Raw genomic sequence first — 68440 nt, 5'->3', positions numbered from 1 at the left:
AAGTGCATGGGGAATAGTCCCACATCGGAGAATTTTGATGGGCTTCCCTTCCTTATTAATGTTGCTGTGTTAATGGAGTTAACACAAAAAGTCCATGTGCTCTCTTCTCAGAGGCGAGCAGGTGCTCACACCTGCGAGCCCGCGGCCTGCCACCCGCCATGCGTGCACACGCACAATGGGCTCTTTGTTGGCAGTGCCTATGTGGCACTCGAGGGATGTGTCAGGCTCGTGGCAGTGCCTATGTGGCATCCACGTGGGCAGGGAGAGATCACTAGATTGCTGACTGGGTGAACAGATGGCAACCGTTGATCAAAGAGGTGTGATGGATCGCATGTGATGTGATATGGAGCGTTAGATCGCGAAGAGTCACAATCTGACCGTTGGTGATGGTGTTTGATCTGAAGCGTCAGATCAAATGGATCTTTGGATCTAGATCTGATGATTGATGACAAAAGGGAAATCTGAAGGTCACAACCCTCCAGATCTGATGAATGAGATTAAGAGGGCTATGTGAAGGGTTACAACCCTCCAGATCGAATGACCCAAATCGATCCTGCCTAAAGGTCACAACCACTTACCAAATGGTATTCTACCTCTTTTCCTTGTATAAATAGATCCCTCCAGATGCTAGAAAGATCATCGAATTCATCGATTCTACTCATCCTTTGAGCATTCATTTCATCTTGTGCAGAATAAGAAATTTTTACTTGTGCGGAAGCGTAAATAAAATTTAAGTCCGGAATAAGAAATACGAAACAGTAATTGCAGAAAGTAATAACACGTTTATTTTTACTTGATTCACAGCCCAACGCTGCTACTCCAAGGCCCACAGTCCTTGACTGTTTCCTCTGGGCAAATCCACTATGGCACTTGCCCCTTTTCGGCAGCAAGTGTATCGAGAATACAAATTCAAAAACGCTTACAAAAATTCGGTACAATTGAAATAATGGAAATGAACTTTTTACCGAATTTTTGATCGCGCAGTTACTCCCTGGAAGAAGATCTTGGCGTCTCGGTGTGAATCTGAGTAGCTTGGATCGAGTGCACCACCGACGTCGAAGAACGAGAGCTCAGGAGTCGCGAGAATGGAGTTTGGTTGCGAAAAAAGTTATTCTCAGCTGCTGCTCGTGAGGCTCTTTTATACTCCTCCTGAGTCGACTCAGATGCCAATCTGGGTCGACTCCAGCTTGCGTGGCAGATAGAACTTTATCGCTTTCGCCCGTTATCCTCTCTGAGTCGACTCCAGTTGCCTCCTGAGTCGACTCCAGTCGCTGTGGCGTCAACGGCGATAAGTTTTGACTCTGAGTTATCCTGAGTTGACTCAAAATCTTACCTGAGTCGATTTCAGGCCGAGTTGGCGGAAAATCAACGCGCTAACTTTCGGATTCCGGCTGACTCTGCTGGAGTCGACTCCAGACTCCATCTAAGTCGACTCCAGACTCAAAAATTCAACTTTTCGTCCGGAGTTTGCTTTCGTCTGATTTTTCCTTCCTACAAAAGATGTTAGCAAAATAACATGCAAAGGATAATTTTATTAAGTCGGTTCTCAGAACCAACTACAAGTCTTAACTTCGGATCTCCAATGAGATCCTAGGTTAGACCGACGTCTAATGTTCCACTCGGGAACGCGTCCTCACCCACTCCCTTCTAGAGAATTTACATGATTGTCAACCGAGTCCTCCTGACTCGTTGGACTTGTGCTCGGCTCTGTCCTCACCTCCCAGGATTTGTGCTGCGACTGATCCTCTTGATCAACCCAGTCTTCAGCTGCAACTTGGTCCTCCTGATCAAGCCCAGACTTCTGCTGCAACTTGGTCCTCCTGACCAAGCCCAGACTTCTACTGCAACGTGGTCCTCCTGACCAGCCCAGACTTCACCTGGTGTACTTGACTCTGCCAAGACTTCATGCCTAGCTTCCACTAGGACTTAACCTGTGTCTCTTGTAAACTCAATTCAACAACGTTAGCACAATCATATACTTAACTTGATCCTAGTTCCATAATCAAAATCTTAGTTCGATCTGCTAGTGCTTCCTGCACCAACAGTCACTATGGTTCCCTACATAAGGAGTTATATACTTTGGTATTGTCAAACATCACCTGTAACAGGGTGGACTATAAAGGTGATCACTGGATATGTAACAAATTATGCGGAGGGATGCGAGTGATGTAGATGGGATCTATCCCTCCCATATAACGAGAGTGATATCTTTCGACATCTTGATAGAGTAGGACCATGAAATGCATGGTCATGTTCAAATGAGTCAATATGAGATATTGAGCCCATTTACTTGAGTGAGTCTACTTGGGGATCAAGAAACATAAAGATTGATAAGAGGATGACACGATCTATGCCTCATTGATCAATCTAGATATCAAGGATAGAAGGACATGGTCATACATTATCATAGTCACGGAGATTATGTCGGATCTTGACATACTTGTCACTTGGGTAGCAATGATGCATTGCTAGATGCCGCTCATTGCTTATATTTCTAAAAAGAATTTTAGAAACATTGCCAACATTACAAGAACCTATTGGGTCACACACAAATAACACTCTATTTGGAGATGAGTTCATTTTAGTTTGACTAAAAGAACAATTAAGCTTATTGAATGACCTAGACTTGAGTTAGACTCAAGTTGGTTGAATTTGGGTTAAACTCAAATTAAACTAAGATGAATTTTGATTTATCATGCATGATTAATGTGGATTAATCATGAAATAAAGAAGAGGAAGTTACATGCATGAAAGTCATCATGCATCAGTTTGAATTTGAGTTAGACTCAAATTAAACCAAGATGAATTTTGATTCATCATGCATGATTAATGTGGATTAATCATGCATTGAAGAAGAGGAGGTTACATGCATGGAAGTTATCATGTTTGATTAATAGGATTAATCATGCATTGATAAAGAATACCAAAAGCCTAAAAACATTTAGTATTAATGGCATGCTTATAAAAGAGCTCCTCTTGCAAGAACTCTTGGATGGTTCATTCTCTCCTCTCCTCTTCTTCTTGGTCAAGTTCTTCAAGGTTGCTAGCACAATTAAGTTTTTCCAAAGTGTGAGTGTTAGTGTGGATACGCATAGAGATATGGACACTTGAACGTGCTTGAGATCCGACCACCTTTGGATGAGCAGAATAAGCGAAGGGCACGCATCAAAGGTAAATCCTATTAGATAGGATTTGGATTTTGTAGTTTAAACTTGTATGGATTTTTCGCATGGATCACTTGAGGGATCCTAATTTTTGCTGTGATTTTTGACTTTATCGCATAGGATTCCCAACAAAAAGCCCATGTGCTCTCTTCTCATAGGCGAGCAGGTGCTCACACCTGCGAGCCCGTGGCCCGCCACCTGCCACGCGTGCATGCGCATAATGGACACTTTGTTACCATCCACGTGGGCAGGGAGAGATGGCTGGACTACTGACTGGGCGAACGGATGACAATCGTTGATCAAAGAGGTGTAATGGATCGCATGTGATGTGATCTAGAGTGTTGGATCGCAAAGAATCATGATTTGACCGCTGGTGATGGTGCTTGATCTGAAGAGTCAGATCGAATGGATCTTTGGATCTAGATATGATGGCTGATAACAAAAGGGAGATCTGAGGGTTACAACCCTCTAGATCTGATGGATGAGATTAAGAGGGCTATGTGAAGGGTTACAACTCTTCAGATCAAATGACCCAGATCGATCCTACCCAAAGGTCACACCCACTCACCAAAGGGTATTCTACCTCTTCCCTTTGTATAAATACATCCCTCCAGATGCTGAAAAGATCATCGAATTCATCGATTCTATTCATTCTTTAAGCATTCATCTCATCTTGTGCATTCAGAGTCCAAAAAGCCTATGAGAAGGTTCGTTGGTCTCAGAATTTGAAGTGCTACTATTCCGAAACGTTGTCGTTGTATCTTGGGAATAAATTACTGCTATCCGTAAGTACTTGTAGCTGAGTAATATTGTTTACAGAGATAGTGTTGAACACTAGCCTCGACGATCCATATCAGTTTGTATCATCTTCCGGGCATCTACCGGAACCAACAAATATAACCTAATATTATATGGTTCAATATAGGTAATGTTATTCCCTAATTTAATATTTATTGTATTACCCTTGGTTTAATTTGATATTTGATTATTATTTTTTAGAATGAATTAAATTAATAATATTATTATTATTATTATTAATGATAATAATAAATTGATAATATATATAATAAATAAATATAATTGATTTATAATTTTTAAATTTTAAAATACTCTTATATATATTTTAAAATATAATTAAAAACTTAAGTTTTTAATCTGATGGATGAGATTAAGAGGGTTATGTGAAGGATTACAACCCTTCAGATCGAACGACTCGGATCGATCCTGCCCAAAGGTCACAGTCACTCACCAAAGGGTATTCTACCTCTTCCTTTTGTATAAATAGATCCCTCCAGATTCTGGAAAGATCATCGAATTCATCGATTCTACTCATTCTTTGAGCATTCATCTCATCTTATGCATTCAGAGTCCAAAAAGCCTACGAGAAGGTTCGCTGGTCTCATAATTTAAAGTGCTACTATTCCAAGACGTTTGGGAACAAATTGCTGCTATCCGTAAGCACCTGTAGCGGAGCAATATCGTTTACGGAGATAGTGTTGAACACTAACCTCGATGATCCATATCAGTTTGTATCATCTTTCGAGCATCTACCAGAACCAACAATATTACCAACAAATATAACCTAATATTGTATGGTTCAATATAGGTAATGTTATTCCATAATTTAATATTTACTTTATTACCCTGGGTTAAATTTGATATTTGATTATTATTTTTTAGAATAAAGTAAATTAATAATAATATTATTATTATTATTAATGATAACAATAAATTGATAATATATATAATAAATAAATATAATTGATTTATAATTTTTAAAATTTAAAATACTCTTATATATATTTTAAAATATAATTAAAAACTTAAGTTTTTAATTTTCTTCCTTGGTTGTGCTGATTCTCCATTTTCACTATGCTGATTCTAGCTCCCTCACCCGTATAATCATCAATGCCGCCTCCCATAAGCCGTCAGTGCCACCTCCTTCACAAGCCACCGATGCTGCCTCCTCTGCAAACAGTCGATGCCGCCTCATCGCAAACGACCGGTGTGTCCCCTCCGTGTCGAACTCTATCATTGCACCCCCTCCACATGGACTCTGTCGTTCTCTATCACGACACGATAGTAGTTGAAGAAGTCGATGGTGACAGTGGTAGTGACTCAACGAGCTCTTGGCGTGAAGATCTCCTAGATGGAGGGGTCCAGTGGGCACTTATCCCACTCCACCAATGCGACAGTGAAGGGGTCCTCGTCTTCGGTGGAGGCAAGGGGAGCGGACTGCTTCTTATGAGAGGCGACATGGGCGGGAGGCAAGGAGAGGAGGTGACCGATGCCAAGGTCACGGGGGAGATGCATGGAGGGTAATTTTAAAAAAAAATTATTAATCTCAGAATCATGGAAAACCCTTTCGAGGGTTTTCAATTCCAGATTTTATCCCCCAATTGTTGACGTGGCAAGGATATTGCATTACCGGGAATCACTGATTACCTAAATCAAATATCATTTTCATTGATAACCTACCAAACTAATCAATAATAACCTCCAAATAAACACCCCTATAAGTATTATTCAAACCCTTTTAGTCGTCTGACCATCATGTCTTATGGTACACATTCTTAATAATTAGTATATTTTTTAAATTTAATTATATATTTTTATGAAATTATAATTTTTATATTAAAAATAAATAATTTAATTACAAAGTAATACTTTAATTTAATTTTATATTTTTATTAATTTATAATTTAATATTAAATTTAAATATTTTAATTACAAAGTATATATATATAGGAGGATTGACGGGTAAAACTATTAGTTTTCGAATACAAGATATTCATCCTAGCCACTATGTCTAATTGATACATCCAAAGGAATCAATATTTGGACTTATTAAATCCTTAGCCATTAATGTGAGGATTGGCCATCCGGATCCATAAAAAGTCCATTTTATGAAATATCTGAAAGATCAAAAAAGAAGGCACAGATAGTTTATTTACCATCAAATAGAGATGAATATTATAGGGTAGTAGTCGAAAATTTTTTTGCCTTGTATCAGAGTGTTCCGGCTAGATACCAAAGACAGTCAAGTCATCAATCAAAGGTTATGCCACTCAAACCACGATGACCCTCACCAATCGTGTTGGGATGTATACTATAAGCCTAACTTTTGTATAAACATCTACTTTGAAATAATATGAAATGAGAATCACATTGGTCAAATGTCTGCATTTCTTATGTAATGCAGTTGTCCACTTAATTTATATTGTAGATAACATGGTGTATAGTGTCACACAGAAGATCATGTTATCGGTTCCTTATAAATTATAAATAGTAGCTCACAACCAAGATGGATGGGGACAAACCATTGGAATGGTTGTAGTGTAATTTGATATTAGTCTATCTTGACTATAAAATTACACTAGTACACTTTGTGTGTATTGAGCAGGACCGTTTGAGGTCGTTCAATTTATACTGACTATATAATCGAACTAGACCTCAGTTATTATGGATGTGCATGCTCTTAATCCCTGATATAATAACAAGCACATATACTTAGTATGTATTTCTTTAATTCATCAAAGGGTGAGATTTATTCGTTAAATCAAAAGGCCCGATGAGTTGGGAGATAGTGCTATGTATATGGTGTGTTGTTGATTATAGAAGGAAACTGTGTCCTAATATTTAGGCTGATGATGTCCCCTTGAGGAGCTCATAAGGATTATCATGTAAACCCTGCAGGTGGACTTAGTTCCGCATGATAATAAAGTTGAGTGGTACTACTCTTGGATTTAGAAGTTAATTAATTGAGTTGTCAGTAATTCAATTAATTGACGGACATACGATATCTTAAACACAGGGAGATTAATGCACTCATAATAAGAAGGAGCTCATATTATAATATGGGATTGGTGCGGTAGTTCAATAATAACCCTTTAGTGGTATGAGTTATTATTGATGGACTTGAGTTGGGTGTTCAGGGAGAACACAGGAAGCCCAAGCCCATCAGGAGGCCAAAACCAATTCCTCCTCTAGGTCCCTGTTGTAGCCTCTGGATAAAGCCTCGTATCCACCTGAGAGAATTTTGTAAGAATTTCTGTTAGAAAATTTTGTTAAGAAAATTCTATTAAGAATTTTTCTTTGAAAAATTCTGTTAAGAATTTCTGTTAAGAAATTCTGTTAAGAATTTCCGTTATGAAATTCTATTAAGAATTCTATTTCTTCCGTAAACAAAATTTTGTTATGATTTTTTCATAAAAATTTTGTTAAGAAATTTTGTTAAGAAAATAACAAAACTTAATTAAGAAATTTTGTTAAGAAATTAACAAAATTTAATTAAGAGATTTTGTTAAGATAATAACAAAATTTAGTTAAGAAAATTTATTAAGAAACTAACAAAATCTTATCAAGAGATTTTATTAGATTTTTTCTAACTAAATCTGAATAAGAAAAATTTGTTAGATTCTTTCTAAATTTTCTAAGATGGCAAAGCTATAAAAGGGAGGAGAGGGAGAGGCAAACATCATGCTCATGGTTCTTAATTAGGGCCGGCCACAAAAGCATCCTCCTCCCCTCCTTGGTTTTGAGCATTCTCCTCTCCTCCTTTAACTTCTTCCCTCTCTAATTCCTAGGGCCGGCGCCCATGGTTCTCTCTAAGATTAGGGCCGGCCTCCTCCTCCACCTATCTAGCCTCTCCTTCCCTTGGTTCTTCCTAGGGCCGGCGCCCAAAGAAGGAAGAATTAGAAGGAGAGGGTGGGCGGCCATGAAAGGAAGAAAAGGAAAAACTTTCCTTGGTTCTTCCTAGGGTCGGCGCCCAACCTAGTAGTTTTCTCCTTGATTCTTCCTAGGGTCGGCGCCCAAAGAAGGAAGAAGAGGATAGGAGAAGGTGGCGGCTTGGAAAGAAGAAGGAGAGAGGAAGAAAAGAAGAAAGGAAGAGGAGAAGGTGGTGGCTCAACCATAGCTTCTCCCTTCTCTTGTTGCCATCGGATTGGAAGAGAGGAAAAGAAGGAATTGGGTGGAGTTCATCTTGGAAGATCGTTGCCCACACAACGTCCAAGAAGAGGAGAGGAATACAACAGAAGATCAAGAGGTCTTCGGGTATGTACAATCATCTACACAACCTACAAAGAAGAAAGGTACAACTACTTCATTCCGCTGCATAGTTGTTATTATTTTCTTTGTATGGATCCTGAATACCAACACAAGAGCCCAATGATCTTATGCATCGATCAAGCACATGGTTGATCGAATATGAGGGTTGCTTGAAAAGAATCCGTCTCCGAAAAAATTTTTGTCTGGCAAGAATTGAACGGAACGAAATTCCAAGGCTACCATCAAGCAGGATTCCTAGTTCCAACTATTATGGCCTAATATGTGTTATGTATGATTGTGATGTGCATGAATGTGTTGTATGATTGGATTGCTCCGGCATGTCAAGTAATAATTTTAATTTACTGTTCGATCTAGATTACATGTAAACTCCTTCGTGGAGTGTAGGATCGATGGATGTAAATTAATTTTATTATTGTTGCGACTTGTATCCTTGCTACGCGTGATGTTGTTTTGATGACCAGAGGCGCAGCAGAGAAGGAAGCATGATTGACGCAACTACATCATCAGTGGACGGCATATTGAAGAACGACGGATAATTGAAGTGGCCATAATAGTTGAAAATTTAGTTTTTATATTTATTACCTATTTCTTTTATGTTATTTGATATGCTATGCTACATTATATGCTATTATGTTAATGCATAAGTTAAAATGTTAACGCATAGGTTAAAAATCCTCAATTCAAATAACTAAGTGGCCGCAAAACCGCTTTTGCGTGCGGAAACCCCGAAACCCTCTGAACGGATCCGTGCGAAAATAAAAAAAATAACTCATACGTGTTAATAATACCTAGATCTACACTAGATCTAAAAGATGAAAACATTACCCTCGGTGCGTGCCCTTCGCGTATCCCGCTCGTCCAAAAGTTTGCCGGATCTCGAGAGCTACACGCGTAGTCTCCTCTATGGTATCCACTCGGACAATTTTGTGGAATCGAAAGCCTAGAGTGTGCTAGCACTCTTGGAACTTTTGGCTAGCAAGAGGAGAGGGAGAGGGAGAAGGAAAAACAAGATGTAGGAGAGGGAGAGAGCACTCAACGTTGAATGAGAAAAGAATGAGAAACTTCACTTTTTCTGTAACGCCCGCCCTTACGTGGCCTAGACGGACGCTACATTTTTTTTTCATTCATTCATTCATTCATGCATATGAATTAAGAGCATTGCAGCGGAACTTAAAACTTTTGTACATACATTGTTGTATTCATATGCAATAGAAAACTTTACTAATAAACCTTTCCAATTCCAACCTAAATCATGCATGTCAGGGTATTCCAATTCCATTCAATAGGGAACTTAACATAACCTTCTTTAACATCATTTACATACACATGCAAGTATAGATTCAGAATATAGAAAGTTATGAGATCGTCCTGCTAAGTCACTACCACACACACCATCATCAGCCCTTCCTGCTGCTTCCTGTTCCCTTAGTAACTTTTAATTGAATCTGCAACATAAGAAAGTAAGTCTATAAGCACGAATGCTTAGTAAGCTCCTTTCCTACTCACAAAATCCAATCGTCATATAAGCATGATTATTCATAGCATAACTTAAGTACATAAAACATGCATTTACAATAACATCACATAGCATATACTTGATTAAACCTTAACATTAAATCAAGTATGATAATCATGAACTCATTCTTAACATTTCTTAAACATACTTCCATAAATTTCATCTTTATGAAATCATATGCATAAACATTTATGATGCATTTTGAAAACATAACATATACTTAAACATAAACATTTCATTATCATTTTGGGCGTCCCCTGGCTTGTACCCTTTCATTCATCATTTGCGCGCATTCCTTCAAGTAAGTACGAGATAGCTAGTCTCGACCTACCTGCATACTAGGTCTTCTCTAATGTCCTTCAACCTAGGGGCGTTCTTAAGGTGCCCATCCCTTGGATCCCTTTTACGTCCTTCAGGGTCCGGTACAAGCCATGCATTAAAGTAATATACATGCATATAGTGTATGTTCTTTAAACATTTCATTAATCACATGCATGTTCTTTAAACATTTCATTAATCATTAATCATGTATACATGCATTCATTTCTTTTCATAGTGAATGTTCCTTAAACATTCCATTAATCATTAATCATGTATACATGCATTCATTTCTTTTAGTGATAGTATACATGATTCATGTTGTTCCTTAAACATTCCATTAATCATTAATATGTATACATATACTCATATAGTCTACATGATTCCTTTTCTTTTCATAGGGAATGTTCTTGAACATTCCATTATTAATCATGTATACATACATTCATGAGTTTATAATATCATTGTTCTTAAACATTTAACATTTATCATACATAACATATCTTGGTCGAAACCTAACCATGCATCAACGTTTAAACATTAATTAGGTCTCCGACAACCATTAACCCTATCTTCATAGTTCATAAGCCATGGATACATATCTTTACACAATGACTATTCTTTACCATGTTATCACTTAGGACATAACTTAACATGGCATGAAGTCATTGATCATATCATCATAAACATTAATCATGGCATTGGGTAAACCTTGTCATTACAGTACATTACATATACTCATTTTCTAGGATTAGCCGAATCCTCATAGGCCTCTTCTCTAGGTTCTTAGCCTAATTCATAATGTCTTCTATTATATCATCATAGCTCATTACTAACTAGGGTTTGCAATTATAGTTGAGTTTAAAGACTCAACTCTTTTCCCTTTATCATGTTTAGGTCGATACCTAACCTAGGTTACGTTTAACCACATAACCCTAATCCATCATGATAACAATCAATTCATTAAACCTTAAATCCTTTTTCCAGCAACCCTCGTGATCGATCAAAGGAATCGATCATGCTTTCCAATTGTCGTAGTCTTAGTCATGATCAAGATTATCGATTACTCTTTTACTTTAATCGATCAAGGGATCGATTACTTATCATGATTCTTCTTCCTTCATTTCCTAATCAATCTATAGTCGATTACACAACCTACTGTTTCATCAGTAAGCAATTCCTTAATCATGATACATCCTTATCTAAGGTTGATATCAACCGATCATATCTATTCAAGTCTACTATCCTTCCGAACCAACTAGACCTACTATCCTTCGGTCTAGCATGTTACATGCTTTCTTTTAGCATTTCATATCATGAATGTTACATGCCTTTTCATCATTTCATCATTTTCATCATTCGTAAATCATGCATCGCATGATGAACATTCAAGCATTACTTTCATTACATTTTCTTTAGCATGATACATTATAACATAATCTCATTATATAGCCTTGCATGAGATAAAACATGACATCATGGTATCATCATCGAAACCCTTATTCAACCAAAACCCTAGTTCTCTTAAGGTTGGTCAAAACTGATAGGTTTCCTTTACCATGTCACATAAACTCATTCCATTTAACATCTACCCATGTTTAGCCACAACTAACCATGGTTCATCTTAATTGAAACCCTAACCCAGCTAAACCCTAATTCCCTAAGGTTAGCCGAATTCCTTTAAGGTTTCTTAGACTCTTAGTCTAAACCATAAGCCTTCTTACATTATATCATCATAATTCATCATTAACTAGGGTTTGTAACTATGGTTGAGTTTAAAACCCCACTCTTCCCTAGTTGTCATCATATGGTCGAAACCTAGCAATGGCAACCCTAGGTTAAGGTTTAACCACATAGACTTTAATCATCATAATTCATATCTTGCAACCCTAGTTAGGGTCTTAGCATGAATTAAACCCTAAACTCTATGGTTGGCCGAAACTTCCAAGACATGGAACATGGGTTAAAGCTATTCCATTTAACCCTAAGCATGGTAAACCATCACTTGTCCTATGTCACCATTGCTAGAGCACCACTTGCCCTAACCTTTTACTTGGCCGAGCCTCATCTTCATGAAATAACCTAGGTTTGGTTTAAACACATGAAGGCTATGACATCTTCATATATCATTTATAAACATGGTATGTTTCAAACATAACTTTAAAACCATTATATCATCATATAGCCGAACCCTATAGCATCATGAAAAACTCTAGGTTCTAGCCACATGAAAAAGCTAATTCCTTCCACAACATATTCATATATCATTTGGAGCATAGCTTGTTCAACAACATGATTTAAGAACCCTAGATCATAACATGGCCGAACCTTCTAGGCAAACAAATCATGTGTTAAGTTTAACCATATAACCTCTAAATGATCTTAGAAGTTTATCATCACATATATGGCCATGACTAGGTTTTAGAAACATCACCTAAGTCCTTTATTCATTCATGGCCGAAACATACCATTAGGTTTTCCTTTGGTTGGCCTTAAATCTAACCATAAGAATCCTAGATCATGATAGCAAAACAATTTAGAACATATAAGTTCATGGATTAGGTTTAAAAGCCATCATCTAAACCTAATCATGCATTTGGCCGAAACATCAAAAGGGGTTTCATCATGATTTTTGCAACAACAAGGTATAACATTAGGAAAACCATGAAACAACCATACATCAAGCAATATGTTGCAGGTGAGGGGAAACTTACCTTAGAGAAGTTCTTATACCCATAATAAGAGAAGATAACCCTTTACTTAGAACCTTCTTGAATCTTCTCCTTGCTCTCCCTAAAGCCTTCAAGCCCTAGCCCTAGACTCCCTTGCCTTGAAAGCTTGGTGGAGGAAAGAAAGGTCTTCAAGACCTCTCGGCCAAGAAGCAAGGAGAAGAGAGCTTGCTTCAAGGCTTTCGGCCAAGGGAGAGAAATGAGAGGGAGGGGAGTGTTTTCGGTGAGGAGAGAAAGAAAAGAGGATTTGGGTGTAGAGGAGGGGATTATAAAGGGAGTGGAGAGGAGTTACATGATGACATGGCAAAAAGTCAAGTCAACATTTATGATGACATGGCACAAAGTCAAGTCAAACTTGACTCCCAAAATTTCTCCTTCTCAAGTCAAGTCAAACTTGACTTCTAATCTCCCAAAGTTGATCAAATCAACTCCACTAGTCTAGTTTGGATTACACCTAACCCAACTTGATTCATCACATGAATCTAATCCTCTTGGTTCATCACATGAACCTAATTTCCACCTAATTGCCCTTTGAGTGTGACCCTATAGGTTCTTGTAACGTTGGCAATGCCCTAAACTCATTTAGGTGCATAAGTAGTGAGCGGTATCTAGCAACACATCACTACTACCCAAGTTACAAGAATGTTGAGATCCAACATCACCTTGTGACTACTAATTGTGACTCTCACAATATGTGACCATGTCCTTCTATCCTTGATATCAAGATTGATTAAACCGAGGCATAGACCGTGTCATCCTCTAATCAATCTATGTCTTGAACTCCAAGTAGACTCACTCTAATCAAACGAGCTCAACATCTCATGTTGACTCATTTGGGCATGGCCATGCACTTTAGTGGTCTCACTCTATCAAGAACTAAGATATCACTCCCGTCATATAGGAGGGATAGATCCCATCTACATCACTCACATCCCACTACATAATTTGTTACATACCCAGTAATCGCCTTTATAGTCCACCCAGTTACGGGTGACGTTTGACGAAGCCAAAGTATATAACTCCTTATGTTGGGAACCATGGTGACTTCAGGTCTAAGGACTAATAGTCATACTAATAGCCACATGAGAAAGTATATGACACTCATATAACGATCCATGATACTTTCTCATGGCGGGTCATTCAGTATACATTCTCCAATGCATACCCATGTGTCAACTTGATATCTCATATCCATGACTTGTGAGATCAAGTCATCATGTTGACCTACATGCTAGTCTCTATGCATTAACATTGTCCTTGAATGTTAATACTTGACTAGGAATAGTTTAGTGTAGTGTTCTCTATATCATCTCACTATCGATTCAACCAATCGATTGATATAGATATGAACCTACTACTCAAGGACGCTATTATACTTAGTTTATTTGGCACCAATACAAGTAAGTATAATAACCACAAAAGAAATGCCTTTATAAATATATAGAATATGATACATGAGTCCATACAACAATCATCAAATGATTGGCTCTAGGGCTCTCACTAACAATCTCCCACTAGCACTAGTGCCAATCACTATAGGCTCTAAGCCCTAATGACCTAGTGTGACCATCATGCTTTCTCTGTGCCAAAGCCTTGGTCAAGGGATCTGCAATGTTAGCGTCTGTAGGTACTCTGCAAATCTTCACATCTCCTCTATCGATGATCTCTCGAATGAGATGGAAGCGCCGTAGTATGTGTTTGGTCCGCTGGTGTGAGCGAGGTTCCTTAGCCTGCGCAATCGCTCCATTGTTGTCACAATAGAGCTCTACTGGGTCTGCTATGCTAGGAACCACCCCAAGCTCAGTAATGAACTTGCGGATCCAAACTGCCTCCTTTGCTGCCTCTGATGCAGCAATGTACTCGGCTTCTGTTGTAGAATCAGCTACTGTGTCTTGCTTCGAACTCTTCCAGCTCACAGCACCACCATTCAGGCAAAACACGAACCCTGACTGCGATCTGTAGTCATCATGGTCGGTTTGGAAACTAGCATCACTGTAACCCTTTACAGCTAGCTCCTCCTCACCTCCATATATCAAGAAATATTCTTTAGTCCTTCTCAAGTACTTAAGAATATTCTTGACTGCTATCCAGTGACACTCACCTGGATCTGACTGGTACCTGCTCGTCATGCTCAAAGCATACGAGACATCAGGACGAGTACACAACATGGCGTACATGATAGATCCTATAGCAGAAGCATAAGGGATCTGATCCATGCGGTCTCTCTCCTCTCTAGAAGAGGGACTTTGAGTCTTCGAAAGACTCACACCATGTGACATAGGCAGAAATCCCTTCTTGGAATTCTGCATGGCAAACCGAAGTAATACCTTGTCAATATATGTACTCTGACTTAGGCCAAGCAATCTCTTAGATCTATCTCTATAGATCTTGATGCCTAAAATACAGGCTGCTTCACCTAAGTCCTTCATTGAGAAACAACTCCCAAGCCAAGTCTTCACAGACTGTAGCGAAGGGATATCATTCCCAATGAGTAGTATGTCATCCACATACAATATGAGGAAGACAACTGTGCTCCCACTAACCTTCTTGTAGACACAAGGTTCATCTTCATTCTTGATGAAACCAAACTGTTTGATCGCATCATCGAATCGAAGATTCCAGCTCCGAGAAGCTTGCTTTAGTCCATAAATGGACCTATGCAGCTTGCATACTCTACCAGTATGCTGTGGATCTACAAAACCCTCAGGTTGTGTCATGTACACATCCTCGAGTAAGTTCCCATTCAGGAACGCGGTTTTGACATCCATCTGCCAGATCTCATAATCGTGGTATGCTGCAATAGCAAGCATGATCCGAATGGACTTAAACATCGCTACTGGAGAAAAGGTTTCATCATAGTCAATACCATGAATCTGCTTGAAACCTTTAGCTACCAACCTACCCTTGTAGGTATGCGTATGTCCTTCCATGTCAGTCTTTCTCTTAAAGACCCACTTACACCCAATGGGTTTGACCCCTTCAGGTGGATCAACCAAAGTCCATACTTGGTTGGTGTACATGGAATCCATTTCGGATCTCATGGCCTCAAGCCATTTCTCAGAATCTGGGCTCATCACAGCTTCCTGATAGGATGTAGGCTCATCCTCTATGAGCGTAACGTCATCATGGTCAGACAAGAGAAATGAATATCTCTCAGGCTGACGACGTATCCTATCAGACCTGCGAAGAGGTAGGTCTACTTGAACAGGTTGTTGTTCCACAACTCCTTGTGCAACAACATCATCATCCACAACACTTTGTGGTTCCTGTTCAACCTCCATCAAGGCCTCAGTGCTATTGTTCTCATCTTGAACTTCTTCAAGATCGAACGTACTCCCACTAGTTTTCTAGAAACAAAATCTCTTTCTAGAAAAACTCCAGTCTTAGCCACAAACACTTTGTGCTGACTGGGAATGTAGAAGTAATATCCCTTTGTTTCCTTGGGATATCCTACAAAATAGCACTTATCAGATTTGGGTCCCAGTTTGTCCGAGACTTGACGTCGAACGTAAGCCTCACAACCCCAAATCCTCATGAAAGACATCTTGGGACTCTTCCCAGTCCATATCGTATATGGTGTCTTCATTACAGCCTTGGATGGAACACGGTTAAGTGTGAAGGCTGCTGTGTCTAGAGCATATCCCCAAAAGGATATAGGAAGATCTGTGTGACTCATCATGGATCGTACCATATCTAATAGGGTACGATTCCTCCTTTCGGATACACCATTCCACTGTGGTGTTCCAGGAGGAGTGAGTTGGGATAATATCCCACACTCAGCTAGATAGTCACTAAACTCTCGGCTAAGGTATTCACCACCTCGATCTGATCGAAGTACCTTAATACTCTTGCCGAGCTGGTTTTGTACTTCATTCTTGAATTCTTTGAACTTTTCAAAGGATTCTGATTTATGTGTCATCAAATACACATAACCATATCTACTGAAGTCATCAGTAAATGTAATGAAGTACCTATAACCACCTCTAGCTGCAACATTGAAAGGGCCACATACATCACTATGTATGAGTCCTAACAAGTCTGTTGCTCTTTCGCCTTGTCCACTAAATGGAGTCTTGGTCATCTTGCCTAGAAGGCATGACTCACATGTCTCATATGATTCAAAATCAAATGAGTCCAGCAGTCCATCCTTATGGAGCTGGGATAGGCGACTCTCATTTATATGTCCTAAGCGACAATGCCAAAGGTATGTTGGGTTCAACTCATTTGACTTGAACCTCTTGGTACTTATGTTATAGATAGGGTTCTCTAAGTCTAGAACATAGAGTCCGTTCATTAGAGGTGCACTACAATAGAACATATCATTTAAATAAATGGAACAACATTTGTTCTTTATTATAAATGAAAAGTTTTTCTTGTCTAAACAAGAAACAGAAACGATGTTCTTAGTTAATGCAGGCACATAATAACAATCATCCAGTTCTAATACAAGCCCTGTGGGCAAAGAAAGTAAATAAGTTCCTACAGCAACAGCAGCAACCCTTGCTCCATTGCCTACCCGTAGGTCCACTTCGCCCTTCGTCAACGCTCTAGTTCTTCGAAGGCCCTGCACATTAGTACAAATGTGAGATGCACAGCCGGTATCTAATACCCATGAAGAAGAAGTAGACATGTTGACTTCTATAACAAATATACCTGAAGTAGAAGTCTCACTTCTCTTCTTTTTCAGATCTTCCAGGTACACCTTTCCTCTTCCAATGCAGTTCCTCTTCCAATGTCCAGTCTCACCGCAGTGGAAGCAGGTTCCTTCCTTGGGCACCCCACCTTTGGGCTTCGAAGAGGTCTTGGCCTTCCCTTTGGCTTGGGTCTTACCCTTGCCTTTGGGCTTCCACTTACCTTTACCCTTGTTGACCATCAGTACAGTACTGGTCTTGGTCTTCTTGAGATTGGCTTCAGCAGTTCTCAACATGCTGAGCATCTCAGGCAAAGGCTTGTCAATTTCGTTCATGTTATAGTTCATGACGAATTGACTGTATCCTTCTGGCAAGGATTGTAGAATCAGGTCAGTGGCCAATTCTTGGCCCAGTGGGAACCCTAGTCTCTCTAGGTTCTCAACATACCCAATCATCTTGAGTACGTGAGTCCCTACCGGAGTTCCCTCTTGCATCTTGCATGCAAAAAGGGCCTTCGAAGCCTCGAACCGCTCGTGCCTTGCTTGCCCTTGGTATAGTTGCTTTAGGTGCTCAACCATACCGTAGCATCCATGTTCTCATGTTGCTTCTGAAGCTCAGAGCTCATGGTGGCAAGCATGATGCATGATACATCTAATGCATCATCTAGATGCTTCTTGTGAGCATCTTTCTCAGCACGAGGGGCATTAGCAGCGGGTGCTTCAGGAATTGGTTGCTCCAGAACATAGAGCTTTCGCTCTTGTTTGAGGACTATCCTCAAATTCCTGTACCAGTCCAGGAAGTTCGTTCCGTTGAGCTTGTCCTTCTCAAGGACAGATCGCAGGGAGAGATTGTTCGCGTTTGACATGGTAATCTACAACATAAAATGCAGAAAGTAAATATCATATTCTACTCTATCATTTAATTAGGCCTTTAATTAAATGATGCTCCCACTGAATTATAGAAATTTTATGGAATCGAGTCATGGATGTGGTCAAACCACACTACTCGATTTTTCATTAAATAACTATAATTCATGTGGGACAAGACCCACATCGTACTATGCCTTGAGTTAGCTTTGGCTAAATCGCCCAAGACATAGTATGATCGGTAGGTAACAAATTACCGATTACATCTCTATGCAACTCTTGTTTATAGGGCCAAGATTCACCGTTACAAGAAGACTTGAGTTAGCTTTGGCTAAATCGCCCAAGTCTTAGTGTAAAAGTAGTCTTGTCCTACCTTTCCAATCATATGGAAAAATGCCTATAGTTTTACTCAATCTAATTGAGGTAACTAGTTACACTCAATCTAATTGAGGTTACTCTAACCCAAACTTTGATAGGCGGGACCAAGGTTGTCCCTCCGCACCCTACCAAGATAATATGCGTTGCTCTGCTTTGGCAGATTCAACAACATCATATGATCGAGGTAGTGATGGGTATCAAAATTTGGTAGGCATTATCGAGTTGGATCGATTTGATCTAATCTAATCGGCGATTTGTATCTCATACGCATCGTAGGCTTATCCTATACTAGCATGCATCACATACACACAAGCATAAAATAAAATAAAATAAATATTATGATTTGTCATGGCCCTACTACGATCTTCTCTAGCCAAAGAGAAGATCGGATGGTCAACCTAAGGCTAGCCGCTTCTCCAAGCGCTCCCTTGACCACCTTGTGTTGCCGGCACCCTCCTCGTAACTCCGTCTTCGAGTGGACTTTCCACCGTCTTCATTTGTACATTACAATTTAGAAACTCGAGTTACATTCGAGTCTAAAACTATTTTACAACCAGAATATAATAAGAGAGGGCACGACTCGCAGGTCGCGTATAAAATACAACACCCACAACATCACAAGAACGGCGCGCAGGCCGTATTATGAATTACAACACAATTTCCAAACAATTTGGGGTTTTTGGGCCATGACAATCACAATGAAATACATAATTCTAAATTATGTATTTTTCCATAATTTTCTGCAATTTTTACTGATTTTTACAATTTTTACGAAACGAAACTCCGCGGCGATCCCGCTACGCGATTTCAAGCGCAATCGCTGGACATAGCCCCTTGCGTGTTGGTGCAATAGTTGCCCCAAGTGCATTGAGTTTCAATGTTTGGCTAAACTATGTTTGAAGTTAGGCAATTCTTGTTGATCTAACATGTGTGATGCAAGTTTGCAGGAAAGTCCAAGCGTAGTCTTGGCAAGCGTAGTCTTGGCAAAGGAAAGTCCAAGTGCATTGAGTTTTGGCTAGGAATGTTTGAAGTTAGGCAATTCTTGTTGATCTAACATGTGTGATGCAAGTTTGCAGGAAAGTCCAAAGTCCAAGCGGGTAGTCTTGGCAAAGGCAAAGGAAAAGTCCAAGGGTGGTCTTGGCAAAGGAAAAGTCCAAGGGTGGTCTTGGCAAAGGAAAAGTCCAAGGGTGGTCTTGGCAAAGGAAAAGTCCAAGGGTGGTCTTGGCAAAGAAAAGTCCAAGGGTGGTCTTGGCAAGGAAAAGTCCAAGGGTGGTCTTGGCAAGGAAAAGTCCAAGGGTGGTCTTGGCAAGGGTGGTCTTGGCAAAGACTTGACATGACAAAGCTGATGGAAGCATCTCAGGCTAGTGCAGGGAGGCATGAGGCTGTGGGAGGTGTTTGAAGGCCGAGGTCTAGGTCAAGAGAAGCTGAAATGGGATTTTTCAGCTTCACCAGTCGACTGGCCCTGCCAGCAGTCGACTGCTCATAAATCAGACGCACACAGAAAGATCAGTCGAGCCAGAGGAAGACAGGAGTCGACTGGTCAGTCGACTGGTGTTATGGTGAGTCGACTGTTTCCAGTCGACTGGTCTTGGACAGTCGACTGCTATTTGAACGTTGCAGAAAATTGGCAAGCATTTAATGCGCTTTAATGCGAGATTTTGTTGCCGATTGAAGGCATCAGTCGACTGGCCCTGCCAGCAGTCGACTGATGTTGCAGAGATTATAAAAGAAGCCTGCACGAGAACAACTCAATCTTTTTGCTATTCTTTCATTCTTTTGTGCTTCTTCTGAGAACTTGTTTGTTCTCCATTCTCTGCTTTCTTCCTCTCCTCCTAAACAATATTTCATATCATATTTGAGGAGATCTAAAGAGTTGTAAAGGTTTCTCCGCCTTCGAGGTTTTCGAGAAGGAGAAGATTCATAGTGCATCGGGTGTGTGCGTGCGTGTGGATCCTTGGATTAGTCACCTCTGCGGAGGTGGATACCAAGTAAACAAACCGGGTTAGCGTTGATCTCTTTCTTTCTCTTTTATATTTTTGCTTCCGCTAATCTCTGTGCAGAGAAAGAACAAGAAAAATCGAGAAACGCTATTCACCCCCCCTCTAGCTATTCAACCGATCCTAACAAGTGGTATCAGAGCCGGTTCCGTTTCGGAGGATCTAACCATCAACCGGAGCAACTAATGGCATTTCAAGAGGGTTACAGCACCGCACGACCACCATACTTCGATGGGAATGATTTCGCCTACTGGAAAGGTAGAATGGAATACTATTTAATGAATGATATTGAAAACTGGTTTAGTATTGTAGATGGGTTCGAGATACCCAAAGACATCGAAGGAAAAGTCATCCTTACAAAAGATTGGACAAAAGACATGTGCAAGAAGGCACAAGCCAACGCCAAAGCTACAACGACCTTGCAATGCGGGCTATCAAAAGAGCAGTTGAGCAAAGTCGGACCTTTTAATTCGGCAAAAGAATTATGGGAGAAATTGATAGAACTAAATGAAGGATCTACTGAATCGAGACGAGCCAAGAAGGATCTTCTTGTGAGTCAACTACAATCCTTCGCGATGAGATCAAATGAAAATGTAAGTCAAATGCATGGGAGATTCAAGGAGATTGTAAATGGACTCCATGTAATCGGAGAAAAGATCGATAACCGCGATCTTGTAAGGTATGTGCTACAAGCCTTTCCCCGAACTACTTTATGGGCATCTATGGTGGATGCATATAAAGTATCAAGGGATCTATCTGTGGTTAAGCTTGATGAATTATTTTGTGAATTTCAACTACACGAACAAGCTAATATGGGCACGCAGGAGAAAGGTATTGCTTTGATTGTAGATAAAGAGAAGAAGAAGAAGAAGAAGGAAAAGGAGGAACCATCAGAATCTGAGGAAGAGTCTTCAGACAGTGATGAAGAACTAACTTCAAAAGAAATGGCGCATTACGTGAAGAAGATGATGGGGAAAACTAAAAGATTCACTAAGAGAAACTTCAAGAAGACATTCACACCATACCAAGGTAATGGTCAAAGTTCAGGTTTTGGTACTGACGTCATTTGTTATGAATGCAACAGAAAGGGACACATCAGGCCAAACTGTCCAAACCTGAAAAAGGACAATGAGTCAAAAGACAAGAGGAAAAAGGACAAAAGTAAGAAGAAGGAGGTGATGGTGGCTCAAGCCAAATGGGACGATTCAAGTAGTGAATCATCATCCGATGATGAAGAAGCGTGCCACATCACAAGACACATGGCGCTCATGGCACGAAGAGGAGAATCAGATACTTCAAGCAATGACGAATCATCATCATCAAGCGAAGATGAATCCTCCTCTAGCGAGGATGAGGTATTAGATAGTCATAAACAAAAATTGCTTTTTCGTACCATGAATTATCTTAAGCATGCATTAGAAAAATCGAAATCTAGGGTCAAGGCATTAAAAGGAGAACTTAGAAGGATTCAAACAATTGCATGTGACCATGGCGACCTAGATGAAGAAAATACAAAATTAAGGGAAGAAAATGAAAAACTAAAGACATGCTTAGAGAAATTTACTTTAGGATCACAAAAGCTAGACCTAATCTTGAACAGTCAAAGGGCAGTGTACAACAAGGCTGGGTTAGGATATAGACCTAAGGAAGTTTCATATATTTCACTTGTAGGAAGGCAATCCAACAAATCATGCACTAAGGGAAAACTAGCTTGGGTACCTAAAAAGTATCTTTCTGATGTTAGTGAGTCTAGTTTTTGGATACCTAAGAAAGATATTTTTCGTATTATGTAGGTAAACAAAAAGAAGGACGAAGGCATGTGGATTTTGGATAGCGGGTGTTCAAGCCACATGACCGGGGACGTAGGTAAATTCACCAAAATTAAATACATGAAAAAGGGAAATGTATCTTTTGGAAATAATGAAACATTAAAAATCATAGGAAAAGGAACTATTAAAATATCACCCACTATAACCATACATAGAGTCTTATTAGTTAAAGGCATGAGTTTTAATTTACTTAGTGTAAGTCAACTTTGTGATTCAGGTTATCAAATTGATTTTCATGCTAATAAATGTTTGATTAGGAAGATAGGAATGAACAACATCATTTTAGAAGGACATAGGAAACACCTATATTATGTGAATTTGGCATTTGCTACTAACTCTTCTATTGAGTGTCTTGTGTCACAAGAAGAAACAGGATGGCTATGGCATAAAAGACTTGGACACGTCAACATGAAGACGATAGCAAAAGTGGCAAATAAGGAGCTAGTAAGGGGTCTACCCAAAATCAAATACATCAAGGACAAATTGTGTGATGCATGCCAAGAGGGTAAGCAATCTAAAACATCACACAAAGGTAAAAATCTAACTAGTACTACATTACCTTTAGAGCTATTGCATCTTGATTTATTTGATTGTCATAGTACACCTTCTTTGAATGGTAGCAAATATTGCTTGGTAATTGTAGATGACTATTCTAGATTTACTTGGGTGTTTTTCATGAAACATAAGGATGATACCCTAGAGATATTCATTGGGTTTAGTAAAAGGGTAGAAAATGAAAGGAAACTCAAAATCAACCGGATTAGGAGTGATCACGGTGGAGAGTTTGAAAATTCAAGCTTCTCCAAATTTTGTTTAGAAAATGGTTACAAACATGAATTTTCATGTGCTAGGACTCCTCAACAAAATGGAGTTGTTGAGAGGAAAAATAGAGCCCTACAAGAAGCCGCTAGAACAATGTTAAATGCCTACTCCTTACCCACCTACTTATGGGCAGAAGCGGTTAACACCGCTTGCTACATTCAAAATAGAGTATTAATTCACAGATTTTTAGGAAAAACATCTTTTGAATTATGGAGTGGGAAAATACCAAAAGTGAACTACTTTAGGGTATTTGGGTGTAAGGCTTACATCCTAAACACTAAGGATGAACTAAGAAAATTTGAACCTAAGGCGGATGAAGGAATCCTTGTAGGATACTCATCGACGAGTAGAGGATATAGAATCTACAACAAAAGGACTCAAATTATAGAAGAATCCTCAAATGTTGAATTTGATGAAACTAACAATACCTACCCTAGGAAATCTCAAATTGATGAGGATATACATGCTAAAACCAAAGAAATAACAAAAGAACTTGAAAATTTAGAACTTGAAAGCAATGATCTAGGGGGAGGTAGAGGAGACTCAGACGATGAACTAAAATGCAACAATAACACATGTGATGAACCTACTAGGCCTAGAAACATTAGGCACCATCAAGATCATCCCATTGACCAAGTGGTGGGAGATATAGAACAAGGGGTTAGAACAAGATCACATTTTAGAAACGAATCAAACCAAATTGCATTAATATCACAATTTGAACCCAAAACAATTGATGAAGCTTTAAGTGATAATGATTGGATAATTGCAATGCAAGAAGAATTAAACCAATTTGAAAGAAGCAATGTGTGGGACTTAGTTCCAAGACCAAATGATAAGACAATTGTCACAACAAAATGGGTGTTTAGAAACAAACTAGATGAACAAGGAAATGTAACAAGAAATAAAGCAAGACTTGTAGCTAGAGGTTTCACTCAAGTAGAAGGACTAGATTATGATGAGACCTATGCACCCGTATGCACCCGTGGCTAGGTTAGAGTCAATTAGAATTCTTTTAGGATATGCCGCTTACATGGGTTTCAAATTACATCAAATGGATGTAAAATCGGCTTTCCTAAATGGGTATATAAAGGAGGAAGTATATGTAGAACAACCTCCTGGTTTTGAGAGTAATGAGTACCCAAATCATGTGTGTAAACTTAGAAAAGCCTTATATGGTTTAAAGCAAGCTCCAAGAGCTTGGTATGAAAGGTTGTCCACCTTTCTAATTTCTAAAGGCTTTAGAAGAGGAACCATTGATCCTACCTTATTTATTAAGTCTAAGGAGAGTGATATTTTTGTTGCCCAAGTTTATGTGGATGATATTATCTTTGGGTCAACAAATGATGAGTTCCTAAATGAGTTTATCAAAAATATGGAGATGGAGTTTGAGATGAGCTTAGTTGGAGAGCTCACTTTCTTTTTAGGATTACAAGTAAAACAAACAAATGAAGGAACACACATTTATCAAACTAAATATGCTAAAGAAATGATTAAGAAGTTTGGAATGGAAAATGCTAAAAACATTTCAACCCCTATAGGAACAAATGTAAAACTAGATAAGGATGAAGAAGGGAAGGAAGTAGATTCCAAAACCTATAGGAGTATGATTGGTAGTCTATTATACTTAACCGCTAGTAGACCCGATATATTATTTGCGGTTGGGATGTGTGCTAGGTACCAATCATGTGCTAAAGAGTCACATCTTGCAATAGTAAAGAGAATTTTAAGATATATCAAAGGAACATTAAATGTTGGTTTATGGTACCCAAGAAATCAAAACTTTGACTTGATAGGGTACACCGACTCTGATTATGCAGGATGTAAGTTAGATAGAAAAAGTACTAGTGGTGGATGCCAATTCCTTGGATCCTCCTTAGTAAGTTGGAGTAGTAGAAAGCAACCATGTGTAGCTTTATCTACTACCGAAGCCGAGTATGTAGCTCTAGGAGGATGTGTAGCTCAATTACTATGGATGATGCACACACACTTAAGGATTATGAGCTAAACTATACCAATGTAAAAATCCTTTGTGACAACATGAGCACAATTAATTTAACCAAAAATCCAGTTCATCATTCTAGAACTAAACATATAGAAGTGAAACATCACTTTATAAGAGATCATGTAGCAAAAGGAGACATAGAGTTAAGCTACATAGAATCAAAATCAAACCTTGCGGATATTTTCACTAAACCACTACCCGAAAATGAATTCACAACTTTAAGAAGGGGTTTAGGAATGTGTTTTGTTGAATGAGTGTTTATAGCATTGTATGAACCATTACAAGAACAATTACATCTCACAAAACATTAAGGTTGACTTTGATTGTGTTTTGGCTTGCTTGAACTCTATGTGAGATGCTAGGATGATACTCATGCTTTACTTGTACTCATGGCACATTGTTATGGCATGAAGAGTATCAAAACATTAATAATAGATCAATTATGAGGATAGCAAATATTCAATTCATGGATATCTTGCTCATTAGTCATAATTGAATATTTAAAATGATTGAAAAACAAATAACAAATGCTATCACAATGCTAGACAGTAACAAAACCAGTGGAATTAAAACAATGCATGATATTGATACTCAACATTGCTCAAATAAGACTATTCTTGGAGTTTGTGTCAATCTACAAAACTATGATAAATTTTCATGGGAAATAATTTTTCTCTCAACAGATATCAGTGAAAGAAATGTTCTCGCAAAATTTCAGATTTTTCTGAATTTTGTGGAATTTCTGGTGAATTACTGAAATCCGACTGAAATGTCTGAAAAGAACATTATCAGAATATCAGTCGACTGCTGACTTCCATCAGTCGACTGATCAGTCGACTCATCAACTCAATTCACTCGACTGAACTCTCTGTGAGTTTTGAAATTTAAGGGCAGTCGACTGATAGACCATCAGTCGACAGTCGACTGATATATCAGTCGACTGAACTCTCCAAACACTCGACTGAACTTTCTGAGAGGTTCGAAATATAAGAACAGTCGACTGTTATTCCACCAGTCGACTGTCATCAGTCGACTCACTCAAAATCAGTCGACTGAAGAGCGAAGACTTTTATAAATAGCAACCTCGACCAGCCTTTGAATTCAACCTCAAACCTAAGTCCACGCCGTCGTTTGCTGATTTTCTTCTTCCTCCACGTTCCTAAGGTGTTCTAGAGTAAAAGGAGGTCTTCTCTTGACTCACATCAACTATATTTGTCAATTTCGATGGAGAATCACTCAAGCTCAAAGAGGTATAGCTTAGAAATCAACTTGTTTTGACTATATTTCTGTAAATCTTCTTTGAAAACTAACTTTATCTTGTTTTATCACGCATTATCATCCTTCATTGCATATCCATATCTTTAGACAAAAACTTATGGTCTATAAATCCCATAGAAGGACTAATGTTAAAGAAACCAAAGAGTTACCAAAGTACCCTGAGCCTGAATACTTTCAACGAACCCCATTACCGAGGTTTCCCTCAATGATCTATCAACACATCTTTGAAACTTTCGAATTCCACATCATCAATTGTCGGTATTTAAATCGTCAATTTTTCAGTTTGCCGTTCCTCATATTTATGATCGTCTTGTGTATTACCATCTTGAAAAACTTGTAAACTGCACAAGCAACATAAATATAGATCTGTGTAAGGAATTTTATGTGAACCTAAGACCTACCAACCTTACCAAAACTCATTTCGTATCCACTGTTGCCGGTAGGCATATTGAGTTTACACCTGATTCAATCAGAACCTTTCTGGGTCTATGTCCTTCTTCAAATCCTTTTGTGTGCTTTCCTGAGGTAACTGAAATCACAGGAAGCTTTGCTCATGAAACCATTGATAATATCCATGACTATTACTTTCATTGTCCTCGACAAGAATCTACCAGATTTGATGTTACCAAACTCTCTGCTGATCAATATGTTTGGTATCGTATTGTTATCGATTGCATTCTTCCCATCATGTCTAAGAGTAGATCGATGATGAGCATCTTATGACTATGATGTTTGCATATGATATGATGTTTGCTCTAGAGGTACCTCTTGACATCGATATCGCACTCAACATATACCACTCTATCCTCTATCATTCTGAACCTATAAATGGCAAGATCTACATGCCATTCTGTCATGTCATCACATCATTCTTAGCATCACAGGATATTGATACGACAGTTGGGACTGTCAAATGTCTATCAAAAGACGATGATCAGTTAGGTCCACGCCACCTGAAGCTTGCTGGAATCATCTACACAGATGGTGGACTACGATGGATGAAGGCAGACAATCAAAGAGGAGATTATTCTGAACCAGAGAAAAGTGAATTGGATCACACAACCATAGATAATGTTGAGAGGCTTGATAGACTTGAAGATCAGGGGAAGAAAGTTTTAGTAGAGATTGGGGCTCTACATGAAGAAATCAAAAACATAGCGAAGAAACAAAATGAACTCTATGAACAACAACAAGAAGTGTTGAAGATGATAAATCTTCTCCACAAAACTCTTCATACTCCTGAGTGGCATACAAGTGATGATGAAGAGTGGTGAAACTTGGTTATGTAACATTATGTGTTTCTTGGATGTTTTGCTTGGTACTTTGAACATGCTTAATGTTTTCTTATCTTATTTGACATTTTTATGTTTGCTATTAATTTGATGAAATTTATTGTTGCTTGATTTCAAAATCATGATGGTTGATATGTTTGATATGGATTGATGCATTATTTCAAACCTTAAGGGAGAGCTAGATGAGAAAATAGATTTGGAAGGATCTATGATTCTGAAAACTTAAGGGGGAGATTGAAATTTTTCAAGGAATTATATCTTAAAGGGAGAGAGGATTGGCATATTTAAAAGAAATGAAAATTATATTTTTAAGGGGGAGAGTTTATTTTTAAAGAGTTATGATTTGATCCTTAAGGAAGAAAATTTTATGTGTGATTTTAAAATTTTATGGAGTTATGATTAAGGGGGAGCATATGATTTAAAAAGGTGTTTGAAAGAGGATAATGATATTTAGGGGGAGCCTTGGGGTTAATTCCTAAATTAACATAATCAAACACATTTTAAAATCCCTCAGCAATTTAAGGATAATATCCAAATCAGGGAATCTCTATTCATTAGGAAAGTTGATACAAACATGGACATATATTGATTATAATCAATCACTTTTGAATTTTGTATCAAACTACCATATTTGAGACCAAATAATTTTCAAAATATTTTTCTCAAATAAAGTTAATCATAAGTATTGTACGTGTGAAATTTCACGAATTTTTGAATATCGTACAATTACTTATGCATTTCTAAAGTTCGTTTCTGATAACTGAAATTCAGTTTATCAGTCGACTGTGTCAGACTGCAGTCGACTGCTGAGTCGACTGATATACTAGAAGTCGACTGATACTACTGTTTTCAGCCTATTTTGAGAATTTAACTTGTTTTTCCCTCCGAAACAAATTGTTGGTGCAACATTAAAGGGGAATAAACATTTTTAAGGAATATTTAACCCTACTTTGTCTATGTAATCACTTTTTGATCTTTGACAAAAAGGGGGAGAAATATGAATGTTTAAGTTAGAGAGAAAAATAAAGTTTTTCATGCCTATTCATATTTGATCATGCTATTCATGCTATTCATGATAATACTCTCTGTTAATACTCTGATATCATGTGATTTATGCTTTACTTATCATGTTTTAATCACATGCTATGCTTTACATGATTTAAAGACCTAACTTAAACAAAGTTTTGCCAAACATCAAAAAGGGGGAGATTGTTGGTGCAATAGTTGCCCCAAGTGCATTGAGTTTCAATGTTTGGCTAAACTATGTTTGAAGTTAGGCAATTCTTGTTGATCTAACATGTGTGATGCAAGTTTGCAGGAAAGTCCAAGCGTAGTCTTGGCAAAGGAAAAGTCCAAGGGTGGTCTTGGCAAAGGAAAAGTCCAAGGGTGGTCTTGGCAAAGGAAAAAGTCTTGGCAAGGAAAAGTCCAAGGGTGGTCTTGGCAAAGGAAAAGTCCAAGGGTGGTCTTGGCAAAGGAAAAGTCCAAGGGTGGTCTTGGCAAGGAGAAGTCCAAGGGTGGTCTTGGCAAGGAAAAGTCCAAGGGTGGTCTTGGCAAGGAGAAGTCCAAGGGTGGTCTTGGCAAAGACTTGACATGACAAAGCTGATGGAAGCATCTCAGGCTAGTGCAGGGAGGCATGAGGCTGTGGGAGGTGTTTGAAGGCCGAGGTCTAGGTCAAGAGAAGCTGAAATGGGATTTTTCAGCTTCACCAGTCGACTGGCCCTGCCAGCAGTCGACTGCTCATAAATCAGACGCACACAGAAAGATCAGTCGAGCCAGAGGAAGACAGGAGTCGACTGGTCAGTCGACTGGTGTTATGGTTAGTCGACTGTTTCCAGTCGACTGGTCTTGGACAGTCGACTGCTATTTGAACGTTGCAGAAAATTGGCAAGCATTTAATGCGCTTTAATGCGAGATTTTGTTGCCGATTGAAGGCATCAGTCGACTGGCCCTGCCAGCAGTCGACTGATGTTGCAGAGATTATAAAAGAAGCCTGCACGAGAACAACTCAATCTTTTTGCTATTCTTTCATTCTTTTGTGCTTCTTCTGAGAACGTTTTTGTTCTCCATTCTCTGCTTTCTTCCTCTCCTCCTAAACAATATTTCATATCATATTTGAGGAGATCTAAAGAGTTGTAAAGGTTTCTCCGCCTTCGAGGTTTTCGAGAAGGAGAAGATTCATAGTGCATCGGGTGTGTGCGTGCGTGTGGATCCTTGGATTAGTCACCTCTGCGGAGGTGGATACCAAGTAAAATAAACCGGGTTAGCGTTGATCTCTTTCTTTCTCTTTTATATTTTTGCTTCCGCTAATCTCTGTGCAGAGAAAGATCAAGAAAAATCGAGAAACGCTATTCACCCCCCCTCTAGCTATTCAACCGATCCTAACAGTGGCATGAGTCAAGTCAACATAAATGATGACATGGCAAAAAGTCAAGTCAACATTTATGATGACATGGCACAAAGTCAAGTCAAACTTGACCCCCAAGTCAAGTCAAATTTGACTATAATTTCTCCTTCTCAAGTCAAGTCAAACTTGACTTCTAATCTCCCAAAGTTGATCAAATCAACTCCACTAGTCTAGTTTGGATTACACTTAACCCAACTTGATTCATCACATGAATCTAATCCTCTTGGTTCATCATATGAACCTAATTTCCACCTAATTGCCCTTTGAGTGTGACCCTATAGGTTCTTGTAACGTTGGCAATGCCCTAAACTCATTTAGGTGCATAAGTAGTGAGCGGTATCTAGCAACACATCACTACTACCCAAGTTACAAGAATGTTGAGATCCAACATCACCTTGTGACTACTAATTGTGACTCTTCACAATATGTGACCATGTCCTTCTATCCTTGATATCATGATTGATCAAACCGAGGCATAGACCGTGTCATCCTCTAATCAATCTATGTCTTGAACTCCAAGTAGACTCACTACAATCAAACGAGCTCAACATCACATGTTGACTCATTTGGGCATGACCATGCACTTTAGTGGTCTCACTCTATCAAGAACTATGATATCACTCCCGTCATATAGGAGGGATAGATCTCATCTACATCACTCACATCCCACTACATAATTTGTTACATACCCAGTAATCGCCTTTATAGTCCACCCAGTTACGGGTGACGTTTGACGAAGCCAAAGTATGTAACTCCTTATGTTGGGAACCATGGTGACTTCAGGTCTAAGAACTAATAGTCATACTAATAGCCACATGAGAAAGTATATGACACTCATATAACGATCCATGATACTTTCTCATGGCGGGTCATTCAGTATACATTCTCCAATGCATACCCATGTGTCAACTTGATATCTCATATCCATGACTTGTGAGATCAAGTCATCATGTTGACCTACATGCTAGTCTCTACGCATTAACATTGTCCTTGAATGTTAATACTTGACTAGGAATAGTTTAGTGTAGTGTTCTCTATATCATCTCACTATCGATTCAACCAATCGATTGATATAGATATGAACCTACTACACAAGGACGCTATTATACTTAGTTATTTGGCACTAATACAAGTAAGTATAATAACCATAAAAGTAATGCCTTTATAAATAAATAGAAATATGATACAATGAGTCCTCTACAATCGCACTGCTCATCACAATCTGATTCATGCTACAGACACATTTCAATTGTGTGGCTAAATCTCCATGTCACAAGAAGTTACCACCGCATGGACTTTTCCAACATTCATACCTTCCACCCTTTTAGTGAGGGCGTCAATCTGAGCATTAAGTTTTGTGAAGTTGTCGACATTGTACTTCCCGGGAGTTCTTTGTGCACTACCTCTCTCATTTGCCCATTGATGGTGATTTAGTGCCACATTCTCAATGAGTTCTTCGGCTTCTTCAAGGCTCTTATTCATGAGTGCACCTCCTGCAGCAGAATCCAAGTAAACTTTCGTCTGGCATTCCTTTGAATCTATCCCAAGCCTCAAATAGAGTTTCTCCATCCATTTGCTTGGAAGCTTGAGATGAGATTTCTCATGTGGGCAGTTTTACTTGGGGGGTAAAATTTGTTCATGAAAATCTTTTCCAATTGCTCCCAAGAGTTGATGCAGTTCGGAGGTAGAGAATGGTACCAGTCCTTCGCCCTATCACGTAGAGAGAATCTGAAAAGCATTAACCTTTGGACGTCAAAGCTGACCCCTTGTTGTCTTCTGGTGCTGCAGGCATCAGAAAATATCTCTATGTGTAGATGGGGGTCTTCATGTGGTCCGCCCCCAAACTGATTTTGTTGTATCATTGCTATGAAGCCTGGATTGAATTCAAAATTGGCGGCTTCAATGTTTGGGATGGCGATGCATGACGTCGAACCTCTCATTTGTGGTGCTGCATAATCCTTCAATGATTTCTGGGCCATGGTTGATGATTGTTCTTGATCTAATTAACCTTTGTTCTCGAAGTCTCCTTCGAAGAGTTCTTTCTATTTCCGGATCAAAAGGAAACTCCGAAGATTCGGCCCTGCGCATGCACCAAAGTAAAAGAAATGATTAAATGCCAGAAGAATAAAGAATGTATGTGCAAAAGAATAGTACCAATGAACAAATGAAAAAGAAATAAAAATAAAGAATGGGGCTATGTATGTATAAGAAAAATGAAAAGAAAAACTTAATGTGCTAGATTAGTAAATAATTGCGCACGATCCCCGGCAACGGCGCCAAAAACTTGATAGGCTCCCGCAAGTATACGGGTGTCGTCAAGTAATAAAAAGATCGAATCCACAGGGACCGTGGAATTACTTACTAGATTTAGCACAAAAAGGTGGGAGAGAAAATGAGCATGAGTTGTTGTGGGGGAGAAGGGAGCACTCTAGAGTACTTAATCCTAATTTCGGAGAAAGGAAACGACTGTGACAATGGATGTGAAGCGATCCTAGGACTTCGGACTCCTCAGGGTATTGATTGATTGACTTGGATCCTCTACCTTTCCTCAATAATTGTACAATTGTAGGGACGCTAACCAATATATCCAATTAGACCTCGTCAGGTATCCTCGGAATAAATCATTGGTGTTCTTACGTCATCATTGTTAGATCAAGGTGATTCTAGATAGCCCGGTTCAAGGCTTTCCTGTGTCACTCAGGCGCCCCGGAATGCTACTAAAATCCTATCCCCTGTCACAGGATATCTTTTTTACGGACCTCTCTCCAACAATGAATAACCGCTAACTATCCCTCATAGAAACTAATTATGATTTAAGAAACCCCTCGGAAACTCGCCCGGTTCAAGGCTTTCTTCCTGTCACGAAGCGCCCCGGTGTACGGCCTAATGATTCCTCAAATCACAATTAATCCCTACCCTCATAGATTCATACACAAGCATTTCATCATTCACAACACAAGCATAAATCCACAAGGCAATAGACAATCAAATCATAGAAACGGTAGATTAACAAATCCAAGTTACAATCATCCAATACACCTGATTTATCCTACATCCTAGAATCTAGGGAACTACTCCATATCGTGAGAGAGCACAATACAAGGAAGAATAAAGAGAATACATCCTATTCCAAAGATTACACAAGAAATGCAGGAAAACAGGACTTATCAATGGTTTTCTTCTTCCTCGGACTGTGAGCTCTTCGTAGATGAGATGAAGATGGGATGGAGCAGCCGGATCGGTGGATGGATCGTCGAATCTCGCTCCGGAATAGGCTTCGGTGGCTCAAGAATAGCTCCGGTGGCTCTCCAAGGTCTCCCCCCTTGCTAGGGTCCCAAAAAGAGGTATTTATAGCTGCAGCCCGTGGTCAGACACGCCTCCGTCCACACGGCCGTGCCTGGGAGGCACGGCCAGAAGCAGTGAAGCCTCTGTTCAGGGGCACGGCCGTGCCTTTTAGGCACGGCCAGAGGCAGTGGTGTCTCTGGTTGGAGGCACGGCCGTGCCTGTGAGGCACGGCCAAAGCCTGTTTCTTCAGGTTTTGCAGGGCACGGCCGTGCCTGGGAGGCACGGCCAACAGCAGGGACTCCTCTGATGAGAAACACGGCCGTGCCTGTGGGGCACGGCCAGCAGCTTCTGGTCTTCTGTTTGGAGGCACGGCCGTGCCTGGGAGGCACGGCCAAGCCTTGGCTCTCTTCTGTTTTGAAGCACGGCCGTGTCTGGTAGACACGGCCCTGTCTGCTGCTGAAGGGGGATGATGGCACGGCCGTGCCTGTGAGGCACGGCCAGGGCTTGTTGATGATCTGTTTGTAGACACGCCCGTGCCTTGTGAAGCACGGCCAGGAACCTGATTAGACACGGCCGTGCCTATGAGGCACGGCCCTGTCTTGCCTTGTATTCAATAGTAACTCCGATTTTGCCCGATTTTGCTCCATCTTCCATCCTGAAACAAGTAAAAACGAGAGCAGATCTCCGAACTAGGAAATGTAAGATATATGCCTAAATGCACAGATAAGGGATGCAATGCACACAAGATATAACAATAAAATCAGAAAGATGTGCAAATAAAGTGTAAATACGAATATAAACCCTATGCACATCAGTACTACTCTTGGATTAGAAGTTGATTAAATTCGAGTTGTCAGTAACTCATTTAATTGACGGACATACGATATCTTAAACACAGGGAGACTAATGTACTGATAGTAAGAAGGAGCCCATATTATAATATGGGATTGGTGCGGTAGTGCAATAATAACTCTCTAGTGGAATGAGTTATTATTGATGGACTTAAGCTGTGTGTTCGGTAAAGAACATGGGAAGCTTAAAACCATCAGGAGACCAAAATCAATTCCTCCTCTAGGTCCCTACTGTAGCCTCTAGAAATCCTCAAGTCCACCTTGGAAGAATTCGTGAAGAAACCATGCATTCGAACCCATACAAGGCTGTGTAATCGATCAGCTGATTGATTACACACCTTGGTAATCGATCAGCTGATCGATTACCAAGCCTCGTATGAGATCGACTGGTAATCGATCAGTTGATCGATTACCATCCTGGCAATCAATCACCTGATCGATTACCTGTGTTAATGAGGAAAGTAGTGATGTTTAATCGATTGTTTGATCGATTAAACAGCTCGGTTCGAATTGGAAACTTCCGAAATCTTGCCAAAATCTTTGAATTGATTGATCTAAATCATACCATGTTTAGGATTCAATCATACCATGTTTATGGCTCAAATTATACCATATTTATGGGATGGCTAGGCTATAAAAGAAGGGGGTTGCCAAGGGTTGAAGATGACACGAGATTATTCTCTTGGTGGCCGAGACTCTCTCGGCAGCCAACCCCTTCTTCTTCTTCTTCTCTTTTCTCCAGACAAAAGAGAAAGAAGGAAAGCTTGATTAGCCATCGGAGTGGAGAATTCTGGTGGAGAAATTCTCGAAGGATCGTTGCCCACACAACGTTCGAGAAGAGGAGATGAATACAGCAGAAGATCGAGAGGTCATCTACATCCTTCGCAACAGTCCGAAGAAAGGTATAATTTAATGTTTCCGCGTTAATTAAATTATGCTTTTCAATCATCTACACAACCTACAAAGAAGAAAGGTACAACTACTTCATTCCGCTGCATAGTTGTTATTGTTTTCTTTGTTTGGATCCTGTGAATACCAACACAAGAGCCCAATGATATTAATACATCAATCAAGCACCTAGTTGATCGAATATGAGGGCTGCTTGATAAGATTCCATTTTTGAAAAATTTTTGTCTGGCAAGAATTAAACGGAGCGGAATTATAATATAAGGCTCCATCAAATACTATGTTTAACTCCCTAAGACACATAGGCAGAAATTCCTTATAATTAATAAGGATGTCCTAAGGGAGTGTCTAGTGAAATGGAAGATAGTCTTGGAAGATCCTATTTTCAAAAGACTTTTTAAAAATTACTTGAAAAACTTATTTTGAAAATATTTTTTGACAACTCAATGCTTTAAAAAATATTTTGAAAATTATTCTTTTGACTTGGAATAACTCTTAAGACACACAGAAAGATTGTCTTGTGGTCAACAAGGAGCCCTAAGGAAGTGTTAGACTTAAAAGAAAGTCAAATTAAAAGTTTAATTAAAAATTATGTTTTGAAGAAATTTTAAAAAATCATAAGTTACTTGTTCTGTTAACTTGGATTAACCTCTTAAACACATAGTGAGTTTGTCTTGTGGTTAACAAGGAACCCTAAGGAAGTGTCAAATTAAGGAGGAGGTCCAAATCAATAGAGCAAAACTATTTCAAAATTATATTTTATGAATCTTTAAAAATTATTTTAAAAAATATTTGAAACTATTTCAAATGCATATTCAAAATTATTTTAAAATTATTCTTTTAATTTGGATCAAATCATAAGACACATAGGGAGGTTACTTTGTGGTTAACAAAGAGCCCTAATGACGTGTTAGGTTAAGGAGGGAATCCTGATTGAAAGAGTACTAATAGTTTTTAAAAAACCATTTACTTTATATCTCAAAAACACATTTTTAAAAGTTGGTTTGGAAATTCTTTGAAAAAAATTAGGTTAAAAACTCTTTGAAAAACTATGTTGAAAATTCTTTCAAAACTTGTTTTGAAACCTTCTTGTTGAAAACTTATTTTAAAATCTATTATGGTCTTTCAAGAATTGTCTAGACTAAGTTGTGACCATAGGAAATACATTCATTATTGGTGCAAAATAAAAATCTTTTTGATGTATGAAAAGGGGAAAAAGGGTTCTTAAGTTAAAAATATAAAGTTCTCCTAAATTTGCAAATCCTGACCGAGATTTAACTTAAGAAATTGTCAATCATTAAAAAGGGAAAGAATGTTAGTCCAAGAAGCATTAGTCTACCTCCAGGATTTTAATGTTTGACAATATACCTATACACCTAAGTTTGGACTATTTGACCAAAGGTTGATTCAAACAGGACCTGATATTTGGATGTGAGTGAAGTCTAGTCAGATAAGTTTGACCAAAAGACTAGCAAGAAGTCCTAATCAATTAGACCAAGCAAGGAAGTCCTAGTCTGTTGGATCGAAAAAAGTAAAGTCTTAGTTGGAGGCTAGGTTGGAGAAGTCCTAGCTGGAGGCTAAGCAGAGGAAGTCCTGGTTAGAGGCTAGGTAAGGAAGACCTGATGAGTGAAGCTAGACAGGAAATCCTGGTGAGTAAAGATGGGCAAGTCCTAATTGGAGGTTAGGCAAGGAAAAGTCCAAGCAGGTCAAGAGTAACCAGATGTTTGACAAGTGATAAGTCTACCTAGTGATTAGTCCTAACTGGAGGTTAGGTAAGGGAAAGTCCAAACAAGTCAAGAGTGGTCGAATGTTTGGTAGGTGGTAAGTCTACTTATGGAAGTGACTAGTCCTAACTCAAAGTTAAGCACGAGTAAACCTAGTAGGTTAGACCTACAAGGTAAGGTTTAGGTAAGCCTAGTAGAGCAAACAAACTACAAGTAAGCTTAGGTTGTTTGCGTGTTTGTATGCTTATCTTGCAGGAACCATGAGCTAAAAGCAAGACTAAAGAAGCATAGGAGAAGCAAACAGAAACAGTCAAACTAATCCCAAAGTCAACTCAGGTTAAATCTGAGTTGACTAGATCTTGGTGCCCAGATATTACTCCAAGCGCCCGGATGGTTCAAGCGCCCAGATTAGGAAGAATTGACCCCGATAGACCAACAGAACCGGATCAAGATATGAGGAGCCTCAACGTAGAGCACCAACACAACACTAATTCCCATCAATCTTCATACTGCAATACTGCTGAAGGCAAACGGAGCCAAGCTCTTGCGATCGAGGAAGCTCTAGGAAAGGTGTGTTGCGCTCGAGGACTTCCAGATCGCTACACGAGTGTTGTCTTAATTTCTTGTTTAAGTCTTACTTTTGTATTTCATTATTATCATTATTTTAGACTGTAAGACGGGTTTCTCTACCTTCAAAAAAGTTTTTAAAAGGAGACCATTAGTAGACGAGCATCTTCCCGTGCATAGGCTTTGGATGTACTAACCATGGGAGGTTAGGAACCAAGTAAAAATCTGTTTGTCCCTATCTTATTTTCTAATACCACTGCAAGTTCTCTGTGTTAGTAAGAAAGAATGAACGAATGACAATCACGCTATTCACCCCACCCTCTAGCATGCACCAATTCTACTGACTTATTCATCCCTGGGTGCCTGGATTGCTTTCGGATGCTTAGATGCTGAGGTATCCCAGCCAATCCGCACTTGCTACCTCATCTGATTCGCTAGTATGAAATAATCTTGTCCAAGCACCTGGATTAGATAGAGGTGTCTAGACCATCTAGATGCCTGGACCATCATATCAATCGGATCCGATAGGGGTGCCCAGAATCTCTTTTCTCGATTTTCCTTTAAGATGACTTTCCTGTATCATAGAATTAGAAGAATACAAGCAAAATTAAGTCTTGATGGTTTTATAACAGTCTGGTCTAGATATTAGATTTCCAGTGAAATTCTAGGTCAGATCGACGCCTATTGTTCCTTTCCACAAGAACGCGTCCTCACTTACTCTTCTTAGAAGATTTTACCTATCTACCAAATATCTGGTCCTCCAAACCTATTTGAACTTCTTGCTTAGCATCCGATCCTCTGACCCCCAATCTCTAGTCTGACTCAATCTTGGTCCTCCAGACCCCATCGAGTTCCTTCCCCTAATGTTCTTGATCTACCAAGACTTCTGTCTAGACCTTCCAACTAGGACTTTCTTGCCTAGCCTCTAGCTAGAATTTGCTTATTGTGCTACCTGCACATTTAGATTAGTTCATCAATTCACAAACAATACTTAATCTTAAATCTTTGTCAATATCAAAATATAAGTCGATTTTAATGCTCTCTGCATCAATATAAACCTATTTTTACTTTCTATTAATTTAAAATTAATGTCCTCTTCCTCCCCATGTAGAAAAGGAATAAATCAATCAATCAAATTACGAGAAGCTTCATGAACTATTCCTTATGAGTTAAACTTCTATTTGTCCATATTTCTAGAAAGAGTATCTCTTCTTTTTCCTTCCCATTCCCATAAGAATGAATACTATGATTCGCATTTCGAACAAGCATAGATACATCGTCTATAGGATAACTTCCATCTTGAGAGTTAATTGTTGGTTTTGTGCAAAATCCACAATCTCTCCTTATTTGTAATCCAATACACAAATCAATTGGTTCTATCAAATTAGCTATATGTTGTGTTGTATCAACTATTTCTACAGAAGATGGTGAGATGATATCTTGAGCAGCTACGTATTTAGGGCCTTGATGCAAATGGATGCATCTCGAACTCCATGGATATTACTTCTCAACATAATTTCTTTCAAATTTAGTAAAATTTATGTATTGATTCTTCAATATCTACTATTGTAGAATATCATGTGGTGCCATTTGTTCATTATAAGTAGGGGGAGGCGTATATCTTGTTGGTGCACTGAATTACAGTGAGCCGGGACGAGCTGTAGCTGTTGCTCGACCTATGGGACTGTTTGGGCAAGAAAAAGAAACAGCGGAGGACGACTGAGTTGGAAGGTCTAGAGTAAGTTACAATATATATTATTAGAGTTGAAGCTGCCCCATTACCAAGGGTCTCTTAAAAGAATGCTACCGCATTAATCTTGGCTACTGCAGAAGAATGCAAAATAGCTAATAGCAAAAGATCAACACTAGACATGCACCCCATGCTTATAGAACAAGGTTATTGACCAACTCCAATATATGGAGGTGTCGGTAATAGAATTTTTTTTGTATAGGCATGTCTCAAACTTGATATCGTCTTCTCTAAATCAAATTAGTATCACCGCTACCTAGATGAGGAATCTGGTTCAATTTAGTTCTATCTAATAGATGTAGATTCTCATTCGATTAACTCTTCATGATCGAGCCAGAGAAAGAGGCTCTCCTAAGAGAGAGGCACGTTAGACCTAGGAGGAGGATCATGATCCCAGTGAGATGCACTACCCTTTGAGGTCTCCTCAATGTCAGTGGCACATTCCACTCAGTCTCTCATTGTTCTCACCATTGCCTGTGTTCAAACTGACACTCGTTTTTTTTTTAATTGCTTTTTCTAGTGGAAAACAAATTCTTCCGTCTTCTTCGTACTATTTTATGAAGCCTTCTTGCAATTGTCGTGGTTTGCCAATCAGTCTCTCCCTCGTTCCCACGATTACCTATATTCAAACCAACACCCGTCTTTTTTTGTCAAATTGATTTTTCCAGTGGAAAACAAATTCTTTGATTTAAGCTGTCTTGCAATTGTCGCAGTATGATCCCGATAACTCTGGTTCATGCTCTTTCGTGGATTTCTGATATCATGGTGGCAAGTCTATCACGACGGATCCATCTGCTCTTTTATCATACAGGTGCCTACAGAATCAGTTTTCTGCTCCTACACTTATAATGCATGTGGTGTAATCCTGCTACATGTTCACACAACTACTAGCTCCATCATTCCACGTTCATTTTCTTGCTGTGTCTCCTATAACCAGTAGTGGATTATCTGATAACAATTAGACAATGTGTTATATCCATTGCAGTCAAAAATCACAGTATACGTTCTATAAGAAAAAAAAAAATGAAGGATTTGCGACATAACGTGGTCATTGGTAAGGGAAAAAAGGACAATTTGTGGCGTACAAATGGACATTGGTACAGCCATAGCAGCGGTTTTTGTGAGCAGAGAATAAGGATTTTGTTCCAAAAAGAATGAAAGAGCTGCGTATGATCACTCACAAGTTGTTGCCAAGCCATCAAGTTGGCTATCGTAGTGCACACTGTCATCCTCTAAAATAACCACTGACCACATGCATAATCGCAAAGGCAATACCATTGCTGAAATCTAGCCCATAAAGACAAAATCAACATGCTTACATCAAAGTTAACATGATTGCAGTTGTTAAAAATCAAAGATGATGAGTCAAAGCATATTAGTAAATAAAGATCTCTTATCTGGAACAAATAGTTGTGTGAGGTACACATTCACAAGCAAAGAGATGCTCCTATCATTTTCATTGACAATCGCCAAAACTCTCACTCGGCTTCTAGTTTTACTCTTGCAGCCTTTTCAGCCTCATCAAGTACAAATTGTCTGAGAGATTCCACTTCTCTTGGACCTGCAAATCATACATGACATTTTTAACCTGAATACTACGGCAATGAACAGCAGTAGTAAGTGAATTTAATACAAGGTTACCAACAGATGCATAAAGCTGACATGCAGGCAGAAACTCCAAGTCTATATATTTGAAAATCAATATCTTAGTCTAAACATAAAATCAATATTTTACTTGAATATAAAAGGAGTAGGTGATTGTATGGAAGCAAAAAATACTTTTAGTCTAAGAATAGGTGACATACAATGTTCTTATAATAGAAAGATTAAACTAATCAGTCACACACACCATAAAGAACTTGAGAAGGGATGATTTTTAGAAAAATATTCTTCAAAATCAATTTGGCATTATGTAGGAAAGATCAATTATAGATAGTTACTTGATAAAATAGCAAATTCGTAAACAGTTCTGTGCTAATTGATCAGTACTTGGTATAATAAACTTGACACTTAAAGTGTGAAAAGAAATTTTATAAAGATTTTCAATCAGAATTTAAGTTTAATGTGTAAAATGTGGTTTGAAAAATAACTACTACAAAGATAATATTAAAGTGAAATGGATAATAAGTCCTATATAAGAGTTAGATTCTTTGGATCATTCAATAAGATAAAGACTAGAGGGTTAAAATGGAGAAGAGTTTCCAAAATCTTGTGTGATCAACAAATATACCTTGGAAAAAAATATATAAAATAGTATTATTTAATTAATTTAGTTCCAACAAAATACAAAACAATTAAAAATAAATCAAAGCTCTACAGACATGCTAAAAAATTGTTCAATAAATTGCATAATTATATAAGTTCAATCAATTAGGGTTTGAAGGTGTGAGGGATAGAATTGACAGAAAAAATCTATTTCACAAAAATAAATGTGATACAAGATCTTAATACAAATAGCAGTATAATTCTATATAAAAGTTCATTGAAGGATGAGAGTCATGCAGTTGAATTCCAAATAGTTAGGAATTAGGGTTTGCTTGTTATTAGTGACCTATTGTAGTTAACATTAAACATCATAATATTAGTAAATGTATTACAAAAGGTTATCCACACATTTAAGTAGGCGTGGACAGAAATTGACCCAAAGCAAAAATTGGGTTTCTTCGAATTTCAGTTTAGTTTCCAGATTTTAATATAATTTGAAATACAAGTTCAGGTTGTATCTCAAGTTTAACATAAAATCTTAAAAGCCCAAATCATTTCAAAATTATAGCATATATATCTACATATCACATGTGTATCATATATTATAGCATATAGTATTGGTGCAATCTACCTTCAGGATTTCGATGTTTGATAATGTATCTAGGTCTGGTCAGTTTGACCAATAGTTGATCCAAATAGGATTTAATATTTGGATGTGAGTGAATTGAGCAGATGACTAGCAAGGGGAGTCCTAACTGAAGGTTAGACAAAAGGAAAAGTCCTAGCTAGAGACTAGGTAAGGTAAGTCTTAGCTAGAAACTAGGTAAGGCAAGTCCTAACTGAAAGTTAGGCAAGAAAATCTTAGCGGGATCAAGGACACCAGACAGGAAAATCTAGGTGGATTAGTGAACCGAACGTCTAGCAAGTCGATGGATCAACGAGAACCGGACATCGAAAAGAAAAGTCCTGGGAGTCGAGTGATCGAGACTGAGCAGAAGTCCAAGCAAGTCAAGGGTGACCAAATATTTGGCGATGAGAAGTCTACCGAGTGATTAGTCCTAACTAGAGATTAGGTAATGAAAAGTGCAAACAGGTCTGGAGGACCAAGGGATGATTCGAGCGCCTAGAACCAAATCCGGACTCCCAGATCTGGTTTGACTCGGTTCACCCCGAGTTGACTCCGCTTCCCTTCAGGCTTGATTTGACTGCGTTTATTTGTTTTTGTCTGCTTCTTTAGTCTTGCTTCCAGCTCCATATTCCTGCAAGACATGCATACAATAAAAACAAGCAATCTAAGATTTAACTGTAGTCTGTCTGGCCTACTAGGCTTATCCTTCCTATATTGTAAGACAAGTTGCTCCGCCTTCAGAAAACTTCCAGCAAGGAGACCACTAGTGGATGGGTCGCCTCCCGTACATAGGCCTTGAAGTACCAACCAAGTAAATCCCATCATGTTTTTGTGTTTTGTTTATTTAATTCCGCTACAAATTTTTTTTGATAGAATCTAACACATGAACGAAGGACGAAATCGAATGAGCGAGCGAAATCCCCCCTCTCACACGCATCCGTTCTACAATTGGTATCAGAGTCGACCGGCTCTCAATAGGACTCACCGCCACGGGAACAAGTTGATAAAGATGAAGGGGGAGAAAAGTAACAATTTAATAGTTTGTTTTAAATTACACATAATATGCTTCAAGTGCAGGGAGAGATGTCACTATAAAAATTAGTGTCCTACTCGTAAGATTCGGACAGCATCATCGATGGCTAAAGGAGAAACCGATGCAAGAAACCCGGACGATCAAAGAGCACATCACGTGCTTCAAGTGTTAAAGATCCGGACACTACAAGAACAAATGTAGGAATTGCCAAAAAGATTAATATGTTTAATTACAAAAATACCATTATGCATGATAAATTAGGTTTTCCTTATATTAAATTTTGTAATTTACAAGCTAGTTCAAATTTGAATAATTAAATTAATATTAACTTGAAAACTTCAATTAATAATTTAATAACTCAAAATTAATTAATTTGAAAATTTTAAATACTAATTTAAAAAATTCAGATTTAAAAAGTAATTTAATTAACAAAAATAATAATTTGGCAAATTCAAATCGAGATAAGTTAGAAATTTTAAAATTAAATTTAATTAATAATGATGCTAATTTAAAAAATTCAATTATTAATTCTGATAATAAGATTAATCTAAACATAAATCAAATTAATAAAAATTTAAATAAAATCTTTAACTCATTCAACCAAAGATACTCTAATTTGAAAAGTTCAAATTTAATTAATTTAATCAATTCGAAATTAATTAATAATTCAACCAATCAAGATAAAATTAATATAAATAATTATCAAGATAAATTAAATAATCAAGATAATCTTAAAAATAATTTTATTAATTCAAATGAGATAAATTCAAAATCCAACAAGATAAATTCTAAACTTAAATCATTTCAATATTAAAAATTTAAAATTAAATCTTAAAAAATCATACAATAAACTTTCAAATCTTAAAAATACTAATTCAAATTTAAATACTAAAAATCTAAATTTAAATAATAAAATTAATTATAATCGAGTACTTTTTAATTATCAAATAATGAATAATTTTAAAATTTTAAAAATAAATCCAAAATTTTCAAATTTAAATAATAAAATTCAAGAAAATAAATCTATCAATTTTCACAAGTCAAATTTACATTTAAAAAATCTGAATTTAAATAATAAAATTAATTATCATCAAGTTTCATTTAATTATGAAACATAAATTAATTCGAATAAAAAAAATCCAAATCTTTTAAAAATTCAATAAATTACAAAAATAAATTAATAATTCAAATAAAATACAAAAAATTAAAATCCATAAACTTAATTATAACAAAATACCTATAATTATAAAACTAATTAATAAAATATTACTCAAGCAAATAAAAAATTTAATAAAATCAAAATGTGTCAAAAAGAGTTGACACAATCGCAAGTCCACACAAAATATATCAAATCAAGAATTTAATATATTATTAGAAAATAATTAATTATTTGACTTTATTAATTCATGCATATTTACCACATACATGCATATGTTTAATTAATTATTTATACACATAAATGTCATGTTATACATACTTATTTCTTGCTTAATCTAGAATTGATAGTTAAGGACATAGGCTTAATAGTTGTCCAATATAGTACCAGGGTGGGAAAGATAATATTATGTCAGGGAAACTTGGTCTTGGTAGTCAAGTGAGGTAAAGAATACCTTAATTTGCTTAGCTAGTGGAACTGACTAAAGCTACCTCGTTACATTTTAAACTAGTTAAACCAAGATTTTTTAAGAAGTATGTTAAATACACAATTTCTTAAAAAGACTGTCTAAGGAAATGATCGTTGTTCTGATAACTAAGAACCTAGAAGTCGATTTTTAAAATGTACACTTAACTAACTGACAGTTAAATTTGAATATAACACAAGGTCAAATAGAAATCAAATTAACTTAATAAAGATAAAATTGACGAAACATCTCACAAAACTCATAAAGTAACCCTCGTATGTTATGCACTGAGACACTTAGAATAGCAGAGATGATAAGGACCATTAAATTAAAAGATTTTGAAAACATTTTCAAAACTTATAAAACTATTCTCCTAAACTATTTTTGAAAAATTAATATTTACTTGAAATTTATGTTTGTTGAGTATACTTATACTATAAAATTTTCAAAAATTTATATATGTTTAAAAATTGATTGGCTAACACTTAAACACAACTTTTAGATCAACACTACTTCTAAACCCTAAAGCACATAGGCAGAGATTCCTTGTAGTTAATAAAGATATCCTAAGGGAGTATCTAGTTAAGGGAAGGTCCTTAAAAGATCTTATTTAGAAAAGACCTTTTTTTAAATAAAATAATTAATTTAAAAAATTCCTTTGAAAAATACTTTAAAAATTTTTTGAAAATTTTAATTTGACAATTTATGTTTTGAAAAACATTTTGAATGTAAGTGAATTGCTCTTTGACTTAGATCACACCCTAAGACATATAGGGAGTTTATCTTGTGGTTAACAAGGAGCCCTAAGATTGCGTCAGGTTAAGAGGAGTTTTGATTATAAAACCAAACTTATTTTAAAAATTAATTTTTATAAATCTTTTTAAAAAAATTTGAAAATGAATTTCAAAATTACTTTCAAAATAATTTTAAAACTAATCTTTTGATTTAGGTCAAACTCGCAGACACTTAGGTAGATATTCTTTAAGGGGCATTTGGTTGAGGGTTATCTGTCCAAGATTATCAATGATAACCTTGTTTGATTCAAGTTATCAACGATTCTTGAGTAATACAGCATTACTGCCACGTCAGCATGAGTTATAACCCCAGAATCTGATTACCTTGGCAGGGTAAGATTTTTCATAATTTCAAAGTTAACAACAAATTAATACCCTTCAATATATTTACCCTTTTAAGACAAAAATATCCTTAAATGTGTATCAAATATCAATCTGCCCTAAACTCATTTCTGAACTCATTTTAGCCGACTCCCAAATCGCGTCATTTGCAAATCGCGATTCCAAAACCCTAGCTGACTCCCCTCTCGCATCTTCTCTCCTCACCAACGCTTTGCAACAAAAAGACCCTCAGTTGAGGATGTACTTTAGAACTTGCAGCTTGCCGTTCAGATACAGGGATCCTGGAGAACGGGATCATCGCAAAGCAGTGCAAAGTCGCCATTTGGAACTTCTCAGCCTCCCCCACCACTAGTTAAACTCGGTTCATAACTACGTTCGCCACATCATAGTAAATTAAACTTAGTTCTTGTTTGTTTGAATTTGATGATTCCTGGCTCGAGGTCAAATTTCTCTTGCCTGTTTCCTTGCATGTTGCTCTGTAGAGCATTTGAGCTTTCTCTAGCAATTGCCAAGCTATCCATTCTTCAAGGCCTTACCACTGTTATTCAGGGTTGCTTTGTGCAGGCAAAATGCTAACAACACTGAAAGCCCAAGGATTTGAAGTCGAACATATAATTTTATTCATCTTCATAAGACTTTTCACCTGTGTTAATTCCTAGAAGTTAACTGAGTCGCCATGTCGATTCACGTTGTATTTTTTTTAACTTGAATATACATTAAAATTTTATTTTTTAACTTGTAATTTTATTTTATTTTATTAAAAAATTAATCAAATATCAAATTTATTTAGTTGTAAAAATGTTTAATATTAAATCAAGAGTAATACAGTAAATGTTAAACTAGGATATACATTAAAACCTCCAACCAAACAAGTTTTTGTTGCATAATCTAGGATTGAACCAAACAACATAGGTTATGTTTTATTTCCTATAACCTTGGTTATGTAATTACTAGGTAATCACATAACCAAAATTATGCATGATAACTTGAACCAAACGGCCCCTTACGGTTAACAAGGATTCCTAAAAATGTGTCAGGAAAAGGGAGAGATCTTAATTGAAAGAAGAAAGAGTTTTTCAAAACATCTACTTTAAAACTCTCTAGAAAACACTTTTAAACTTCATTTTGAAAATACTTTGGAAAAGATTTTTGAAAACCCTCGTTAAAATTATTTTAAGTTTTAAAAATATTTTGAAAGGTCATTTCAAAAAGGACATTTTTCAAAACTAAATTTTATTATGATCTTTCAAGAAAGTTAGAAGATTAAGTTTTGACCATAGGAAATCCATAAATTGTTGATGCAAAATCAAAGGTACATCATTTTTGATGATTGACAAAGGAGAAGAAAGGAAGGTTAAGTTAAAAAAATTAGTAATCTCCCAAAGTGTTAAAACCTTTATAACCTACAACTTAACTTAAGAAAATTATCAAATATCAAAAAGGGAGAAATTATTAGTGCAATCTGTCTTTAGAATTTCGATGTTTGACAATGTACCTAGATCTAATCAATTTGATCAAGGGTTGATCCAAACAGGACCTAATGTTTGGATGTGAGTGAAGTCTAGTTAGGTCGACTAGGAAGGAAAGTCTTAACTGAAGGATAGACAAAAGGAAAAGTTTTAGCTAGAGACTAGGCAAGGCAAGTCCTAACTGGAGATTAGGCAAGAAAGTTTTAGCAGGATCAAAAACACTAGGCGGGAAAGTCTAGGCGAGTTAGTGGATCGGACGTCTAGCAAATCGATGGGTCAATGAGAACCAAACATCGAAAGAAAAGTCCTGAGAATCGAGTAATCAAAGCTAAGCAGAAGTCCAAGCAGATCAAGGGTGATCGGATGTTTGATGGTGAGAAGCATACCAAGTGACTAGTCCTAACTGAAGGTTAGACAATGAAAAGTTCAAGCAAATCTGGAGGACTGAATATTTAGTAGGTGGGAAGTCTATCAAGTGACTAGTTCTAACTCGAAGTTAGGCAAGGGTAAGTCCAAATAGATCAAGGGTGATTGAATGTTCGGCAAAAAGGAATCATGTGGGAGTCACCCTTAGGGGGACAAGCCTAATAGGTTAGGCCTATAGAGTAAGGCTTAGGTAAGCCTAGTAAGTCAAACAAACTACAGTTAAGGCTTAGGCTGCTTATGTAAGATACGAGAAATTTAGGATTTATTGTAAATAATTTAGCCCTAGATTAAGGGGTTAATTATTACCTCTTATAATTGTCATTACAGCTAAATCATTTATGGGTGGGCTCGAACTTAGGTTTAATGAATTACTAGCTTAATTAAAGCAATTAAATTGGCCCATTAACCCATAAGCCCAAATAAAAACCCAGCCCATTTGATATAGGAGATAGGGTTATTGGATCCGAGTTAAACCCGATCCGTTAAGCCGGCGTTAAACACATGCGGTTACTATGCATTCCCAGATCGCGAACTCATTCCTCTGTTTTCCCCGATCGCGCGACTCTGCATCTCTTCTTCTTCCCCGACGCTCCAGCGTGCTCTTCCGGAGCTGGAGTCGAAGCTGAGCTGAACAGCCGGCGACCAGAGCTCCGATCAACGAGTACAAGGTTCTCGCCGAGGGGGATTGGATCTGATGGCTGTCGCGATCGGTGCGTACAGGAGGAGAAGCAATCGATAAGGAATGCTGAGCTAGAATTTTTAGTTGTGCATTGTTTCTAGTGGTGGATTTCATTGGGATTGCTTTGAATCTCTTTCGATTTTTTATCGTCTTCCCCTCCACAGCTCAATTTGCGATGATTCAGGTCAGATCTGTGACGGTGAGTTTCTGCCACGAGGGAGGAGGAACCGAAGCTGGTTTAGGGCCTAATCAGATTTGAAGGTGAGATTTCTCTTCTTGAATCTAATCGGTTGTGGATGATAAATTCTTGCAAGTGGTTGGTTGATGAATGATGCTTTGTTCAGTAGGATTCTTTGGATTTTGGACAGAGAAGGAGGGATTGGAATCGGGCTGATCTAGGGCACGATCGGTTCTCATCCATTGAGGTAAGATCTTGACTCTAGTTCATCCTTGTTTGACGATATCTCTGTTGGGACTTTGGCCGATTGGTTGAAGATAGCTTTTAGGTTTGATTTGTATAGGATTGATCTGTTTTAGGTAGTGATGCTGTTGAGGTTGTTATTGGTCTATTAGGTTAGGTTCTTGATGTTAGGTTTGGTTGTGTTATTGGATCTTAATTGGTCCTTAGCATGAGTCAAATTAACAGGTGTTAATTGAATTTGATCGGTTGGTTTCAATTAGAGCTAGGTCTGATCCAATTGGATTGGATCTGTTATGAGTTGGGTTGAATCAAGTTGCTTTAGATAATTGAGCTGATGAGTTGAATTTAGTTGTAAGAATTGGATCATGGATCCAGATGTAATTGGATCCAATTGGATTTTTGTGTGGATCGAATCGTGGTTAGATTGGTTTAACTCTAGATTAGGTTAATTTGGGATGGATTAGATTAACCTAAAAGTTGGCTAGGATTTACTGTGTTGAAAATTTTAATATAATATCGTATTTAATGTTGTTGTATGTTATAATTTGCAGGACTGTGATCCGTGATCCTACTATATACGGAGTGTTGTATTTTTCTGAGGGTTCTGTTATTGACGATCGTCATATCAGGTGGGTACCCTGTACTTGGTCACTACAGGCTTTATTTCTAGTGCATGATCTATTATTATTTGTATATCCTGTTGTTATCCTTGTTACTCATGTTATTACCTTTGATACTTTTGTGTCACTTGTTGCTTGATACTTACCGGTTGACCTTTGATATGATCTAATAGTTGTCAATACAGTCTCACTTTACCTATCATTGATCTATGAGGACTTATCCTGACTTATGTTGATTATGCTGAGTAGATGTAGCTATTATATGTTGAGTTGATCATCATAACATCTACATGCTAGTAGGTGTTGTTGACGGCTATTGGTTGTTAATGTTGGCACTCACCTGACACCGTGTTGTGGTGGGAATAGGGGTGAGAGTATTTGTTGTGTCATGTTGGGTGCAACCAGGACTGGCTAGATAGCCCTCCTGATACACTGCCCGCTCCCCACTTGATTAGTAGTGGTTAGTTGTTGAAGCATGCGCAGTTTGTCCTGTTTGGCGCCTCAGTTCACTGCACTGGGTGGGTGACTAGGGGTGGCAAGTGCAGACAGTGACCATGCATGTTGCCTGTGATGTATGTTGCATATCTGCATGCATTTGCTATTATTATTATTATTATACTGCATTGTTGTTTACAGCATCTTTGTGTGTGACTGTTGCACTTGGTTGATATATATGATTGTTGCATCGTATGACATTACATGCACTGCTTGAATTTGCATGATTCCTATACATGTTACATAGTATTGATCTTTCCTTATGTATTACTTATAGAGACTGTATATCTTTTGTTATTCTTGTTGATATATCATGTTATGCACTTCTATCCTGTATTCCACCGAGTATCTGATACTCACTACCCAGACCCTGGAGTTGCATTGTTTTCTCCCCAGGTAGCAGATAGGAATGTACTTGGAGCTTGGAGATCTGTCAGGCTGCTTCCATCTCACAGCAGGAGATTTTATATGGTAGTTGGTATTGGTTCTAGTTGTATTCGGTATGTGGATTTTATTCGTGGACTTATAGTGTTTGGTGAGTATCTGAGATTGGATTTATGTGCTTGTTGTATTTTGGATCTAGTTATGTTTTGCTGCGAAGTTTTTGCTATCTTGTGTGTACTTGTCGTTTACACGTTTTGTTTTTTGTACATGTGTTAGTTTTATAGTTGTGGCCGTGTGGGCCTTATTCTTAGAGGTTATTATTTGTTATGCATCTGTGATATGTATGGATTGTGGCCGTGTTGGCCTTTGTATGTATGTATTCAGGGAAATGACATTGTTACAGGGGATGCTGTCGAAATTTTTCGAACAGCCGTCTCCCGGGACGTAACAGCTTACTTGTTTGTTGTATATGGGTCTTGCAGGAACCTATAGCTAGAAGCAAGACTGACTAAGGAAATAGTCAGAAGCAAACAAAGCCCGGAGGAAGCCGGAGTCCACTCGAGGTGAACCGAATCAAACTAGATCCGAGCGTCCGTATCTAGTTCCAGGCGCCCAGACGGTCCATACGCTCTGTGCAAGTCTAAGCACCTAAACCAGGATAAGACCCAACGTGGATAAGATCCGGCAGTGTCGAATCGGATCAAGTCACTTCTAGGCACCTAGAAGGGGATCCAGGTGCCCGGATAGGCCTTTATAAGGCCCCTCGACCAACAGCTTGGAGATCAATAATTCACTACTCTCGTATTTTGGTGAGCATGACCAAAGCTCTGCTCGTGCAATCGGGGAAGTTTCAAGAAGGGTGTCATACGCTTAAGACTTCCGGATCGGCTCGTAAGAGTTTGTGTTTACCTTCAACTTGTACTTCATTTCATATCCTTGTTTTAAATTGTAAGACGAATTTCTCTGCCTCTAGAAAACTTCCAGAAAGAAGACCACTAGTGGACAGATTGCCGCCCGTACATAGGCCTTGAAGTGTCAACCCTGGGGGGTTGAGAACCAAGTAAATCCCACCGTGTCTTTGTGTTTTGTTTATTTAATTCCGCTGCAAGTTTTTTTTTATAGAACCTAACACACAAACGAAGGACGAAATCAAACAAACGAACGAGTGAGATTCACCTCCCCCCCCCCCCCCCCCACCTCTATTGCACCGGTCCTCCATATATATCATAACACAAAATCCATAGGAATCAAGAAGCCTAAGAAAAAAATAACCAAAGCCCTAGGAAATGCATCAAAAAAAATAAGATCAGGTTTTTCAAAAATTTAGGTTCAATTCTTGGGGAAAACATGATGCAACTCTATTCAACCTACATATAAATGTTTTATTGGTCCCACCATTCTGGTATGTAATTCAATAAAAATTTAAATTTCTTTGCATGGGCATGAAAAGATCCTTTATAGTTGAGGAGCTCAATCAAAAAGCTTAAAACTTTAATTATACAATGTGATTTAATTCACCACCAGAATTCATCTTCGAAAAAAGATATAAAGGAAATCTATTTCTCCAATAACAAAAATGAAGATTTAATATCTTGTTTCACACAAAAAAAATGGTCTTGCCATGATTCTGAATCCAATTTGAAGATTAAGGCTGAGTCACTAAAAGGTGGAAAAGAATATAAAATAATCAAGGTCCGCTATCACTAGCTAAGGGTTAGAGAGATATTTAAAAGACTACCTTTCTAGGGAAATCTTTCGAGATAGGTTGTGTTCCTGAGGCATAAGCCGTTAAGGAAGATCTCTTTCAAGAAGCACATCAATCGAGTTTTGCAATCTATCCTACTGGCACCCGAATGTATCAAGATCCAAAGCGGTCATACTAGTGGAAAGGTATGAGAAAAGAGATTGCAGATTTTGTAGTTCGGTATCTGATTTGTCAATAAATTAAGGCATAACACTATAGATCAGGTTTACTTCAAAAATGGGAGCATGCTACTATAGACTTTGTCATAGGGTTACCAAGGATTCAGGGCATATCGATTTGTGATCATTGATTGATTGACTAAATTAGCTCAGTTCCTACTGACCCATAGGACCCATAGGACAAACTCTTCAGACCGTCTAGCAGAGTTGTATTGCAAAGAGATCGCTAGACTCCATGACATCCCCTTAGTATCATTTTTGACCGAGACACGTGTTTCACTTCTAGGTTCTGATAGAGTTCTTGGAAGGCATAGAAAACTGAATTGCACTTTAGCTATGCTCTTCATCACCAAACTGAGCACTATCCAAACTTTAGAAGATTTTCTGTGAGAGTATATATTGGATTTTAGTTGTAATTGGGAGGACCATTTGCATTTAGTGGAGTTTTCCTATAATACTAGTTATTATTTTGTTATCCAGATGGTTCCTTTTGAGGCACAACGATAAAGCATGTAGATCTCCTACATTTTGGCAAACTTAGTAGGATGCTGAGTTAGCGAGGATTATCAAACAGAGACTATTGACTACTCAAAGTCGATAGAAAAGCTATGCATACTATAGACAAAAAATGTTGAAATTTGCACTGAGTGATCATATGTTTCTTTATGTTTCACCTATCAAAGGAATTATAAAGATTGGTTTGAAAGGAAAGTTGATTCCTAGATTCACGGGACCTTTTCAAATTTTGGAACGGATTGGTGCAATAGCTTATCGACTTGTCCTACCCTAGCCTTAGCAGGAGTGCACAATTCTTCCATGCTTTTATGTTGCATAAGTATGTTCCAATCCGACAAATTCCTAAGGATATCACAGTAACACACCAACCTGATGTGACCTATGAGGAGTTTTCAATTAATATTCTGGATTACAAGGAACATCGGATGCAAAACAAATGCATCGATCTAGTGCAGGTTGGGTGGCAATAACATTCCGATCAAGAAGCAACTTAGGAGCAAATCGTGAGGATGAAGTGCGTGCAAGATACCCCACCTTTTCACCTCATGTATTAAATTTGGGATAAAATTTCTATTAGTGAGGATGTTAAATATCAATTTTTATAAAAATTCACATAATAACTCAAACGGAACCATTAAAATCAAAATTTGAGCGTCGAGTTTAAGTCGGATTGGGTTTGGATAGAATCCATCGAGTAGGCATGGAGATTAAGATTACGTGAATTTAAACCAGGGTTAATTTAGGTTTGATTTGGCCAATTATGGCTAAATGAACTATTAAATGGGTTATATCAGTTTGATAAAGATAAAAGGAATTAGGAATTTTTTTTAGAAATCTTTCTCTTTCCTCTCTCTCCTTTTTCTCTCCCACCTGCAGCTGCGCCACCTCCTCTCCACATGCCAGCTTCTAATCTCCTCCATCTCTCTTCTTCCTGTGAATCCCTCTTACCCTAGTTTTTCTTCTTCTTCTCTTCTCAACGGCAACAACACTTTTCTTTTCTTTCTCCAACAGCTGTAGCACCTTATTTCCCCTCTTTTCTTTTCCCAGCCGCCAAGACCAGCAACAAAAGCAGCCTTCTTCCTCCCTTCCAGCACCCAATACCAGAACCAGATTTCTCCAGCAACTCTTCTTCATCTTCCAGGAACATCCCAACACCTCTTCCACCAGTGCTGCTTGCTTCCAGCTAACACCAGCAGCCCTCCCTCTTCCAATCTGCAGTCTTTTTTTTTCCAGCAAGCCACAGCAGCAAGCATCAGCCTCTTTTCCAATCTGCAGTTCTTGCTGCTGCTCATCACAGCAAGCATTTTTACTCACTGCAGCTCACTGCCAGAGCCAAGGGTGAGCCACCAGCCCTCCTTTGCCAAACCAAGGAGGATCATAGTTTTGCTTGTTTTCAAACCTAATGGTATTCTCGTTCAACGAGGTTGTTCATATGACCACCAGTTAATGATAAAGATTGGTAAATAATTATTTATTTATATCGAGAAATAAGTAATTAATTTGGACTAATTATGTTTCGTTGTAAAGGTTCAATTGGCCTGAGCATTTCGTATTAATGAAAAAACTCTGTTGTTTCGTTGATCGAAGGAAAGTTGAGAGGTATATTTTTATTTCATTAGATTTCTATTTAGGTTGGTTAAATAAATTTCTTATTTGATGGTAGTAGAGATCTCATGTAGGAATTGGAATTATATCAAGGTAGCAAGGTCAAGTTTGATCTATCAACTACGAATTTCTGTTAATGTTTAGAATTTTGTATTATTATCATTATTGGATATTATTTTGAGTTTTCTAATTTATTTTCATATTATATTTGTAGATATGAATTCGAGTGAAGCATAGTGACTTGCTGATAAAGGTAGGTAAAATCTTTCCTTGGACTCCTAAATATTTCCTTGTGCGTGATTAAATAGATAAATAGATTTAATATACTTGTATAATTGTTTTGAAAAAGAAAATTAAAATGATATTTAAAACTAGTGAATTGGTTATAAAATAATTAAAACATTAGAGGTAAATAATTGGCATTCATCTCCACACATGAGAATTAACATGAGAAGGTTGTCTTTAAAAATTGAAATGGATCTTTTAAATTACTCTTTAGTAGATACTTGTTGTTATATTTGTTTGACATTCATTGCTATTTGATGATCTAGACGTAAATACTTGTATTTTTATATTGTATAACTTTTATCTATAGACTCTATGATGATACATAATTAAATCAACATAACTTACATTAAAAAGTTGAGTTAGGATGGTCATTGTGACTGACCAAAAATATACGAACACCAAATAAAATAATTATGACAAAAAGAATTAAAACAAAATAATAAAGATGCTAATGGAGAAAAAAAACTAAAAAGTAAAAATTCCAAGCCTAGCCTTATACCACCTGTCAATATTGTAGTATCAGATTGCCTATATGAGATATGTGGTAGCAAGGAATCTTCCAACATCAATATTTATTTACGTGATGACACTATATTATTGTATACCCCCGGTACAGAGGCTTTTAGCACATACGTCAAATGATATTATTACGCTCGGAGGATATTGATTTCACTAATTCACTTCTTAGTAGATTTATTATTAGTTGATTTACCATACTTTTATCATTGATGTCACTTGTATATGTTGATATCATTAGTAACATTTATACATATAGGATCAATTTGACACTAGAAGGGAGGTAAATGGCATTTTACTTTTTCTCTATATTTCTATTAAAGTTATTAGTAACACAACGGAAATAATACAAAAATAAAATAAGACAAGAAAGGCAACAATATTTAACATGGTTCGATAACCCCCTAAGATCCCTACTCCATCTGTCTCAAACGTGAGCACTAGTGATTTTCTCCTTTCCAGAAACCCTCCAAAAGTGGAGAAACCTCTTACAGATTTGTAAGGCAATCAAAAATATAAACATACGTAAATATAAGTAAACAAATACATGGATCCGGTCTGGAAATCCTGAGCGTGAAGGCGCTCATCCTGGATCAATGAGCAAAACTTGGAGCACTATTTGGAGCATAAAATGAGAATCGATTGCTTGCAATAGTTGTTGGAAGATGCTGCCTCGACTCGCCTTTTATAGAACTAGACCTCCACTAACTCGATTGCAAACTCGATCCTTTTCGAGCTAAATCTTGACCTTCCGGTCGATTAAAACACCCTTCGATCGTCTGGAGCTCAATCAAAACTTATCTAAAGACCGACTTGTGCGAACGATTACGTCGACTTAAACACCCTCTAGTTCCCAACTAGGTTTGTCTAATTCCCAACTAGGTCTTCTACTACCTAGCCCCGCTAGGAATTCTACTGTCTAGTTCCTAACTAAGACTTTCACTGCCTAATCCTGTTAGGACTTCCACTACCTAGCTCTGTTAGGACTTCCACTACTTGGTTCCCACCAAGGACTTACACTACTTAAGGTTCACTTTCCTAGGATTTTTCCCTTGCTTGGAGTTCCCTTCTCCATGACTTTTCACCACCGAAGGTTCAGTCCCTTGGGATTTTTCACCAACTGCCAAAAATCTGATCCTACTTGAACTTCTCACTCACTTCAAAGTTTCAAGTCAACCTTAACTTACTTGGGCTCTATACTTAACTTGGTCAACCGTGATCAAGTTATTTGATTGCCTTGACCAAATTACTTAAACATATTGTTCAAACTAAATCATCAAAACTCTGGAGGCCGATTGCACCAACAATACATGTTCATTAAATAATGATAATTGAAAATTATCTTAATTGGTGATAAAAGATGATAATAATTTAGAAATGATAGTAGTCACTCTAATATTGAAAAACAAACAAAATGGGAATAATAGATGATTATAAATATATTTATAAATTCATGGATGTATAATCTATAGAACTTAAAGAAGTAATTAAAATTGTAATACAAAATTGTGGCCTATTTTAGGTTCTTAATCTCCCACATCTTTTATGTTTACCCACTTAGTAAATTTGTACTTCCAGTATCTTTTCTTTGACCTCTAGTTTTACCGGCACAGACATTCTTTTGATATCATAGTTGATTTCAGCTAAAATACAGAGTTACTCAAAAATTTCAAACTGTTGTTTTCTAGTTTGATTTTTATTTTGATTTATTTACGTTCTATTCATTTGATCTTTTATTTTATACAATTTTGTTGTACTAGTAGTAAAAGATACATAAATAAATATATAACATCTATTAAATTTTTTTTGGTTGTCCTGTTCATATGGCTCTTGGTTCTCTTTTATCATACTATCACCAAGTGGAGTACCTACTAATAAATGAAATTACACCCTGCGAGGTGTGACAGTTGGTCATTTAGATGGACCAACTCCATTCCTAAAATTCCTCCCCAACTCCTCGCTTAGCTTACTAAATTTCTAAAATGTCTCTAGAATGAAAGCAAGACAGCTTAGTAGCTTGCATATTGACTATCCAATTTGTACTAACCAAGTAGTATGGCCCTTCTGACAACTAAATAGCACCAACTGTACCTTTGAATGATCCTTTAAAAGTCTCTAATTGCCCACAGCCCTTAATACACAATCAAGTCCTAAAATTTACAATTCTAGCATTAGACAATTAGCTTTTATCAAGAACACTCCCAATCTTGCTTTAGAATGCTGCCCTAAATCAAAATAGACCTACAAATCAACCTACACCGAAATACCTCTCCTGAAATCAGAAATCAAAATTTAGATCCTCCCGGCTTAAATTTCCATAAAATTAGATAAAATTCAGATTTTTAAAGAGTAAGATTTCCTCAAATTCGCGATCTGTAGCCACTAGGAGTGTGTTCCTCCTCTCCTTGGCAATTCAACAAACATGTATGCAACTAGGCTTCTAATATCATGAACCCATATTCTTCCACTTGGAATTCTATAATTTCATCCTAGAATCAATAGAATTTCAATACATTAAGGACCCAAGGTACAAAACCTTATCTAAATCAATCAACAAAAAAAACCTTATCTAAATCAATCAACAAAATCCTTATGACCCATTATAGCCAGCGGCTCTAGATGAGGAAGAGGATAGAGAGAAGAGTAGAGAGACTTCACCAAAACTCCTAGCTTGTTCTTCTCCTTCTAAGGATCTCCATCAACCATGTAGATGCTAGGTTTTGGATGGCTTGAGGAACAAAAGGGGAGGGGAGGTTTGACTAGAAGTGATGAGGGAAGGGGGTTTCAACACTTGAGGAAAAGAATTGAGTTTCCTCCTTGTCATGATATGAACACCATCCGAACTGACCCTCACCTATTATGTTGGGAAAAATTACTGGTACATTTTAAAAAGGTACTCTAATTTCCTACTGTCCTCCAATGCAGTTAAAACTTTCGTTTAATCCCAAAGCGTAAGACAAATAACTTGATTCTTCATTCAACCCGAGTACAATTATAAGTGGAGCCCACAACAACTTCCTATAGCCCAAAACCATGAGCCAAGTGCTTAAACAAGGTCATGCTCACAAGGGCCAAATAAATTAGTGCTTGAGTAACACCTAACCTAGGAAATAATATCACACTAATAATAAAGAAAAATTAGAAGGTATTCGGGTTTAGGGTTTACCCTAAACCCTAAACCCTAAATTAGTGCTTGAGTAACACCTAACCTATAAAAGGAAATAATATCACACTAATAATAAAGAAAAATTAGAAGGTATTACACCCGCAATAGTCACCGTCCTCATGTGTTGTATCGCCATCTTCCCGCCATATGCGCTTCCCGATTTACCCTAGTGGTCAGTGGGAAACTTCCGTGGGACCGAGCCGGCCACCCCCAGGGATTGAGTCCATGAGACTGACTGGGATTTATCATTTTTTTTTTTTTGTATCGCCATCTTCACAAACCCCACAAAAACTTTGAGGGGTGCTCAACACAACCTAGTTCTCCTCCTTCGCCTGTCTTAGTCTCGAAGAACAACAACCAAGCCTTATCCCACTAAGTGGGTCGGCTGTCTTAGTCTCGAAGAAAGCTCCCAAAATGATTGTCGTCCTTGTGAGAACCCTAGGGTTGTCATGAACAAATTTATCGTCCCAAAGAGTTTTGTATGTTGATGAATAGACAAATTGAGATGTGTCACCCATACAGACTACCATAAACAAAATTATAAATCATGATTCAGATCACTAATTTTATTCATATAATAATATATGTAAAAAAGTGGATAAGCGTTGGAAGGTTGTTTTCAAGAGATTCTGTTGATATGCTTTAGAAGAGAATTTTATTTTATTTTCTTTATGTTTGTTGTTAAAGATGGAACAAGACATTATTCTATCAAGAAGCACGTAATTAGTTTACCAGCAACTAATTTGGTCGAACAAACACAATAATGTCATTATGATTGGATAATTTCTAATCATAATGTGCTAAAGTGTTTTCTATTTTCTTTTAGAACTATCTTAATTTTATCAACAAAACAAGTATGGTTTTAAGTCAATTTGAATGTGTTTAAGTTGGTACAAACCAAAGAATTTTTTTTAATTGCATATGCAAACCACATGTATTATGTACCCATATGCAACTGTATTCAATCTCATTTATTATACACTATTAGATCACATATTGGTCCAAGGGCATTTCAACCATGTCTATTACTAAATAATACATTTAAGATACTTATTTAAGTTCTAATTACCAAATACATTTAGTTTTAATGTTTTCCCCATAACTCAAGCTTCATATTTAGTCTATTTACATCCTCATCAATTAACACATATACTAAAGAAGTAGGTGATTTAGGCTACAACAAAATAAAACTCATTTGGCACACTCAAAGCTCTAACATCATATCCACTATAACATCAATATAATTGTAGATATTTATCAAGTTTAAAATCATGCTTATTATTCAAAAATTGCAAATAAATACACTAAAGAAATTTATTGAAAATAATGTGATTTAATCGAGTACTAATGTAAAAAATATAAGGGCTTAGAGCCATTTTTTTATGTAAACCTCCAGACTATAGCTATAGAAAAACCATTTCGCACACTCCTAAAAGCTCTAACTTTAGTACCTAAATTATTATAAATATCCACTATCACATCAATATAATTATAAATAGTCCTTTCTTTTCTAAAAATTCACCATCATAGTTACCTATGGCCTCAAAACTTCTTTTCTCTATAGTTTTTCATTAGTTGTCCAATTAAATAGTAGCATCTACGGTAGATCCACTATGGTAGATCCACTAAGTGCAAAGCCAAATTGATTCTTAGAAATGATCATCCTATCTCTCTTATTATCCTTTCTCCATAACTCTTTCTTAGCATGACTCATCAACTTAATCCCCTCTACAATTATAACAACATTTTAAATTTCTTTTATTCACATAAATAGGTACTAAAAATTTCTCCTCCTTCCTGTAATCATCTTAATTCTCAAAATTTTATCAAATACTACCCTTAATCTTCAAAATCTTTCAAACTTGAATAAGAGAATCATCCTACCGTACACTTTTAGTGATCTTCATTTTCTTTAAAGTTCATTTGAGCTCACTCTAATATTTTTTAAAAAATCTACAATACTTAAATTTACCATAAGTTTTAATCTCTAAACCCAAATTAGCTATACCATGAACATTAAATAGTTTATACAAACAAATTTTCAATCTTTCCTTAATTGAATTGTCATCAATAAAAATCTTGTGATTTTCATCTTTTCTGCATCTAAACATTTACTAACTCTATGTTTTCTTTCCTAGCATTAGCAATCCAATAAATATTTTTCTCCTCATCCTTAGTTCTTAGGTTACCAATCCTTTAAAATTTGCTATGCTTATAATTAATTTGGCTTAATTTAGCTACTCTATATCTATTCAAATTATCTTCGCTTCTATAATTTTGTCCATCTTTAATACATGCCTTCTTTAAACTGTCATTTGCACTTCCTCACATCACTCATCTCCTTAGTCTAGATGATTCATCTCTACCATTACACTTTGCAAGAATTGATTAGCTACGTTTTTTTTAATTTATTTGACATCAAAATCCTCATTACATTAGTATCATCTCTTCATTGCTCAGTCCTTTCTTCATTCTATATTAGAAAAGTCATATTATTCTCCTTAAAATTCCACCATCTAGTTATTCTAAAACTAGAAATAAATATCTTCTTATTCATTTCTAAGACCTATCTAATATATTAGTCAATCATTCATCAAGTATCACTTTATGAATTTTACACATAATTCAACCTTCCTAGTAGGAGAAAACCTATTTGACTATGATTGTTACAGCTTAAAAAAATCAAATGCTCATATTTCTCATTAAATAATTATTAACAATCATAGAACATAAGATGTAACAAATACGAAATCATATTACTCTATTCCTTTCTTTCTACAAGTCCAAAACCTCTATACTCATCTCATATTGCACATAGACTCTCCCTATATGTCCATTTAAATCTCTTTCAACTACAAGTTTCTAAGTTATAGTTATATGTAAGCAATTTCAGTTAGGTTTTTCTAAAATTTCCTTTCAATTTGAATTAATTCAATCCCACTTAAGGGCCATCAGCACTAACAATTTACAGCTTATTGTAAGATCAACAAAAACTGCACACAACTAAAACTACATCAACAACAAAGGAGAAGTGAATCAACAACAAAGGACAAGTAACTATAAGAATTATAGATTTAAAGTTTTAGATGCCAAGTAAATAACGCACCTATGAAAAAAAAGCTGCCAAGTAAATAACGCACCTATGAAAAAAAAAAAAGAGCTTCTGTCGTAAAAATACCTTTGTATTTTGCAATCTCTTCACCGTCATAAAATATCTTGAATGTAGGGTATGTGTGGATGTCAACTTTGGAGCATACAGGTTTGTTCATACTGCAATCAACTTGCCCTATCTCTATCTCATCTTCACCTTCCATTGCCTTGCCCAAGTCCTCCCACAGTGTTCCTAAATTCTTACTTTAAAGATTTGATAAATGATCAAAATAATTTAAACCTTTAGGTCAATGCAATAAAAGTTGATAGCTACATGAAAGAGAGAAAATTAACTGTGTATTACCAGTATTTACACCATGGCACACAAAATTGCACAAACCAAATAGTGTCCTTTTCCTTCACCTAAATAAGAAAATTACATTCCAATAGTTGATGTTGTCTGATGCATGAGATTCATTAACATAGCTACAAAACAATTCCAAATCCTAATGAGGATATATCAAATATATTACTGATGCTGCTCCATACTAAGTATGTTCATGGAGAACCTATAAAAAAGCTAACCCAACCAGGTTCGACCATTCCCAAAGTTGGGCTGTAAGTTCATACCAAGCATACATAACTATTAACTGCATACAGTTTCCTTAAGATTGAAATAAACAGTAATATCTGCATATTGCATGTTCATCCATGTCCAGGAATTGTTTTAAAAAAATTATAAGAACACCGATGATGTTAATCAAGTTACTTGGTTTTCTCGAAGGAAGTTAAACATCAACAGCTTCATAATACAATTTATAGTAGCTACTAAAAAGTATAAGTATAATTGTAGTTACTGTAAAGGATAAGTATATAAGCTACATTTATTGTGATAAGATTTAGATAGTTCAGTTATAAATAATAATTTCACAAAGTTAGAGTAACATTAAAGGAGACACACCAGATGGATATAACAATTTTTAGTGTAATTCAGGGCGGATTGAAAGGTACTTAATGGTTATTTGACTAAGTAGAATCGTAATTGACAATCTGTAAACCCAAATAGTCATGATTTCATAATGTTTCTGATTATTGTACACCAAGTTGTATGCCACATTGATTTGGGCTGCTGCTAATGTTGCAGTAGCTGCTGCTTAATTGACACCCTATATTCTACATGCCTAGTTGAATAGACTTGGTGCATTTATGAGCTGTTGAACATTGCGTGTTCGGTCAAAATTAAAGGGATATACAAGACATTACAAGGGAGGTGATAAAATTTGTTTCTAAAACATCGTCTACAAGGTGGAGTAAAATAAATGGCTAAATAAGATTCTGTATTTAGACTCCACATCCTCCATCTTAGTTAGATCTACATAAAGACAAAGCCCTAACAAGTGAAAAGAATATGTTAGAAGCTTAAATGAGTAACAGAAACCGAATTGACCATTCGGCAGTTTTTACTGTACTATTGAAATTGAACGTCACCATAAAACTTGAAGGATAAGTATAAATTGGTTACAAGGCGTCCTCGCCGCGAATCGGCGTGTCCGATTGAACACAGTATAATGAACAAAAACAGTAGCTACGCAAACTTTACCAACTCAGATTTCTAGCATAATTATCCCCCGCCCCCCCGCCCCCCCCCCCCCCCCCCCCCCCCCCCCCCCCCCCCCCTAAAAAAAAAAGAAGTTCGCAAAGAGGAGCGAGATCGAAGAGATATGGAAGAGTACCTTGTCCGCGAAGGTTTCTTCAGTGAGGCTTATCACCTCAGCGCGCGTCCGTAAGCAAGAGCTGCTTAAGAATAAGAGAAAGACGAATAAGAAAAGGACGAGAAGGAAGTGAAGTGAATTCCGGCGGTGATGCATCCGATCCATGGCAGGCTCGTCGCAGACAGCGCTGGGACGATGGTACGTCCCGAGTATTCTCCTAGGGCTTAATTGTGATCGAACCGAGTCGGGAATCACATCCTTTGGGTCATCCGCATTCAGCGTGCAAATAGGATCCCACGTCGCGGATGTCTTCTGCAACCCGAGGTATCAGGCAGATCGGGTCAATTAATAATCAATCCTATCTTACCTAAATTTCATCGGAAATACTTACGGTAGATAATCAGTAGTCCAATATTCTTAAATTAAGTATCCATTAACATAAATTAATCTAATAATTCATCATAATTAAAATTGAAATTGATGTAGGATCATTTAAAAGCGCTAAAGGCAAGGTGAATAATAATTTTTAATATTTTTACACTTTTTGACAAACTCGTGTAACTTGCATAAGTAAATCAAAATTTACAGCAGAAAATAACACAAATAACATAGTTAATTTTATTTGGTTCATAGTCATAGACTGTTACTTCAAAGTTCATAATTAATGATCATTTTCGACGGACAATCCACTAAATAACTCCCCTCTTACGAAAAAAAATTAATCATTTTATAAAATTAATTAGGATCGGTAGCACGTATACCGACCTAAAACTTTAAATACAAAAGCAATAAGTAGTTTTACTGACAGAGTAGTAATAGATATGCAGACTTCATTGTAGCTCCTCGGCGTGACGACAGCATTCCAGATGAAAGACATTTGTGCAGACGGTCGTTATTGAGTCGTATTTAGATAATTCTAAGGTTCCCCTCGAGGCTGCTTATATAGACTGATCCGAACACCTGAAAGTTTTTTCGAGCGCCTCAACGTCATTCCGTCAATCCACTTTTGACGTTGACTCGGCATCTTTCGAACGTCTACATCCCTGCCAGACGCTTAGATGCTGACGTGGAAGTTGTCGGATCAACTTTGACTTCGCAACGTCTTATCCAGATCCGGCCGTCTGGAACCTTTCCGAGTGTCTGGAGGCTGAGCTGTCCCGACCACTAAGACTTTGCCACCTCACTTGCCTCACTAGGTCATTCCGTTGACGTTTGATCGCCTGAAATCAATCCAAACACCTAGACCATTCAGTCGCCTAGATTCACATAAAGGCGCCAAAACACAAAGTTGTAATCTCTCCTTTCCTGCATTACAAGTTAGTCTAAAACACAAAATGTAACAGGAAAGTAAACAGTTTAGCCAACTATTTCATCTTGACTTCAAGTTTCTAGTGACTCTAGGTCAGACCGACGCCTACTGTTCTCCTTACTAGGAACGCGTCCTCACTCACTACACTCAAGAAAATTTACTTCATGTCATCTAAGTCCTCCAGACTTGTTGGACTTTTACTTAGCCTTGATCATCTGCCCCATGTCTTCCACTGCTAGACGTCCAGTCCTCCAGACCCACCTAGACTTCTGCACTGGTACTCTTGATCCGCCAAAACTTCCTGTCTAGTCCTCTAACCAAGACTTCCTTGTCCAATTCTCCAAACCAGGTCTTCCACCTAATCCTCCATATTATGATTTTCTTTACCTAGCCTCCAGCTAGGACTTCTACTGCCTAGCCGTAACTAAGATTTTGTTGTGCTTAGCCACAACTAAAACTTTCCTATGCTACCTGTACACTCAGTTAAACTCATCAGATTACTTTATACACTTAACTTAAACTCTTTGTCATTATCAAAACATAGGTTCAATCATATGATGCTCCCTACACCAATAATCTCCCCTTTTAATTATGGTAACCTAGGTTCTAAGTTAAGTAAAAATATTTACATTAATAGTAAAGTAGTAAATCACAACAACATTCAAGGTAAGTCATAACAAGCATAAACAACTTAACGTACTTGACTCTCCCTTAATTCATGACTCCCCTGAAGTTAAGTTTTACTTAGAAAATAATAATTTTTAAAAATATCTTTTTCTTCTCTCACCATGAATTTGACCTGATTTAATTTTGATCAACTTGATTACAAACTATTCAAGTCCTACTTAGATTTAAAAATATTATGTAATAATTAAAATAATTTTGTAAAAAATTACTTTGAAATTTTTTCGTCACTTTGAAAAATCATATTTTTCAAGAATTAACTATTTGAAAAATATTTTATTTTCAATCAAAAATTATTTTAAAAAATATTTAATAAGATTTAATAAGATTTTAAAAATATTTTAATTTTAACTTTGAATTTAACAAATATTTTGAATTTAACTATCTCTCTCCCCTTTTATATAATCAAAAAATATTTATAAAAAAGGTTATTTTTGTAAGAGAAGTCACTCAATCACATGAAAGAATAAGTTTAAGTCCAAGCATGTTATAATAATATAAAAAATACTTAGGCAGAAAAATTTCTTCTTAGACACATATCCAACTTAGGTTTCGGCTAACTATCAAAAGATAGTAGCTTAACCAAGTTGATCAAATTTAAGTGTATCATTTCAGTTAGCTTATGTTAAATAGGAACACTTAACTTGATCTATAGTTTATGTTTATTTCACAATATACAAGTAAGTTATCTAGTATGTTTTATGAGATACGTTAACCTAAGTCTATATGTGCATGATCTCTATTGGAGTATCTAGACTATGGTCAAAAATTTCTTTTACTTTTGAAAATTTAAAATTTTAAACTAAGTTTTTCAAAGATAAAATAAAATTTTAAAAATATTTTAAAAAATTAAGTAATAGTAGATTTAAAAATATGAGTTTTGAAATATAAAAAATATTTGTACTTAGTCTATCAAATGTTGGTGCAATCTTGCCCCAAGTGATTTGAATTTTAATGTTTGGCTAAAATAAGTTTAAGTTAGGCAATGTTGGTGATCTAACTTTTATGGTTTGAGTCCACAGGGAAGTCTTGGAGGTGAGACCTCTTGACAAATGATGAAGTCCCGGAGGTACGACCTCTTGGCAAAGGATGAAGTCCCAGAGGTGCGACCTCTTGGCAAAGGATGAAGTCCCAGAGGCGCGGCCTCTTGGCAAAGGAAGACTTAGCACAACAAAACTGAGGGAAACATCTCAAGCTAGTGCAAGGAAGGGCACGAGGCTTGTGGAAGACGTTTGAAGGTTTGTGTCAAGGCTAAGGACTGAAAAAGAAGCTGAAAGAGAAGTTTCAGCTTGATCAGTCGACACTATTGGTGCAGTCGATGGTGGATCAGAAGCACATACAGAGTTCACAGAGAGATCAGTCGAGTGGAGCAGTCGACTACTCATGGTGTAATCGATTGCTAGGTGACTATTGGGGCAACAACTGGCTGATTAAATGCAGATTAAAGAGTCGTTGAAGTCCATCAGTCGACTGGACCTTGGAGCAGTCAACTGATGTACAGAAAAATATAAAAATAGCAAACGACGCGAAGAAATAAACAATATTGTTTCATCATCTTTCTGGCAAATCTCTGAGATTGTAAAAGTGTTCCTCTTCCTCCATACTTCACTAATCAATCCTGTGAAGGGAAGAGATCAGTTTGTGAGGGTTTTCTCCACCTTCGAAGCGTGCTTCGAAAAGGAGAGTTTTTCATAGTGGAACGGTTGTCTGTGTGTGTGGATCCTTGGATTAGTCACCTCGTTGAGGTGGATACCATGTAAATCAACGGGTTAGCGATTGTTCTCTTTTCTGTTGTTATTTTCGCTTCCGCTAACGTTTTCGTAGGAAAGTTCGAGAAATCGCTATTCACCCCTCTAGCGAACACACCAATCCCAACAAGTGGTATCAGAGCTAGGTTGCCTTTCGCGCGAACTAACGCTGAACCGAAAGAACTAAATGGCGTTTCAAGAGGGATACAACACCGCACGACCGCCCTACTTCGACGGTAACGATTTTACCTACTGGAAAAATAGAATAGAGTATTACTTAATGAATAATATTGAAAACTGGTTTAGTGTCGTAGATGACTTCGAAAAACCCAAGGATGCTTCTGGCTCCCTACAAAGGATTGGTCCAAAGACATATGCAAGAAGGCACAAGCAAACGCTAAAGCCATGACTACATTGTTGGGTCCAAAAGAATGTCCACATCTCCACAATGACATGATATTGTCCACTTTGGGCTTAAGCCCTCATGGTTTTGTTCTTGGGCTCTCCCCAAAAGGCCTCATGCCAATAGAGATACTTTTCATCCTTTTAAACCCATGATCTTTCCCATGTATTTTAGATGTGGGACTATGTTTGCACCCTTGCAACCCAACAATCCCCCCTCAAACAAAGGACCACTGGAAGCTCCGCTACCATTTCTCATGGTCCAGCTACCATGTCCCTCATGGTCCGGCTGCCATGTCCCTCATGGTCCGAGCCTCCCCTACTTCCTTTATTTTCCCCGAGGGTCCCCACATGGTTAGATCTGGATCATGGCTCATCCGGCGGTTAGTCCGGTGAAGAGCGATCTTGCTTTGATACCAATTGTTGGGTCCAAAAGAATGTCCACATCTCCACAATGACATGATATTGTCCACTTTGGGCTTAAGCCATCATGGTTTTGTTCTTGGACTCTCCCCAAAAGACCTCATGCCAATAGAGATACTTTTCATCCTTTTAAACCCATGATCTTTCCCATGTGTTTTAGATGTGGGACTATATTTGCACCCTTGCAACCCAACATACATTACAATGTGGACTATCGAATAGACCCGACCACGGTTCAGAATCGCCGGTTCGACGGTTCAGAACCGCCGGTTCGACGGTTCAGAACCGCCGGTTCGACGGTTCAGAACCGCCGGTTCGACGGTTCATGACAGGTCGACCCTTAACCTTAACCGCCCAAGACGGTTACGATTCACGATTCGGAACCGCCAATTCACGGTTCGGTTCATGGTTCACGACGGTTCGAGATTATTATATTAAAAATTTAAAATGTATATAAAAGGAATATTGAAAAAAAGAGAGAAAAGTCGATGTAGTTTAGTGGTGTGTATTCCTTTCTCTCACGCGGGAGACTCTGGTTTGATCCTCACTAACGACATATAA

General features: G+C 37.4%; 2 protein-coding genes across 2 annotated transcripts; both read right to left on the bottom strand.

Annotated features, from left to right (window-relative positions):
• Positions 1 to 31553: 31553 nt before the first annotated feature.
• On the bottom strand, positions 31554 to 32275 carry LOC141829151 (uncharacterized). The gene is made up of 2 exons (XM_074716567.1): positions 31915 to 32275; positions 31554 to 31789 (listed from the first exon to the last, which is right to left on the bottom strand). Exons 1-2 carry the CDS (start codon positions 32273 to 32275, stop codon positions 31554 to 31556), a joined length of 597 nt encoding a protein of 198 aa, XP_074572668.1.
• An 8399-nt stretch (positions 32276 to 40674) lies between these two features.
• LOC141829946 (protein disulfide isomerase-like 5-1) lies at positions 40675 to 63635 on the bottom strand. Its single transcript, XM_074717410.1, has 4 exons — positions 63335 to 63635; positions 61966 to 62024; positions 61690 to 61865; positions 40675 to 40940 (listed from the first exon to the last, which is right to left on the bottom strand). The coding sequence occupies exons 1-4, from the start codon at positions 63476 to 63478 to the stop codon at positions 40858 to 40860; spliced, it is 462 nt and encodes a 153-aa protein (XP_074573511.1). The 5' UTR covers positions 63479 to 63635; the 3' UTR covers positions 40675 to 40857.
• Positions 63636 to 68440: the final 4805 nt, after the last annotated feature.

This window comes from Curcuma longa, chromosome 5 (assembly GCF_044706935.1).
Source record: "Curcuma longa cultivar G26 ecotype Majalengka, Jawa Barat chromosome 5, ITB_CL_G26_1.1, whole genome shotgun sequence".
In the NCBI taxonomy this organism is placed as follows: Eukaryota; Viridiplantae; Streptophyta; class Magnoliopsida; order Zingiberales; family Zingiberaceae; genus Curcuma; species Curcuma longa.
Note: the sequence above shows the minus strand (reverse complement) of the source record. Positions and strands in the feature narration are given on the sequence as shown.

Bases quoted from the DNA above. Each gene is read 5' to 3' on its own strand.
- LOC141829946 (XM_074717410.1), bottom strand. From the start codon at position 63,478: ATGGATCGGATGCATCACCGCCGGAATTCACTTCACTTCCTTCTCGTC. The intron at 62,025-63,334 runs GTACTCTTCCAT...TTTCTTATTTAG, and splicing joins AAGAAACCTTCGCGGACAAG to GTGAAGGAAAAGGACACTAT. The intron at 40,941-61,689 runs GTATTTTTACGA...TATGATTTGCAG, and splicing joins AGAGATTGCAAAATACAAAG to GTCCAAGAGAAGTGGAATCT.
- LOC141829151 (XM_074716567.1), bottom strand. From the start codon at position 32,275: ATGGCCCAGAAATCATTGAAGGATTATGCAGCACCACAAATGAGAGGT. The intron at 31,790-31,914 runs GTAAAACTGCCC...ATTCTGCTGCAG, and splicing joins GAACAAATTTTACCCCCCAA to GAGGTGCACTCATGAATAAG.